Here is a 70,913-nt window from a genome sequence, read left to right on the forward strand (position 1 = left end):
CTACACTCTTCTTGATGCACCCCAGGATGCCATTGGCCTTCTTGGCCACGAGGGCACATTGCTGGCTCATGGTTAGCTTATTATCAATCAGGACTCCCAGGTCTCTCTCTGCAGCACAAGGACTTGTATAGTAGCCCCTTGTATGTCAAAAATCTGTTACTGGCTTCTTGCAAGGCACTGTTTTTTGGGCAGAGTATCCCAGAGACCCTGGGGCCTTTTCAGAGCTTGGCCATGCCGGGTCCCCACCACTCTAGAAGGGGTGGCTCACCTGTGGTGAAGTGTTTCCACAAAGCTCACACCCCGGACATCCCACTCCTCTTGACTCAGGGACCTAGTGTGCAAGGGAATCATGAGGGGCTTTGGCATGAGATCTCCATTTCAGTCAGGGCTGACACATCTCAGCGTGCACTTCAGCTGAGGGCAGTGCCGGCGACACCACGGTGGACACCACAGCGGTGTTACCGTCTCACCACCGTTTCTCCTCCCGGCGCCTTGGGAAGTGACGAGCGAGTATTTGCCAAGGAAGTGTCTTTCTCGTCAGGCGAAAGCCGAGGTTTGCCGGTCACAGCGCAGCAGGGCCCGGCGGCACCCGCTCGCCGCCGCCGGCAGCCGCTCGCCTCTCCCGCCGGCAGGGGGCGTGCTCTGAGGTGGAGGGTGGCGCGCCTGCGCTGCTTTTCCCGTGACGTCATCTGCCCGCGCCTGCGCTCTTCCGTTACGGCGGGAGTCGTCGCGTCTCCTCGGCGCCGCCATGTCCTTGAGGTTGGCCAAGCTGGGCCCGGCCGCCGCCGCCGCCGCCGCTGCCCGGGGCCGGCTGGGGAGCGCCGTCCTGCCGGCGGTGAGCGAGGACGGGGAGGGGAAACCTCTGCTCCTGGCCGCGGGCTTCGCGAGCTGCCACGGCCCGCCCTTGGCGCGGCTGGTCGGGCTCACCTTGGGTTGTCCCTGCCGCCGCGGCTTCTCCGCGGGGCTGGCGGCGGAGTTGTGCTGGTAGAGCCCCCAGCCTGCCCGTCAGCAGCAGGGTCGGGCCGCCGAGCTGCTGCCTCCCAGCCGCATTTCTGTACTGTGGAGGATGCCGTGTCTCCGGGGAGCGCTGGGGATGGCCCTTCGGCCGGAGGGAGGCCGGGCCGGGTGCTCCCTCAGAAGAGGGTGACCCCGGTGGGCGAATGCAGGGGCTTAGGAGGGGAGGTGAGGTTTAAGGTAGAGACACAAATAAATACCTGAAGGCAGAGTGTGCTGATGCAGTGACCTTTGGCTTGTGAGTGTGATCTTTGGCAGTACGAGGAGAACATTAAATAAAAATGAAACCACAGATGCGTTTTTGAGGTCACTGTGTTACTCGGAATAAAGCTTCTCCAGATTTGACCACGGTGTCTGGGTAGCTTTGCTAAGCAGGACTCAGGAAGTTACTGCCTTCAGCTTCACGGACCATGGGGGTGTTTCCACCTTTGTCCAGGAGCTATGTTGTCAGAAGCAAAGCTGAAACTCTCAGAGACTGGGATCGAGTCCTGAGAGACTGGGAGAGATTTTCATGTTAATATCTACACAACAAACACTCATAAGCTTACTGTAGGGTTTCCCTTGGAAGCGCAGGGCATGTCATCGTGTGTCCATAAGTCTGGGAAGTTTCTGTCATTGTGTAGATTCAGAGCGGGGTTTCTGGCAGAGCAGCCATACTTCAAGCTTTAAAGGGGCTGAGAATTGTTTCATCGTTTCTGTCCATCAGTCTTGCATTTCATAATCAGCTTCAGAGCCTACACACTGCTTCAGTTGTGAAGCTGAAATGACAGTGCCAGCTTTACTGTATGAAGATTCCTTGTATTAGATATGCCAGGGGGCCTCCTCCTGCGTGTGTAGAAGGTCTGACACAGCCACGCTTTCAGCATGCCTTGTTTGGACAAGAAAGCTGAAGTATCGTATTTTTGTCTTGTTTTCTTTCAGGCAAGAATTCATGTGAGCCCTGAGCAGAATTTGCAGTATGGTTGGTTGGCATATATGTTGGGAGACAGAGCTATGAAAAAGTTCACTGAATACAGCAAAATCTTTACAGTGGAAGGAAACTTATCTTCTGGGAAGGGCAAGCTTGCACAAAAAATAGCAGAAAAACTAGGTACCTTTTATTTTACTTATTTCTCTGAAAGTTACTAGAATTTTAACAGTGTAATTGTGATTCTTGTATAAAGAAAGTTTGCCAAACCAGCAGTCCTTGAGTAACAAATGAGTGACTAGGCAATGCCACAGTGGAGGGCTTGTAAATGGGGAGAATAAAATGTTGGCTTGAGGTGAGGACAAGTTGTTTGTGGGGTACTTGCGCAGGCCTGGTTTGTTGTGAATGAAAGCTCAGTTCTACTGAAGTTGGTTTGCTGGCTGAGCTCTAGTAGAATGGGATTTCTGCATGGGTGTATGCAGAGCACCACGGTGACTAGAGGATTGGTGGCAAAAGGTTCTGCTCAGCTGTCACCGAAGAGGTGAAAAGAGCAATACTTTATATGAGGGTTTGTTTGCCCTCTGTGATATGATTGAGCAGTTAGATGCTGTTCAGAAGAGTTGTTTGAAGTACAGTTGTATATTTAAATAAGATTAATGGGTATCTACTGTAAATGAACAAGATTTATTATTTTGATTGATGCTCTGTTGTGGGTTTCTTTTTTGTCAGGAATGAAATATTTCCCAGAAGCAGACATCCATTACCTTGACAGAATCACAGGGGACGGAACGCTGCTGCCTGAGAAGTTTAATGGTTTCTGTAACCTAGAGAGGTTTTACAACGATCCCAAATGCTCTGATGGGCACTCTTACCGACTGCAAGCTTGGTTGTTTGGTAATCGTGTCTTACAGTATGCAGATGCACTGGAGCATCTGCTGAGCACAGGTTGGCTTTCACAGTAAATGCATTTAATTTCTGAATTAACTTCTGAGTAGAAGTTTTAAGCTATTTTGAAGTGCTTTGTTTGTATCTGCATTTTAGAGTGAAAGGCTCTTCTATTGTTAAGCTTTTTATATTTCCTTTGTACAGGTTAACAGCCCATTTAGAAAACTACCTTGCACATTTTCTGTTAGGACAGCATCTTATACCACTGTAGCAGAGGAAGTGCATACCAGTTTCATTATTTTTAATTTGACAACATTTGGTGATTATTTTTTAAAAAGCCAGATCAAGATGGCTGTGAGTTGTACAGCCTTTTTAAAACCTTCCCTAGACTTAGTTCCTCATAATGTCATTTGTCCAGTCTTTCTCATTTCATGAAGTACTGTTTTGTGGTGGCATTGTTGCTATTTGATAACAAGGTATCTCACCACGTCTTCTGGTGAGAAAAGATTTTGTATACCCACACTGCTATACCTCTTGCTTGCAGTTCTAAGTGTTTCATGAAGAAAATGAAAAGATCTGAATGCCATAAAGTTTCAGGCACGTGTGCAAATGTACTTCTTAAATACAGTAGTACTGAGCTGCTGTAGTGCTATGCACAGCAGGGGAATCTGTGGGTAAGAATATATGTGTGAGCCAAAACCTTGCTTTTTTTGTTGTATCTAAAATTTCTGGAAAGCAATCAGATAATTGTCCAAAAGAGCAGTGTTGTGTCTCATTTTAAACGTTGCTTCCAGCAGTATCTCAGCCTTGCTGACTGGAGCCTGCTTTCAATTGCAGGACAAGGTGTGGTGATGGAGCGCTCTCCCTACAGTGACTTTGTGTTCCTGGATGCAATGTTTAAACAAGGCTATATCCACAAGCGATGTAAGTTATGTTTCTTCAAGGCTTTGGTTCTGCTTATACGTTAAATAACATGTATTCTGTCTGTTAATTACTTGTGTTCTGTCAATCTGAGACTCCCGTGAGTGTGCTGATGAAGACTAGAGGTCCTTCAGGTAGACTGTGATCTTTCAGCACTAGGTAAGAGGTAAATTATAGAGTTTTACCTCCTTGCCTTTAATGTTACTCTGTCTTCAAGAAGGGCAAGGAGGAGAATCCAGGGGCCTCACCTTGTTCTGCAGAAAGATGATGGAGAGAAAATACTTCTGGAAGCTGTTTCCAAACATAGGGAGGTTATGAAGGTGATGGAGAATAGTCACTGTAGTTTTCTGAAAGAGAAATCATGCTTAAATACCTGATAGTATGCACCTTAAGGAAGGCTAGCTCAGTGGATGAGGGGAGAGCAAGAGCTATTTTTTAGCTAGCCTTTCAGTACTATCCCTCAACCTTGTTGTCAATCTAATGAAATATGGGCTAGATAATGTGGGTAATGATGTAGGCTGAAAACTGCTCAGAGGGTTGTGCGAAGTCCAGCTGGAAGCTGGTTGCTAATGATGTATCACAGTGGAAGTTATTAAGGCCAAACCAGGTCTAAAGTGGATTTAAAACACAGGTGACAGGACGGAGTACAGCCTCAGCAGATTTGCAGGCAACACAAAATCCGCATCCCCAGTTCCTCCTGCTTATTCCCCGGCTGTGTTCATTGGTGTAGAGGCAGCACAGGGGCTTACTCAAACACACAGGATTCCCTGGATGGATGCAGGAGGATCCTCCCTGGTTTGGGTTGCAGGAGGATCCTGCTCTCCCTCAGGGTGGTCAGCCTTCTGCATCTCAGCAGTGTGCGGATGAAGGGCACTCATCATTGCGTTCCCTGTCCTGCCCTGTTTTCTCTGCTAGCTTGGTCTATGATTATGCACTGGTGAGGCTGCACCACCAGTGCTGTGTTCAGTGTTGGGCCCCTGACTCCAGGTGGGACACTGAGGGTCTGGAGCATGTCCAGAGCTGGGCACCAGAGCTCGGGAAGGGTCTGGAGCACAAGTCTGCTGGGGAAGGGCTGAGGAACTTCGGGGTGTTCAGCCTGGAAAAGAGGAGGCTGAGGGGAGATGTGATCACTCTCTACAGCTACCTGACAGGAGATTGTAGCTCGGAGGGGGTGAGAGTGGTTGGTCTCTGCTTGCAAGCTAAAAATGACAGGACAAGAGGAAATGGCCTCAAGTTGTGCAGGGCGTGGGTTAGATTGTGTATTGGGAGAAATTTCTTTCCCAAAAGGGCTGTCCTTTGGAACATGCTGCCCAAGGAAGTGGTGAAGTCCCCATCCCTGTTGGGATTTCAAAGCTGTTTAGCTATGGCACTGAGGGACATGGTTTAGTGGTGGCTGTGGCCATGCTGGGAAAATGAGTGGATGTGGTGATCTTCAAGGTCTTTTTCAACCTCAACAATTCTGTGATTCTACGATTTTAAGTTGAATAGGAGCTAGCCATATGCCCTTGCAGTAAAGGATGCCGCTGGGATGCTGCATGAAGAATGTTTTCAGTATGTCAATGGAGAACTGGAGTGTTGTGCACACTCCTCAGCTACCAGTTGAGAAAAAATTGTGAACTGTTTTGGAGTGAGTCTAGCAGAGGTCCACAAAGGTCACTAAGAAACTAGAGCATCCAGTTTATGAGAAAAGGCTGACAGTGGTGTGATATTTTTGGACTGGAGAATACTCAGGGGAATGTGTGTAAAGACTTGATGGGGAGAAGTACTAGATGGAGGGATTTGTTTCTAGTGGCGCTTAGTGAGAAGACAAAAAGGGCCCAAATTGAAATACAAGAAGTTCCACTTAGGAAGAAAAATATATTCTACTGTGGAAGTTGCCAAACGCTGGGGCAGCTCATGGAATCTTAAGGGTTGGAAGGGACCTCAAAAGATGATCTAGTCCAGTCCCCCTCCCAGAGCAGTCCTTCCTAGAGTATATTGCCTAGGGAGGCTGCAGGGTCTCTGTCTTGGAGGTATTTAGAACCTCGTGGGACAGTCTTGCAGTGAACAGACTGGTTGAACCAGCTGATCTCTAGATGTTCTTCCAACCTGAGTGATTATGTGGTTCAAGGTTATGAGTACTGAGGTCCTGAGTGGTGCAGGGTGCTGGTGGCTTGTGGGAGGTCTTGTGTAGTCTCCATCCCTTGATGAGGAAAAGAGCAGTTAAGTGACCAGCCACAGCCAAAACAGGCAAATATAAACTGCATGCAACTGGAAGTTCAGAGAAGACAGCTCTAAATTGCTGTCATCAGCTGACCCCTGAATAAATTGCTATTGAAGTGCTTGTTTCTGCCTGTTCTTAGCAAACCTGGCATTTTTGCTACCTGAGGTGAAGGTAATTGTTTCTCTGAGTGCCTTGTGTTTCTCCTGTCTTGTTTCATTTGGCTTAGGTTTAGAGGGGAGTGTATTTGCTTTTTAACTCCCACTGTAAGTTGCAGGGTCTTGCTGAATGAGTTTGAGAGCTGATTATAATGAACTGTCTTACTACTCCGTGTTGGAGAAGCAAGCAAAGCCCAGCAACCTACAATTTATAATGAATATAAAATTCCAACAACAAAGAATGGATTATAATCCTCAAACAGCAAACATGTTGATTAGAGGTGCTGCTCACTGTACTGCCAAGCACAGTAGGCTTTAAATTTTCCACAAACTGAATTTGAAAGCCTGGCACTGCATTTTTGGCTAAGCTGGTGAGTCATACTGAGGAAAGCTTGCACTTGAGTTATGTTTAATGGAGCCTATGCTGTTTGTGCTACGTAAATGTTGAATACATGCTTCCTAATTACCAACTATTACTCCAGAAATGTTTCAGGTTATTGATTGATGTGGTAGAACCCAGTTGCACAGATTTGACCAGCTCCTCTGAGATACATTTTTCTGTATGAGAAGGTGAATTACTCCAGTCCTGTCCTCCGAAGAGTCTGGTGGTTGTGTTTTTGGAGAAGTCTGCCATTGGTCTTGTAGAGCCCAGAGCTCTGGAGTAACAGTAGCGCAGAGTATGCCTCCAGTGTGGGTGAAGAGGAACAGTGCTGAGTTGGTGACCTCTTAAAATTATTGAAGTATTTGCTTTATCCTAGTGTGATTTTATGTATGCATCAGAGGGCAAGGCAAATGTCTGTCTGATCCTTGGGTTTCCTCCTGTGGTGAGAAAGGACTTCTTGCAAAGGCTACTTGAAGCACATGACATTTTCCATTATTGCCTTTGCCATACTGTCATCTTTGTGGTAGGGGAGGGCTGTCTATGTTGAATATGATGCTGTGGCAGGAGGCAGCCCCAGCCAGTGGTCTCCTCAGATGGAAGAAAAAACTAGGTTTCTCTAAACTCAAGTCAGAAATACATCCCCCCTTTTTCATAACTCATGCTAAATTGTTACATCTCAGTGCTTGTAGCTTCTAAGTTTAATTTTGTTTTACTTAATGTTTCTGGAAGATTGTTTATTCTAAAAACTTCCCTGAATCCTCCTTGAGGAGAAGCTTACCCTAAACTTGCTGTACCAGCCAAGAAGAGGAGACTACAAATACAGAGGTTGAGGATGTGATTTATTTGCAAATAGAATGTGTTTAGCAAGTGCAGGAAAACCCACTCAAGGAGTGACTGCAGATTCATTGCCCAACAGGCTATAATTTTAGTGCTTTTTCCTGTTGCACTTGTCCTCATTTGGAATGTGTGTGTGTGCTCATCTTGGCTGCCTTTAGCTCACTGCTGTGCTTGCGCTTGTTTTTATACAGGTCTTGATCACTACAAGGAGATCAAAGAGATCAGTATTGATGAATTCTTGCCCCCTCACTTGGTCATCTATATAGATGTACCTGTCCCAGAGGTGCAGAAGAGGATTCAAGAGAAAGGAGAGGTAATATTCTCTCTTGCCACTGTTAGTACTTGTTCATGTCTGTTGTAATCATGTCCTTAATGTGTGATTCTCCTGGGGTTTGATGCAGAATTCTACTTCAGAAAAGCTTCTTGTCCTCATAGGTTGTAAAGGCTGAGTTGGTGATGATTGTGTGGGTATTCTTGTATGCTTGGTCTAAAGAAACCAGATCAATGTTTTTTGACTGCAATGATATGCTGTCACATCTGAAAAGATCTGAAAAGAGGAGTTCTATAAAATTCACCTGCTCTTAAAACCCAGCCTTTGTTGCCTCTATTTCAGGAGTTGTGTCCAGGTAATACGCATCTTGCAATATACTCTATGATTACCTGTACTTCCTGGGTGCCAGAAGCCCCTGCTATGGTCCTTGTCTCCTGGACTGCTTTTTCAGACCCATGTTGATGTTAATGTGGGTCACTTGAGATCAACAAGTTCAGTTAACTTTCTGAAAATAAGAAAATTATTACTTGATGCTTTTGTGTTAACAGAGCAAACCCCCAACTTTTAAGTTTAAAACTGATTTTATGTAGGTATTCCATGAGAGAAACTCCAGGGAGCTTTCTTAGTAATCTCACGTAAAGTTGATCAGAAATCTAGATTAAATATTAGGAAAAATCTCTTCTCTGAAAGGTCTGTCAAGCTCTGGCTCAGGGTGCTCAGGGCAGTGGTGGAGTCCCTATCCCTGTAGGGATTCCAAAGCCATGTAGCTGTGGGGCTCAGGGACATGGTTTAGGGGTGACCATGGTTGTGCTGGGGTAACAGTTGGTCTAGATGATCTTAAAGGTGTTTTCCAACCTCAGTCTAGTCTGAAACCATGCTACGTGTATCTCTTATGATCTTGGATAGCTGTGGGACGATCCCACTTTAGCATTCAAACCTCTTTTGTTGAGGGTGGCATAGTTTCATCTTCAAGATGTCTTTTTTTAAGTTGTGATATTGCAGGCTACTGTTAAAAGAAAATTAACTTAGTTCTGTAGCATTGTCTTCTCTCCTTATATCAGCATATTGGATTATTGGGTTATTGAAGTAGTCTTGGATCAGAAACGCTGTAGAGTGTTTTTGTATAATGAATAATCTAAAGAAAGTTTTTGGTTTGGGTTTTTTCTTCCCCCTCCTGTGACATTTGGACACATGCTTGTGTTCTTAGATGTTTTACAAGGACCAACTGATGTTTACCTTGTTCCTTGTTCAAAGTGTGAGGGAAATTGTAGTCAGATGAAGTATTTAACTGTGGAAAACCTGATAAGTCAGTTTTCTTTGAACCTATTATTAAAAAATTCTCAAATCTGTTAAATGTTTGCTTGTTAAATTCTGCTTCTTGGACCATGTGTGTCAATTCAAGTACTTGGGTGAGCTGGCAGCATTTGATTCTGCAATTTCCTGCTCACTTAAGAGGGAGACTGGTGAAGGGAAGTGCCTTCAGAGCTGTGAATGGAAGGCTGATCTTGCTGCTTCATCATCTTTGTGAGTTGCTTACTCTGCTTCTCCAGTGACTCTCCTCTTCTGCCCTCCAGCAGTTTAGGCCTTGACTGAAGATGCTTCTGATCTTTAATGAACAAAATGCTTTTGTGTAGGAAAACCATAGCTTTTTTATTTCAGCAACATCAATGACAGAATTCGAAGCTTCTAAATGTATCATGGGAACTTGCGAATTTGCAGTTGTGAGCGTAAAGATCAGTGGCATTTCTGAGACCTTCTGGCAGAAATTGCTGCTGTAACCTGTGACTTCCTTAGGGCAGTGACACTGTTGACACTAGTGCTTGTTTGTGGATGGTATTTTGGGGATTTGTGCCTTCTTGATGGAATACTTGATTAGAATTGGCATGAAATTGTTGCAGGGCACTGGAAAAAGAAAAGCCCTCCACTGGGCCTGACTAGCAGAGACATATCCTTCCGAAATAATGCACCTCTTGGACAGTCATTTAAAGCAGGAAGGATTGAACTGAAGGAAAACTTGGTAGATGAGAGAAATTCCTGGCATTTTGCAATTAAGGCATTAAGTGCTGTATGTGGTATGTGCAGCTGGTGGTGAACTGTTTAACAGTAGGTATAACAGCTCAATAAAAGCTATATTTGAAATCTCAACAAAAGACTTTTTGGCCTGGGTGGTTGCCTGTGCATTTGTCTGAGAAATGGATGCACATTGGCTCTATCATTGAAAAGGCAGACTTAGACAGTCTCCTGTGAGTCTCCTTTTTTTTCTAGATGATTATATTTCAGTTGAATGTGCAGGTAACTAGCATTAGTCAGTCCTTGGAAAGTTAAGCTTTTTTAGACTGTTGATATATGGTAATTTCAGTTTATGTGAACTCAGGGAAAACAAGGTGACTATTCCAACAAAATGGTAAATAATTTGCAAGAAAACTTATTTTGCTTTTAGATTCTTCTGTTAAACCTGCTTTTCCCTTTCTAGATTCGCTAGTGTATCAGAACAATCTTATTCATTAAAACGGTGCACATAATAGTACATGGTAAAGCAGTGATTAATGCAGACTGACTTGTTCCTTGGGAATATTTAATGCCACATAAAAATTCTAAACATTCCAAATATTTTAATTCTTAAAATTTTCATTAATGTGTATGTGACTCACTTGGATGTTTGGCTGCTAACATATAAGTGAGCTCTTGCCAGATGGTGTAGTAGTGCCCTCTGCTTAGGCTGGAATCTTCGCTGGCAGGAAAAGGAAAAAGTCTTATTTTACAGTGTTGTTTTCTGTTTCTTTTTAGCCATATGAGAAAAAGGTGTCTCCTTCGTATCTCCAGAACATCGAGGATGCTTACAAGAAAACCTTCTTACCGGAGATGAGGTTAGCAAGCCAAACTATTTTGCCCAAATCTTTGAGTAAAAGTGTGTGCAAATCCTAAAATCTCTGCTAACAGAAGCAAATAAAACTGTTGTGCGAGAATTCCTCCCTGTGCTATGTGATACAGTATTACATCCTAATGAGGGAGTATTGTATCCCTGGCACGGCAGCTGCATGTTCTACTGTGGAGTGACCTCAGGTATCTGAGAAGCCTAATTATACCAGAGTTAGAATATTGGAAGATTAAAAATTAAGTATTTTTAGGTGTGAGCCCTATAAAGCAGTGGTTTTTGATGCTTGACAGTGTGAAGTATTGAACAACAGCAAATTCACTGGATTTCATTAATTGACCTACCTCATAAGTTGCAAAGCTAATAAGCCCAGATCTGCAGTATTTTTTTTTCATCTTTATACCTTGCGACATTGCAACTTTGCTGTCAAGGAGTCAGACACAGGGAAGCATAAATATTTTCATAGTTACAAGAGCACTTCAGAAGCAAAGTCAAGAATCTGGTCTGCTTGCTGTGCAAAACCAAGTTCTGTTGCCCTTTCTGACAGTATTCTGTATGTGGTTGTCATCAATGTCTTTGCTTCTCTTCCTGATAACTTTCAACATTGAAAAAATTATTCCACTGTGAGGGTGAGGAAGCAGTGGAACAGGCTGCCCAGAGGGGTTGTGGAGTCTCCTTCCTTGGAGGTCTTCAGAACTCGCGTGGACATGTTTCTGTGTGACCTGATCTAGGTGACCCTGCTTCTACAGGGGGGTTGGACTAGATGATCTCTAAAAGGTCCCTTCCAACCCTACCATTCTATGATTCTATGACTGGAGTGCTTTCTTGGAGTGATTTTTAGAAGGCTGTAGCTATAACTGTGAGTTTGTGTGACCTGGGAAGAGTGTGATGCAGTATGAGCTGTTCTCAAGTCTTTTTGGAAAGTTTGGAATTTTTCTTTCCTAAAACTCATTTCAGTTGTCATAGTTTTGTCTCGTTTCTTGGCTAGTGATATGGAGGCAGAGAAGAGGCTTTCAGCTAAGGGATTGTTCCCTTTTCTAGTTCACTTATGAGGCATATGCCTGATAGCCTTATATATTTGACGGGTTTGGTGCACCACTACCAGCTCTGAGACTAAACATACTCTTCTCTGGCTTCCTCTGACTTTCTCTAGCTGGGATGCAAGAATGTGTGCACTGTAAACTCGAGACTATAAAAGTTTGCCAGCTATCTACATTCTTATAAAAGAGCTCTATCAAAAGTCAAGTGGTCCTAAAAATCTAAAAGCATGTAAACACAAACAATTCTTGGTTCTTCATAAACAAAGAGCTTTCTGGAAGGGAAACTCTTAAAGGTCACAGAGCTGCCTCACTTTACATCAAAATGATCTGTAATTGTGCAAGGTTCGGTGTGTGCATGAAGCTGATTAATGAATTTCATTTAAGTCAAAGCAGGTCTGCAGGTGTATCATAGCCTGCTTGTTTCCCCTTGACTTTCTTGCTCTATCTGCTAGGGTAAATCAGTGTAATTGCGGTGTCAGCAACTGAACTGAATAACTTCATACCGAACTTGTCCTTTGTATGGAGCAGAAGTTGTCAGTCTAGTGTATAGTCAGCTGCCTCCAGGTGCATCCTTCACCCATTTGTGGCCAGCATGGCTCTCAGAGGGAAGCAAGGGCTAAGGATTGGAGAGGGAGGGTGGGAAGTTTTGGAACTACCACTGCCTTAAGGGCAGAGCTGTTTTCAGTTCACTGGTGAGTAGAAAAGTACTGCTTGTTCTTTGACTCACATCAGGCCCTAGAAACATACTGTGGTGTTTAGTGAAGCTAGGTCCTGGACCTGGTCCTGCTGTGATTTCAACTTTTTCCCCTTTGTCTGTACATGGTCAGTACACTTGTTAAGCGAACACCTTTGGGTTGGCGTCCTCCTCAGCGGATGGGCTTACAGTAGCTTGTCAGATCAATCTCCCTGCTCAGGTCTGAAGGATGTCCGTCCCTTTGATGCGAGGGGAGTGGATGTCTTGACCTCACTGGTGGCTTCTACATTGTATAAATATGCAGAAGCTTCTACTCTTTTACCAATTCTTTGCTGGCTTGCAGAGTGATGCAGTGAATTGTATTCATGCCTGACCATTACTGTCTAGGCAGACCAAGTAGTATTTGATTGCCTGACTCTTGAGGATACCCAAAATCTGATTCAAACAGACTAAAAAGGGTTGTTAGAGAAAACAGTGTAATTTGATACTTGGCAAAATTCCTGTTACCTTGTTCCATTAAATTGGAGCAACCACTGCTGAATTGGTGTGTTTTATAGGGGCTGTTTGTCTGTTTTAAAATTGATGCTTCCTTTCTAGTCTGATGTGTTTATGAATGTCTTTTAATGATTCTTTTGATGGTGATTTGTGAGCCCAGTGCTGTGGCAGGTACTACCTCGTGATTTTGAACAGACAGCTTTTGTTTTTCGTTTGATATTTCTTTTTTGGACCAAAGCCCAGAGATTGCTAATGTTCTCTTTCATATACAGTACTGCTTCCACTGGGCAGTACTTAATGAAAGCCTTAATCTGCAGAGTATCAAGTGATTTGGTCTGCATTGTTAACGCAATTGCCAGTATAAGACTCTGATGAAGTCTGACCCCTGCCTTTGATTACCAACAGTTGATACTGAAGATGTGAGTATGCATGCAGCACTGGTCCAGCAGTTCCCTTTGAAAGGAGGTCATTTATTTTTTTTTCTGTGACTGAAGAGTTGTGTGAGGCTTTCTGCTTTTTTTTCAAGTTCAGAACAAAACTGTTTAAGTAGTTCCTCTACTCAGAGCACTAGTTGGATGGCTGACTGTAAGAGCTGGGGTTTCATAAGAATAAAAGGCATTTTATAAATTAACCTTTTTTTTTACCAAAGCTGTTTTGACTGACCAGTGTTAATGCAGACTCGGAACTAGCTTGGGCTGCTGTAGTTACAAGTTAGTTTGATAATGGGATTACTTAGATTGTCAGCCTTATATCCTGATTAAACTTGGAAGTGGTTGTGCTAAGTGAAAAGTCTGCAAATTCTTCTCAAGGCTCTTCAGCTTTGTGTGTAGTTTGCTATACTGTGCACACTGGGCATCTGTTTTATTTTTTGTAAGTTGTTTTAGCTAAAGATAAGGTATTCCAGGGCAGCTGGAGCAGGTTTGGGATGAACTGTTACTGAGGGTGTCAGCACGTATGTAGTAGTGAAACATATTCATCTAGAAACTCCTGTTGTGGCCCTGCTATGCAAGTGACTTCTCTATGTAGGCTGTTGTGTGAATGAAAAAACAATCTTGTAATCAGGAACATATTACCTGTTTTAAATATGTTTATACTTGCACATCCTGCTGCCTGTATTGTATAGGTTCAGTTAGCTCAGTCTTAGTAAATGATTCAATTTTTAGTAAATAGTATTCTTTGATTACTAGAGAATGATTTAAGAGGGTCCTTATCTTAAAAATTTCCCACAGGTATTAATGTGCTTGTGAAAAGGAAAGTACTGAAGTTTTGGGCTAGACTGATTGAAAATGTCACTTGCCCTCAAATAGATTGGGCAATGGTAATTGGGGCTAGTATCAATAAATGAAATAGAAACAAGTTCATAGGTAGGATTTGATTTTTTTTAAAATGAAACTATGTAGATACCACAGGCTGTTTGCCTTTAAAAGAAAATTCCACCAACTTACAGGTCTAATGGGAATTCTACTGCAAGATTCTGTAAGCATTCTAAAAATGGTAATGATTTTTGTTCTGTATTTGTGCCTTTTAACTTTATTGCTGCTTGATTTTGGAGCTGGTGGGAGAGGGCGGGTGGAGCAGTTGTATCGGGGATATTCATCTTTTTTCCTCTTTTCAGTGAGTCCAGTGAAATTCTGCAGTACACAGGAACTGAGGCAGAGGATGTGGAGAAGGTAAGAGTTTGTATATGTTGAGGGGTTTTTTTAATCATCAAAACCTGAAAAGTAAAGAGAATACATTTTCCTAGATAAACTTAGTTAACTACTTAATGCATTTAATGTTTGTTGCTGTGGCAATTAACTGAGTCTATACTGTAATGTCTTGAGTGAATGTAGTTTTGTTAGGAGAGTAGAAATACTGCCCTCCATCCCTTTTACCAAGATGCCTGGCTGGCTCAGCAAGTAAAACCCTGTCATAGACCACTTATTTTTTCTTAGTTTCTTGTCTGATATAACTTCTGCTAGCTATTTCCAAATTTGGATTGTTTTTCTAAGCAAATCTTCCCTCTGTGAGGGAGATGGAAACAGCATTTCCCAAGTCACTGTTGCTCTGTGCAGTGTTTGGCTGGTCAGTCAGCATCCCAGTTTGAAGTGTCTGATGGGATAGGCAAGGCTCTGCATAGCTCAGTCTGAGAGCTAGTTACATTAACCAAGAGGTAAGTCACCTCCAGCGTTCAGATGACACTTCTGTCTACCAGTGTGTCTACAGGTGGCTGTGCAGCTTCCTATGATTCAGGGTGGTGCACAGGTTCCAGTGTGATAACATAGCTGTTGTTTTCTAAAAGCTAGTCATTACTTGGTTATAGTGAACTGTTGGATAACCAGAGCTGTTAGAAGCATTGTAACCCAGGGTTATTCAGCTAGCATATGGTAGGTTTTATTCTCTAAATGGTTTTGCCAGGCATGCTATACCTGAATCAGGCCAGATAAATTGCCTTCTCATTGCAAGAAATAAACCATCTCTTATTATGTGACAGGATTAACATGAGATCACAGCTTCCTTTTACTCCACTGCATTGTTTTTTTGGAGTAAGTGTGATAAATTTGCCTTACTTCAACAAACATTCTTGCTTGTGGAGGGTTGCTAGTGGGGTGACAGAAACCTTTTGCTTCCCCATTAACTGCTGAGCAGAGCAACAAGCTTGATATAATTCTGCACAGGTTTGTAGTGGGCCCATTTCAGTTCTAGGCATGAAAGTTAAATGGTGAATCCTTAAAATCTTGCTTCACTTATGTAGTAGCAAGAAGGATCTCAGCTGTGCTAAAAATAACTTTGGATATGTCTTTCTGATTTTAATATTTTCATCTTATGTTTCATGTTTGAAGGCTCTGATAATCCTTTTAGAGTCCACTTAATGCTCTCCTTTCCTTTGCTAGAGGGGAAAAGATATATGAGGCTTGGCTGTATTGCCTTTGGCTTTAGGAAATAGCAGTATGTGGTTAATTCCTAAATCAGTCAGGAAGAGAGAAGGGGCAGGCTGATTGTTTTGTTTGAGATGTAAAACTTAGTAGATTGACATGGGGAGGAGTCTGAGAAAGTCTTAACAAGCTTTACCGATTCAGATGCAAAAAGAAAGCCAAGCTCATCTCAGTACATGAGCACCTGTCCACCCACTTGCATTATGTGTGACACTTAGTGGGTAGCAGGCCAGCTTACTGCAGAGGTTTGCATGTTGTTCTGTGGAGGCACATCTGTCTTGCCACAGGACATGTCTCTGGGCCTTTCTTAGCTAAGCCTCCAAGCCAGTGCTCAACTAAAGATCCCTAAGCCCAACCGTGGCATTCACAGCCAGGGAGGTTTCTGACTGCTTACTGCCTGTGTGGAGTTCTTTTGGTTTTTGTATGAAAGAAGCATGTTTGAACGTTTCAAAATGTTGCAGGAGGCAGCATGTTAGTGCTCTGCTCACTTGCTGATGGCCTGATTTTGACTGGGAGCAAGTCAGTTTTCCTTGCTGGAGCCTGTATGGTGCTGGGGTTTAGATTTGACCAAAAGAGGGTTGATGATGCACCAGTATTTTAGCTATTGCTGGACAGTGCCTGTATAGTGTCAAGACCATCTTTTACACTGTCCCCTGTGATCAGGCTGGGGCTATGCAGGTGTTTAGGAGGAGACAGCCAGGACACCTGACCAGGACTGAGCAAAGGGATATTCCGGACCATGTACAGTCATGGTTAACAGTAAAACTGAGGGAAGGTTTTTTCCCAAACTAACAGTTGCTGAGAGCAATCCTGGGAGCACAGGGCTGGAAAATCTGGGTCTTTGAGCTTGGCTTCTGCTGCTGTAGTTGGTCATGCATCTCTCTGTTCGAGTCGCAATAAACTCATCTCAAGCCTCACTTTTTTCAGGCGTAGATTTTGGTTTTCTTTGTACATAATAATAGCCTTCACCTAATATACTCATGTTTTCATGTAAAAGCTTTGTGAAACAGAAAATAAAGACTTTCCTGGTCCTAAAAATTTAACCTGTTAGCTGCATTGCTCTGTGTTTCTAGGCTTTTTAGTTCTCTTTATGAGAGTAGAGTTGTACACTACATTCTGAGTCCTGCGCTGTCGTGGCTGTATTTCTATACACTTATGCACTTGATAATAGAGGTTTTCCTCATTAACCAGTATGCTTGTAAGGAACTGGAGTTTAAACCTACAAAATGGGCTGGTGGTATCAGTGTGACAGCAGATAAATAGAAGTTCACTGTGAAATCACACTTCAAGGCAACTGGTGGCATTTGGAGTAGTGCAAAATTTCTAGTCTCTGCAAATTGTGTGTTTGGAAGCTTCAAAAAAGCTGTGTTCTGATATCAGCTGTATAGCTACCTGCAACCTTTACCAGCTGACAATTCTGACATGATACCTTCTGTAGCATCTTCAGGAAGGGAAAAAAAAAAAGACTGCAGAAGGTAAACCTTACTTTACTTTAGCCCTGAAATGACTGTTTCCAAGTAGCTCTTGCATCTCTGAGGTTTCAATCTTGTGAGTACCCCTGTGAAAAAGTGAGAGTGCAACTTCAGTGTTATCATGTGCATAAAATAAATCAAGTATTTAGTGTGGCAGGATAGGGATGCCCTTGGTTCTGTGGTAGGTAAGGCATAGCAGCTGGTAGGTATTTCATGATGAAGTTCACACACGCACGGCCACAGGGAAGATTCAGCTTTGCACTGAGAACATCCTTCTCTGTGATAAGAAGGATCAGCATCCAAGGAATAATATATTCTTTGTCATGTTTTTAGATTGTTTTTATTGAGACACAAAAAAAGAGAAATGTTGAAGCTGAAATAAACAAACAAAAAAAAAATCCCAAGGTCAGGAAGGATGAAATGGAGCAATTATAGTTAGTTTCTCAGGGTATTGTAAAAGAAAGGATAAGATTTGAGAACCATGATGTTTATAGCCATGGATGTTTGGTGGAAGAAGTGAGAGAAAATTAGGACAGAGGAGATATTTGCTTGTGTTCTCCCCTCCTTCCTCTGTGAGCACGTCTTGAAGTGGTTGTTTCCTCCTGAGATTTTTTGTAGTAAAACCTGTTGCTAGAGAGATTTTTTTGTTCCTTTGAATCAGTGTTTGAAGTCAGTCTAAAGCTTTTATTGCTCAAGTAGAGAATCTGCCAAGCTCAGCAGTCTTGTGTCATGGCTACATAGTTGTCAGAATGCACAGATGCAGTTCTTTATTTTGGTTGGACAAAGCTGGACTAGAGACAGGATTACTATTTTGAAGTTGAAGTGCAAGATGGTATCAGAGTTTCGCTGTTGGAGTTTAGCTATAGAGATTGATACTTTTTCCACTTCAAAGAATAAAGTTGTTTTTTTCCCCTTCTGTTCAGATTCAGTGTGCTTTTGGAATTAAACAGCTGAAATTTGGAAATAAGAGTTGGAAGAAAGTACTTGGCTTTGGCTTTTAGGGTGTTTGTTTACACAGATGTATCCTGTTGATAGCAATGTTTAACTGTTAGCTAGCTTCAATCTACAGATTGTTGGCTGTGTTATTTGGAAGCTTAATTTTTATATGACCTTGTCTCATGGTTTAGCGAGGAGCCACTTTTGCTTGGTGACAGGGGAAGACCCAGCAAAAAATGCTAAGACTCTCCTCCTGGCTCTTGGGTTCAGACCCACCTCCGGCCTGACTGGGCCAATCTGGTGCCTCTGCCATCACTATTTAAGGAGTTTGAAGTGCTTGGCAGGAGGTGTAAGAGCGGTACAAGATGGAGGAGACCATGTGGACCCTGCAGTCAGAGAAGGAGTTAGGAAGGAGGAGCACCAGACCAGAGACCCCTCTGCAAGCCATGGTGAGAACGCAGCTGTGCCCCTGCACTCCATGGAGGGCCATGGCAGGACTGAGAGCCACCAGCAGCTCCAGGTCAGTGCGCCTGGATGGGCGAGAGACTGTGTGAGGAGGCGGCCATGGCGCAGGCCGTGCTGGAGCCTGCGGGCCGCAGAGCAGCCCCACACGAGAGGCAGAGAGGAGCTGCAGCCTTTGGGATGAACGCACGTTGGAGCAGCCCGTGCAGGGCTGCTGTGTGTGAGGTACCCCATGGAGGAGCAGGGAGGACTGGTGCGGAGCCCACCTGCCCTGAGGAGAGACAAATGGCAGAAGCCATCAGGAATAGACTGACTGAAACTCCCACTCCCTGCCTCCCTGGGCCGTTCAGTGGGGGAGGAGGTAAAAACAAGGGGATCAGGGCTCTGAGCGCAGGAAGAGGGGAGGAGTGAGAAGAAGGTGTTCTTAAAGGGCTGGTTGTACTCTTCATCATTCTACCACTCTGTGTTGTTTTATTTTGGTTATGTTTTGGGGTTTATGGTTATGCTTTAGTTGCTGTTGGATTAAATTATTTTCTGTTTCCTTCCCCTAGCCGAGTACCCTGGTCTGTTTTGTCCTGGACCATAAGCAGCAGTTAAGCTCTCCCTGCCCTTTGGCAATCCTCAGGTCTTTGATACTTGAGTCTAATCATGGTCTTTTGTTCCCCGATGGACTTAAACCATGACACCTTGTAGTTTAATGGCTTTTGATTTTGCTCATAGCAGACATAGACAACTTGGAAATCACTTTTGTTTCTGAAATATCTTTTAAAAAGATCAATCAGGGTTTCATATTGTAATTAACATTGGTTGTAGTGGCTAAAGGAGTAATAAGTGCAGAAATGAACTTTCTTAGGGTGTTTCAGACTGCTCCTAAATGAGGATGGAACTGGGAGTAAAAATTTAGGTAATATGTTTAAAATTCTTTTAAGCCCTGGATATTAAGTAAGGGATGGATGAAAATAACTGAAAAATGTAACCAAAATAATTACAGTTCCTCTGTTCTTGTGAATAGTGGTTTGTATCATGTACCAGTTTTGTTCTGCACCACCAGCTGGCGTAAACTGGAGGAGGTGAAGATGGGAGGCTGCTAAGGGACCAGCTTTGTGCCTCATCCGTTGACAGTGCAGCAGTGCAATGCCTCTGGGGCAGCCTACATGAACTTTTCAGTTGTAGGTGCTGTCATGTGGGCTGAGCTCCTTCCTGCAAGCTGTGGTCTGAACTCTGGAGGGCTGGAGCTTGCAGTGTTCTTTGGGTCCATCTCTTATTTAAAGAAACAACCTACAAGGAAGGAGTTTGGGCAGAAATTAGCTTGCAGACCAACCTTGTGTCTTTGTCCCCAGAAATTCTGTGAATAAGAATGGTGTCACCGTCTGCCATTTACTGTCCCCTTCCCTTCCAGCTGCAGCACTTGCCAGATGATTCTGAAACAAACCTAAGAATTGTAAGCTGTTTGTATATGCTTAGTTGCAAAAATTATGAAAGGGGCTTCATTATTCAAACTGTTTTTTTTCTAAATCCTGCCATGCTCTGCAGTAGATTAAGATGTGACCTCTCCTGGACACTATTGCAAGTTGTGCTGACATCAGATTTAATTCATCTGTTGCTAATTCCCAGGGGGTGCCAGGGCATTCCTTATAAATTAAGAAGCTGTTCTAGAATGATTGAGAGGCTGATACCATTATTAATGAGCTGCTGAGAGAGATATCTTCTGATATTATAGTAAGAGCGTGAAAAACAAATTTGGACACAGATTTTTTCTTTTCTTGCAACATATTCTGAGACCTATTGTTAGCAAGTCTAATATCAGTCCCATCATCAGCCGTAGTGGTGAGTTTCCAAGGCTTTGCTGTGGAGTAGAGAAGTAATTGCTTTTATATAGCTAATGGGAAATGTGGTGGAGGTTTGGCTTTTAAATTAAATAAAGTATGGATATTTGAACGAACTTAACATAGACTTGTGTCCTCTTTACATCACTGAATACTTGTCTTGGAGAGTTATGTTACAGCACCTTTTTTTTATAAAGATGCAGTCTAAAAACTCTAAAAATGACTTTGAAAACGTTTCTGAATGTCTGCAGTGCAGGTCTCTACTGCTTTTTTAAAGATGGAAATATTTTTCCATCAACAGGTGGATTTGTCATTGGCCTTTATGTGAAAAATAGATTTCCTCTCAGCTAGAGTACCTGGCTTGCCAACTTTGCCGCTTTAATGGTTAAAGAACATCTAAACTTGCTTGAAGTTTTAAATATGTTTTGATGATGTTGTAAACTGTATTTTTTAAGTCTTTATGAGCAAAATTAGTCTTTAAGAAATATAAATGCCTCGAGGAAAATGGTCATGCAGTCATATATCTAAGCCATTTTCCTTACTGTAAAAACATAATACTGGTAACAGCGTGGACACGTGCAGTTAAAACTAGTTTGTAAAAAAAGTTTGTTACTGCCTTTTAAGTGGTAATAGATGGGATTTAGTGTGTGCTGAGATTGCAGAAAGTAATAGCTGTGGATTAATGTACAGTAAGAAGTGTTTTTGATTCATATTTCTGTTGGTGGCATCTGCTTACTTGTTGTCCAAGGATTGACAGGGTGTTATCAGGATTCTGTCCTGACCTCATAGCTTTATCCTGTCCTTCTGGAAAAGGCCTCTGAAAAGTGATCTTTGAAGCTGTGACTATCCGTTCCTTTGGAGGTTGCTTCAAATCCCTATCTCTACCTTACCATGCACCTTAAGTGCATCCTCTCAATGCTGGTTTGGGTCTGCTTCAGATCTAGTTAGGCATGTGTGATAACCTTCAGCTTCTGTTAAGCAATTACTCAGTGGACCAGCAAAGATCTGTTTTCTGGTGGAGCCAGTCTGTAAATGAAGCTCAAATATGAGGTTGTGATAAGTTTGGGGATGCTGAAGGAATCATTTGCTGAGCTGTGACTTGTCTGAATGGTTCAGTGTGATGAGCTGTGAGTTTTACCTTTCCTTTCCTCTTGAGGTGCATGCGTGGGTAGGTCCTGATGACCGATTAAATTGTTAGCCTTTGGACTTTGGCCAGTATGACTGCTTCAAGGGTGTGGGAGTTATCCAGCCTGAAACACAGCTCAGTTCCTGGGACATGAACTGCACACACAGCAACATTAAGAGACATTTGCCATGATTGCCCCTCAGCCGCTCAGTTAGTATGCCACTAATCCTTTTGGGGAGAAAAAAACCCAGACTTTCTATGTACCAGGATGTTTTGGGTTTTGGGGGATTTTTGTTTGTTTGTTTTCAACAAAAAGGGGTTGAATTTAGACTTATTTCCATTTTCTCCTCATTCTACTGTAGAGAGAGGGTTTGGACCTTCTCTGCTTTGTTTCAACCCCCTCGGCAGGTTAAGAAAGAGTGTTTTGGATCAGGTAAGAATTTGAAAACAAACCACCTCTCAACTGATGTATTCCCTGCCATCTGCTGCTCTCCAAAGCAGGAGCTTGAGCTAGGCCTAATGTTTGCCCAGTGTTCGTGGCAGGGCCACAACCTCCAGAAGTATGACTGGGAGATATATTAACTCCCAGTCAATTTACATTGTTAATACAGTTTTAGGCGAAGCCTTTTTGCTGGGTAACCTGTTTAATAATATATTTTGGTTATTTCATTGATTTTTTTGGGAGGATGTGTTCATTGATTTTTGGCTGTTCTGGTAGACCACCTCTCAGTGTAATTTTTATCTTCTGATTCCAGGTAGTTGAAGACATTGAGTACCTGAAGTTTGACAAGGGGCCATGGCTGGAGCAAGATGATGTTTCCTTGCATCATTTAAGACTTTAGTAAGTATGATGTCTTCCAGTAACTGAATGTTACTTAGCATCATTCTCCGAGAAATTCTCTGAGAATTCTCAGAGAAAATAGTTAAGGCCTTGAGCTTTTCAAGGTAGGTTTATATTTGCATTCTGACTTCTTTTTTTCTTTTTAATTTTTTTAAAAGTCAGCAGTGATAGAAGGCTTCTGTAATATTGGTACTTGGCACTGTTATTATGGTGTGGCATTTTGCTGCTGCTGATAGTCGTTTAGACCAGATACTCCAAACAAATAGATCTTATTTCATTAATGGAGCACAAGAACCTCCCAGGCATTTCCAGAGTGCTGTGACCTGTGGCCCTTTGGAAGGTATTTTTTTGAACACTTCTGTTTCTGGGTGATAACAGAAAAACATTTCATTTTAAAACAGCATTTATGCAGTTGGTGTGGTGATTTCTCAGTTGCTGTGGCAGCATGATACCACTTCAACAAAGCTTGTTGACAGAGCAGCCTTCAAGCAAGTTTGATATGGGATGCTGTTTAGATTGTCTGCGTTCAGAGTATTTTTTTCTAAAATTAGGCTAATTTCTTAGCTGTCCACTTCTAAATATCTTTTCAGTGGTAAAGAAGATGGCTGAACAGAGTATAGAGGTAGGGAAAAAGGAATCAAGCAAACTCGTGTGATTGCTCAATAATTTTTTTTTCTCCTTTACCCTGACTCCCAGTAAATAATCCAAAACAGAAGCTTTAATCTTAATTCCTGGAATTAAGTATTGCAGCTCTGTTGTTCATTCCCCAGAATAACAAGGGGGACTGTAAAGTATGGCAGTTTAAGGGGCCAAGAAGTAGGGTGGTAGTGGTGTTTTTTGAAGATCCTTGTCTGTCTAGGTGGATGTGAAGATGTCAGACTCAGATAGTTGAAAGTGCCTTGCTGGAACAGAATCAGATTTGCTTGTAACATTTCTTTGCAAGTACTCCATGACGATCTGTTCTCCATGTCAGCTCTGGAGTGCTACTGGTGGGGCTGCCTATGCCCCTAGATCAGTGCTGAAAATGTAGGTAGCCCTCCAAACTCCAAAATATATTGAACCAAACCACTGATGTGTATGTAAAGAAGTAAGATCAGCCCTACGCTTTTGTCCACGTGGTACAGATTAAGCATGAGGAGTGCTACTCTGAAGGCATGCTGATGAACAAAATGTTCTCTGGATAACACCATGTAAAGAATATATCCACACTTGTGAAAGTGGTGACAGAGAGAGCCTTGCACTGAAGTGAGACAAGCTACCAAGATGATGATGAGAATAGAACATCTTTGTGGCGAGGAAGCACTGTGAGACCTGGGACTGTTTAACCTGGAGAAGAGAAGACGGAGGGGAAACCGTATCAACACAAATATTTAAATTATAGGTGTCAATAGGATGGGGCCCGTCCTTTTTCTGTGGTTGGCGGTGACAGGACAAGGGGTAATGGACACAAGCTGGAACACAGGAAGTTCCACTGGAAGACAAGGATAAACCTCTTTGTTGTGAGAATGAAGGAGCCCTGGCCCAGGCTGCCCACGGAAGATGTGGAGTCTCCTTCTCTGGAGCTTTCCAACCCACGTGGACGTGTTCCTGTGTCGCCTGATGGTGGGGAACCTCCTTCAGCAGGGGGTTGAACTAGATGATCTCTAAAGGTCCCTTTCAACCCCCACCATTCTGGGATTCTGTAATTACCATTCTGCTAGAACTTCATCTTTAGACTGAATGTGCAGGTAGCAAGTGCACTGTGGCTACTAGATTTGTAAAACAAAATTTAAGAATTATATTTTCATAGTAATTTCTGGTTATCTCATAGATTTTTGTCTTTTTTTGTGACAGATATTGGAGTACTAAGTTAAACCTTTTTGTAGGCTTCTGATATTCTTTGTCTTTTATGTTTCTGTGCTATTACTTAAAACACCTCCTAGAATTAGAGAGAATGTTCCTTTTCTGTGGGCACTCTATCCATGGATGAACACAGATTGCAGAAGAGCAGTGTTGTGTGGCATCAAAGAGAAACAAGTAATGATTCATGTGCCTTTGAGTACATAAGAATTTTCTTTGTGTAGAAATTGAAGGATAGCATCTGGTGACTTTGACCCTGCAAAACTATCAAAATCAGATTTCTTTTGAAAGAGAAAATACAGTTGTTAGTTTTCCTATAGCTTCACACTAGTACAGGTATTAAGAAAGGATTTTTAATTGGAGAGTGTAGGAGGTAATGAAAGGAAAGCATACAACCGAAGTGCAATGTGTTAAGCTATTGTATGAAAATTCTACTTTGCAGCTGTAGAAGGGAAAAAATTACATTAAGAACTCAATTTTTCATTGAACCTTGGGGAAAGGTGAGAAGGTCTCCTGTACGAGGCTCTTGTCATTGTAAATAATACAAAATTCTTTCTTCTGTTGGCAGCATGTGGCGGTTTTAAGGTCTTAAAATGCAACAAACTGCTAATTTATATGTTCTTACGGTTTGAGTTTTTTCATTTCTCCTTGCCTTCAGAATAGCATTGTCAAGATACTGTATTCAAACATCAGAGGAATGGTCTCAGTGTTTGCTTTGAATCTTCATTTGGTGCTGGGGTATTAATTAGGGCGTTGATCAAATGTGTAACAACTGATCCTGTGCTATTTTTGTGTTCTTGTTCAGCTGAATAAGGAAGTCATGGGGAATATATTGGGACACCTGGGAAGACGCACCTTTAAATGTGTAGGATTGGACAGAATCTTCACTCACATTAAATCCAGAAGTGCAGGGCAGACAAAAATCTCCCATTACAACTTGCACAAACTTTACTCATGAAAACACGTCAAGCCCAGTCTAAAGGCTGAAGCACCATTGCAGGGAGTCTGCTGTGTATTCAGTATTGGGATTATATCCCGGAGCATCAAATGCCAAGTTCAGGTGCTAGCTCATAAATATTAAAGCTGATACTTTCACTTTTTGCAGTGCCCAAGTACAAATGAGCTTGTGGTACCCAATCCTCTGTGGATTTGCTGATGTCCCATGCCTATATTAATTTTTTCTTTTTCTGAGAAAAAGAGGGTTTTTTAGCCTATTCCTGCTAGGCTGCCTGTTTCCATGCGCTGGCACTGGCTGCCCTCTGGTGGATATTTCTGGAAGGCTGCAGCGGCATTGAGCTGTTTTTTTTTCATCTGCATTACCTCCTTTGTTGACCTCCAGAGTTTTGCACAGCCCTCTCTTCCTGACTTGGGCTGTTACAGATCAGATGCTGCAGCGCGTCCTGGTTGGGCTCCATGGTCGGAGACAGAGGATTGCGATCCTAATCCCCTTCTGTTGCTGTCTCAGCTGCTTGCAGTTTTACCTCTTCCATCTTCAGATACTGTCATCGTGTCTGAGAGAGACGGATCAATGGGAATGATGAGGATAACTTCTTAATTGCATGTATATATGTGTCCAGTTCTGGGCTTCCCAGCTCAAGAGTGATAGAGAACTTCTGGAGAGGAGTCCAGTGGAGGGCTACCAAGATGATGAGGGGTCTGGAACATCTCTCTAATGAGGAAAGGCTGTGAGCCTTGGGACTATTCAGCCTGGAAAAGAGAAGGCTGAGAGGGGACCTTATCAATGCTGATCAATACCTAAAGGGTAGGTGTCGAGAGGATGGGGCCAGTCTGTTTTCTTTGGTGGCCAGCTACAGGGCAAGGAATGATGGGCACAAACTGGAACACAGGAAGTGCCACTGGAACGTGAGAAGAAACTTCTGTGCTGTTAGGTGAGGGAGCCCTGGCTCAGGCTGCCCGCGGAAGGTGTGGAGTCTCCTTCTCTGGAGGTTTGCAAGCCGTCCTGGGCACATTAGTGTGCCCCCTGATCAAGAAGAACCTGCTTTAGCAGGGAGTTGGAGCTAGATAATCTGTACTTCGGTTGCCCCCATTCTGCCATATAGGGTCTAATGCAGAGAAACCCTAGCATGGCCTTCTAGTACTTTGCTAATGCAAATAAGTAAACTAATAAAACCAGTGAGCCACACCCACTTAAAACAGCTTGTATAATGACACCTTTTATTTCTCTCCCATGCCCTTATAGAGGGTAGTGTGGTTGTGAGGCTCAGGCATGTCTTGAGAAAAGGTTACAAATGTATATGCTGGCTTTTTGAAATGTCTCAAGGGCTTCCTGTGTTGCCACTGTGCAGTTTGAAGCTTGGTTTGATCTGTGCCCTTCGCAGTGAAATTGTGTGATTGTCTACATACATTGCTAAAGAAATAACTTTTAGGCATGAAAAGCTGTAGTATGTGTAACATCGCCTGTGTTACTTTACCAGTTAGGAAGGAGATTGCTGCATTTGAGTTGTTTCATCAGACAAGTCTATGGTTAAATCTGTTACATCACTGCAACTCCTTCAGAGTAAGCTTTGTATAGACAAATTTTTGGCTTTTTTCAGCCACCTCCAATTTAATTTAAAAGAAAAGATAGATATTGATGTTTGTTTTATCATAATGAGAAGGAGATCTGTTTCCATTTGGAAACAATCTAGCCATGAAATAGTTTGCTGCTCTCATCTGTTCAGTTTTGTTAATAACACACTTAGTGTGCCACAAACCCAGTGTAGTAAATCCTCCAGTATTATATCTGCTGCGACATCAGACATATTTTAAGGTTGTTACTGAAGGACCTTGCATGTGCAGTAACTAGTAATTTATAAGTCTCTTAACATTTGTTAAGCTTCTTGGAGCTATTGCTGACCCCAGAGCTTGTCTCTTACTGTTCTTTACATTTTGCTCCGATTAAATGAAATGTGGTGACAAGGAAGCATGGGAGTGGATGAGGGAGAGCGACCCTTTGGCTCTGTTTCAGTGTGATTGAGCACACTTAACAAAGGGAAGAAATTTCCATGTTTGAATGTCTATCTGATTTCAGATAGCAGGAATAGCAGTGCTTGCAAGAGGTGTATTGGACTTGGTTTTGAAACTCTGTCATGGAGACTCAAAAAAATCTCATAAACCATTAATTGTAGAACTTCTGACACTGTTAAAAACAGCACCTTCTCTCTTGCTTCAGTTGAAACGGTTCTTTGTAATTTCATCTTTTCAGTGGCTTTTTATAGAATTGCTGTTGTTGCACCTTCTCTTGCAGACCTGCTTTTCTTGGAAAGCCCTGGTTTGTTTTTTTTTTTTCTTTCTTGGCATTTGTGGTGAGTGTTTGCTCTTCACCAAGGGAGTGGCTGTGGTTCACCTTGGGCATGGCATACTTGTTCTGCCTAACCAAACAGTGCAGTCAGGGTCCCTTTGGCAGAAGGAGGTCTATACATCAGTGCCCTGCCTTCACTCACTTCTGGAGAAAATAGGCAAGAAAGAAATGACACGAGGAAAGGCATGGGGAGGACACAGTCCATGGCTGTCCTGTGTGCCCACTGAGTGAGTGCAGGAGCAGAAGTCAGTATGGTAAAAGCTGGATGCAGAAACCATCTATCCCACCCAGCTCTATGTGCCTATGCCACGAGTCAGGGGCATTTCTCCTTTCCCCTGCTCTCACAAGCAAAATTGTAAGGGTATAACATGCTCATTAGCTTACTTTCATATGCTGTATCCTACCCATGGGAGGCAGGGAAGCCAACCTCAGCAGAGACTGAGGAGCCCTGGCTCTGGTAATAAGGATGTGAAGGACAGAGGAATGAATGCCACCCACTCATATTCAGGCCTGAAACACAACCAATCAGTGAGAAGCTGATTTCAAAATGTGTGAGAAAAATCTCTTTCCCAGTGGGATCCACCTGCTATTTCTCAAGTTACTTTCACATTTAAGTGCAGAATTTAACTTGGTATGGTATTGTGTTGCTGGCTCTAAGCCTCTTAGACCAGTGAATGCTTTTAGGTAGGAAGTGTGGATTTATAATACTGTGTATTGTCACTTCAGTTTTTGTGGCTGTGCTAGCATGAGTTGTTGAGAAATCATGGCTCAGGCTATGCAAACTGGGGTTTTTTTTTGTTTGGTTGACAGGTCTGTTTTTTTTTCCCCCAGTCTACTTTTTTACCTTGTACTTTTAGCATATATATTCATAAGACTTTCTAATGTTCATTGTGGTAGGCAATCCTGGGAGTTTGTTTTCTACTTAGGTGGGAAAAATCACGTGTGCCTTCAGGTTTCTGCAGTGTCTCTGAAAAATGGATGTATCCTCACTGACAGCTGCCAGTAAGGGAAAGATGGCTTTGTTTAAAAAGAGTCAGGAATGTGTCAGTTCCAATTCCTCTATACTTGCTCATGCTTGTGCTGGACAGTGTGTGAAGTAGGTGTGTAATAGGTGCCTTGGAGATCACTTACATGTTTGATTCCTGTGTAGCAATGGGAAGAACCCTAGCTTATGGGATGGTGGATGGGTGCAGTGATGCTGAGATAAAATTTAATGTTCCTTCAGTATTGGGACCATGCAGTCACTTAGATACTCTTAACTTCAGTTTTGAGTGTCATATAGTCTTATGGGTAGGTAAAACATGCTCTGGGAAGCTGTGGTGCTGCATGATAGGGGTTGCTTCAAGAAAATATGGTTGAGTGGCAGAAAATAATAAATAGTGATAATTTTGTGCTGGGGACAGATAAAACTAAAGAAACATAAAAGGTGCTTTTAAATGCTTCCTGCTGAGCAGTGAATTAGTTCTGGCAAGCAAATGTGGTTTTGTGGTTAAACACATTGTTGTGACAGGTGTGTCTGGGTGGTGCTTTTATTTAGTATTTAACTTATTTCTGAAGGTGGAGAGCGTTTTTTTTCATTTTTTGTCATGCAGTGGTTTCTTTGGAGGCAGTGATTGTGAGAGCCAGGAAGTTTTAGGAATGGCAGGTTTTCCATCTTGGCTGTTGACTTAAATAAATTGTACCTGGAAGTTCTCCTCTACAATTGCCATTCTTCTGAGATTCATAAAGAAATGGATTAACTGTAAACTGACTACTAGACTTGGTTTATGTGTGTCAAGTTATACTTCATGTATGCATGCACAAATTTTATCTGCTTTTTCCTTCAGGCTTGTAAGGTCCAGAACATCTGCTGCTACTTGGCAGAGAGCAGACTCTCCTGCTTCTGTGGGAAGAAGGGATGGAGATGTTTGTTCACTGATAAACAAGTGGATCTCTCACAGCCTGAGCTGTTCAGCCTGAGCTCGGCAAGGTTTTTAAGCACTGCATATGTGTGGTCCAGTTCAAATGGAAACTCTTTAATGGCTTTCTCTGCTCTCTGCACAATGAAAAGGCAGATTAAAGCTCATAGCATCAGTATGGATTACAAGTGTGGTTTCAGGATGGACTGCTCTTGAGGAGTAAGGAGCTGATACCTGCAGGGCTGCTTTCTGCAATGGTCTTTATTTTCGTTCCAATTAGAAGTGAGTACTCAAGCTGAGTCGTTCTCGGCAGAACCCCAAGAGAGGAGACTTAGCAGGTGCAAAAGTTCTGGGATTCAGAAATAATATGAATTGCATCATCACCTCACTGTTTAGGGCAAGCTCTTCCATCCTAGCTCAATTATTCCAAGCTGTCCTGGAGTGGGAAGACTGGGAGAAGCCCATGGGACAGCCGATGCTAGCATGTAATGAAAAGAGCTGTCACTGTGTTGGTGAGGAGGCTAAGGAGGGATTGTGTAAGAAATGCGCATTTAGTGTGTGTGAAGATAGATGATGCCATAGTTTATAGGAAGCATGTTTGGTGTTCATCATGGTCATGTACAACGGCATTTATCCTTACCTTCTCCCAGCTCAGCTTTTACTAGATTATTGTATTTTCTTACTTATTTGTCTGTAGTAGGATTATTTACAGAGTGCATGTTGGGATATGTTAGCAGACCAGTTTTGTTGAAACTGTTTAATGCCATGAGATAAGGTCCCAAAATTAGTGGTTTAGGGAAAAAAATATAATTGCTTAAAGGTGACTAACTTTGCTTTGCTTGGGACATACGCTTTATCTGTATAGTAACTATTTGTAAAGAAATGCCATTCATTGAAAACAACACAATTTGCAGAGTTAACAGGTGTTGAATTTAGATTGGTTAGTGTTAACTGCAAATGGATGTATTTTTCCCCAATTAGGGATAGGTGGCACTGTTGGTCCATGCAAACCACTAGGCAGACAGGAGCTTTCTAGCAGTTTCTCAGACATTTTAAAATTAAGTATTCGAAGGTGCTGCTGTTGTGGAGCACGGGTTGTTGGCTACTGCAGCAAGCTCTTCCCCTGGTTACTCCCAGGCAGGATGCTGAAGGCACTGCCTGCTCCCAAGCCTGGTGATTTCCTCGATGTTCGTCCCTTCAGGATGGGAATTTGGGGAAGAGCACCACCTTACTTAATCCCTGTGAGTGTTCATTTGTGAAAACTAATTGAATGGGAGACAATTAAATGAGATTGATGCGGTAAGATAGTGTGTGAGATTCAGTAAAACCACTGGTTTCACTTTGCTTATATAAGAAAACAAAAAAACTAGAGGTGCCTTATGGAGAACACTCCCAGGAATGCCAGAGCATTTCCAGGGAGGAAAAACCTGGGGAAGGAATTGCAAAAGAAGAGAGAAGTTTCAGCAGGAGTAAACTGGAGACAAGGTCGAGGGGAAGAACCACTGTGGCTGTGTGAGAAAAAGGTCTATGTATTTGCCAGAAAATGGCCAGTATTATTTAATAGATAAGTAGTTCTTGAACATTTGATCAAACTCACAATTGATGTTGCTGTCTTTGGGGCAGGATGTGGACTAACTGGTCCTTTTTCTTTTCCTACTTTCTTTCTCCTCAGTGTTCAGGACAAAAGTGGAGTGCTGGATCCTGTAGCCATCCCCCGCTACATTCCAGAAGTCACAATTGGAGGCAGTCAATATGATAAAATCTATTATGATTATCGATCGGTAAGTGGTGCTGGAAGAGGAGCAGTTATGTGATAGCCAGGCATCTGTCCCTGCCAAGGTGCAAGTGTGTTCATAACTGTCCTGTGCACAGGAATACACACTTCTAAGTTCTGGATTTTGCCCAGGTCTCCGCCTTTTTTGCAGTCAAGGTTCCCCACAAGAGGAGTAATGAAGCAAATGGCTTGTTTCGTAAGCTGATTTTCTTTTTTGATCTTCAGATGTGGACTAAAGGATAAGTGGTTTTCATTTGTTTTTGTTTCTCTTGCCCTGATTACTTTCTGACTTCTGAAATCTAAAATAATCCTTTGAGTCAAACAAGAAAATTAGAAACCCATGGTGACTTCTATAAAGAAGACTGCTTATAAAACACTGAGGGAGGGAGTGTTTTTTTTTTCTGGAGTAGGCTGAGGAGGTACGAATGTTACATTGCTTCTCAAAACTGTTGTTGCTTTAAATAGTGTGTTTCTGTACATGGGCAAACATCCAAAGCCTGTTGTGGCCCAGCGCTCTCTTATACCTCATGCAGGCTCCCACACAATGTTTTAATTAGCTGCTTGCCTTTCTGGTTCTGGAGACAACGGTTTCCAATTGACTTAGTGCTTTGCCCTATCACTTATTGTTATTTAGCTGGCATGGGGTCCTCTTGCACCATGCGGTGTTTTCCAAAGGCCTAGGTATTATAAATCCTCATTAGAGAACTTGTGGAACAGATGACAATACTCGCTGGACAAACTGAAGTTTCAGGTGATGGTGTATTTTCAAGTTGGATTGAAACCTTTGCTGCTGGTGTTTTCAGGCACTCACTGAAGATAAAGGAAGGTCTACATAAATTATTATAAACCATGTTTTTCATAGTCAAAACATTGTCATTTTTCCAGTCTTGTTAGTATACAGTCTTTTAATGAAATTAAAATGTCAGATACAGCTTTGTGAGCTTGCTTGGAAACCCTGAACTACCAATATTTTCTTCTGAAATAGTCAGTTCAGAAGTCCCTGTGAATATTCAACGTAATTTATTCCTCTTCAGCTAACTATGTAGTGGAGAAACTTTTGGGTTCACCTCGTTCTGCCTTATTTGTGAAAGGGACTGAATCTAAAGGTTAAAGCAGCAGAAGGCATCTCAGTACTTTTGAAGTTGGCTAATGGGTTTGAAAACTCCCTGATCCATCTGAAAAATTAGTATCAAAATTTTGTTGTTCTTGAGATCACATTTTTAAGTCCAAATCTTCAAACTCAGAACAAAAATGTTTGGAGTTCCTTCACTCCAAGAGACGCCTGTGTGTGTACAGCACGTATTTCAGAAGGATCTGCTGCATGACTTGTCACCAGCATGCAGCATCCATCTGTACTGCTGGTGCCTTTCTTCCCAAAGATAATAGGTTTTTTTGGCTGAAGTGTCACTTTGCGATGGAGCGGGGAATTACTGAGGCTGCCTGACACACAGCTAGATGTGACCTCAGTGCTGTGTGCTGAGAACCAGGGGTAATACTTCTGAAAGCCTTTTTGTTTTGGTTTTTTTTTTTTTCTTCTAGCTATACAACAGCACATTCCTCTTTGTGCTGGCAAGGAACTGAGAATGCCCTGGCTCATCAAATAGCTGGCTTCCAGGAAAAATTGTCACTTGCCTTGCAGATGTAGCAAAGGGATGCTTAGGAGTGGGAATATGACTACCTGTGAAGGAAAGCTGGGCTCTTGGATTGCTCTGCTCTGTGCCAGTTAGTTGACAGCAGAATCTGAGCACTGTTACTGCAAAAGAAAAAAAACATTGCCAAAATATAATCTCCCTTCTGCAGGCATGCTTTTAGGCCTTGATTCAGGAAAGTACTGTGGAAAGTGATAATGTCCTTTGGAAGACGGAGGAGATGTACATTTCATGAAGCATTCTGTTGAATTTAAGCAATACTAGCAACTCTTTCTCCCTTCTGAATGCTTAGACACTTGTCATCCTTTAGGGATGGGGAGAGTCTATAGGGATGGTGCACAATGCAGAAGATGCTGAATTTTCCAACTTCCCTCAAAGCTACTGGAAAGGGAAGCACAAAGCCAGCCCCACCTGCTGTTTTATGTTCTAAGAGTTCAATTCTTTGTGGTGAAACTTTGAAGACCTGTGTTTTTTCCCCCCCCCAGCTTTGTTTAGCAAATGAAGGTATGAATTTCTTTGAAAGACAAGGCTCCTTCTCAGAGGTAATACAGCACAAGACCAACCAGTGCAGGCAGAAAAAGCAGATGAACTTCTCCACATACAGGTCTTGGCTAAAAGGTTTCTGGGTCTAACAAGAGGGACTTGTTAAACCCTTGCCTTGCCCGTGTCTATGCAGGGATGGTTACAGCTATGCTACTGCTTTTGCATTTGAAGACAAAGGTTTTAGGCTCACATGACTTGTAAGTAAAGATTTAATTACGGTATAATTACCGAACTTGAACTTTTCCTCGTGGGGAACGTGTACTTTTAAAGTTAATGTAATGATGTTTACCACATAAATACAATGATTTGCGTAGGGGATTTTTTTTCCTCAGCAATCCTTTAACTAGTTCTAAGTCCTTGATCATACCAATAAGCAGCTCACTGCTGAGCTTTTCAGAGTTACACACACATAATTCATGCTGCCTAGTAATGGTAGTTTTCAGGGATTCAGAAATTCCAGGAAGAAGCTGTTCTTTATTCGAAGTACTCATTAGTAAGTAGCAACTGAGAAGGAGGAAACACTCCTCAGTGTCCAGGATTTTAATATGTGTGCCTTTCCATGAAATAATGAGGTAGCCACATACAGCTCTAAATACTAGAAACTTGCTTTTTTTATGTACATCCTCTAAATTCCTTCTGTAAGTGTTCTTTTCACATGTGAAGAGGTGGCTTTCTGCCGCCTTCTCTTACTATAAAGTCATCTGGCAGGGTTCAGCAGTTCTGTTCAAGCATTCATAAACTTCTAAAGATGCTTTTCTGGCAAGGGAAAAGTAACCTTTTAGTCAGGTTCTGGAGATCAGAGACAAGTGTGCTCATTCTTAAGTGAAGCAACATTATTTTAGGAACTGTCAGACTAGTAAAGACTTGACTACTCTTTCTTTTTTTTTTCCCCCCTTAACAACTGCTGTATCTTTCTTCCAACTGCACACAATCCCCATGGATAATACTCCAAACTCCATGTGTGCCCTGTGAAGCTGGAGCACTTAGGCAGATGTGTTTGCAGAGAAGATGAAAACAAATGGTTCTGTTTAATGGAATCAATGTACTTAAATAATGTACTTATGTACTTCACACTCCCGAATGCTGTTGGCAAGTCCTGCTGAATCTCCTAGGGGTGGTGAAAAAAGGCTTCTTTTATGTGCATACTCTTTTCTGTATACATAAAAGTGCAGCTGTCTAAGATTCACATTCAAGTCATCACCTACGTCTTTACCTCTGAAAACAACGCTAGAGAGCTTTAAAATAGTCTTTGCCACCTCTCCCTTTACTGCAAATCATAAGGAAATGATAAGCATTTGTTTTATACAAACTTAGTACTTAAACAGCTGATTGCCTGCTACAAGGTGTGTCAGAGCCCCAGGTCCAGGGTTTGCAAGTGTTCACTGGGGCAACTGAAGACAAGAATTTCTTTAGTAGAACAGGTGAAAGCGAAGACATTAAAACCTAGTTCCCTTTCTCATACCATCAATACTGGCAGAAAGCATTTGTGCTAGCCCACCTTGACCCTGGTTCATGTAACCCAGCACCTGTTTGTCTCAGTGGCTTGCCCCAACGTCTTCAAACACAAATCTAAGAAGTCATGTAGGAGAAAATGGGTTTTTCTGCTAGTGTGTGGCTAAAAACTGTAGCTTGGATCTTGTGCTCTAGTATTTGTTTGGGATTTTTTCCTCTGACATTTCTCCAGAAGCATCCTGTCCTCTTTATAGTTTGCTGCAATTCTTTCAGTATATGTGCTGGTGTGTGTATGAAGGAAAATGACCAAATTCCTAGGCACATAGATTATTCTTCAAAGAAGACAGACCCAAGCACCTAGAAGTTCCTTTTGTGCTAAAGCAAATATTGTGTCAAAATGTTGTATCTTTTGTTAACCTAACTTACACAATTAGAAAAAATGAAGTCAGGGATGTGTAGCAGTATCCCTGAAGCAGACAGTTGTGATATTCTTTGAAGAATTTATGCCATGTTCTTCAACTGCTTTCAAAGATGCTTCCTGTCCCAAATATGACTTCCAGCTCCAGTGAGAGCATGTTCTTTCTTAGATAAGTTTTAGGTGTCGTCTTTCAATCTCAAGTGACCTTTTGCATTGAAATGATGAGCCACATCCTTTCTTTACTCTCTTACTGCTCTTCCTTATGATGTGCTAGCTATTTGCTGATCTTGGCACACATCAACTTGCATTCATTGGCTTCTTTCCTTGTTGATTGTTCTTATCTTTCTTTGAACCACTTAATTGTGCGATGTCACTTTCTGGAGTGAGATAAACTTTGCACATGTGCCATGTTCACCATGTGAGGAAAACAGAGACTTATTTGTCAGTAGTAATGATTCTACTGTGTCCATCCTTGTCAATACAGCTCCGTATTAAGCAGAATGACTCAGATTTTTTTCTGCCTAACACTTAATCCATCAAGGAAGAGAAGTGAGCTTGTAAAAGGTTAGAAGGGACCTTTAGAGATCATCCAGTCAAACCCCCAGCTAAAGCAGATTCCCCTTGATCAGGGGGCACAGGAACTTGTCCAGGTGGATTTGGAAACCTCCAGAGAAGGAGACTGCACACCCTCCCTGGGAAGCCTGTGCCAGGGCTCTCTCACCTGATCAACAAAGAAGTTTCTCATGTTTCTCATGTTCCAGGGGAACTTCCAGTGTACCAGCTTATGCCCGTTACTGCTTGTCCTGTCACTGGACACCACAGAAAAAAAAGCTAACCACATCGTCTTGACACCTACCTTTTAGATATTTACAAAGATAAGATGAACCTTCAGCCTTCTCTTCTCCAGGCTAAACAGCCCTAGATCTCTCAGACTTTCCTCATGAGAGAGATGTCCCAGTCCCCTCATCATCTTGGCAGCCTTCTGCTGGACTCCTCTCCAGAAGTTCTCTATCACTCTTGAGCAGATAAAGCCCCAAAATGTACTCCAGAGGTCGCCTTACCAGGGCAAAGTAGAGGAGGGGGAGAACCTTCCATGACTGGCTGGCCACACTCTTAATACCCGCAAGGATGCCATTGGCCTTCTTGGCCGCAAGGACACATTGCTGGCTCATAGTTGATTTAGGTAATTTTTTGAGTTTAATTTTCCCCATCGTTTTTTCTTGATGGAAGACTGCTTTTGGAATCAGGAGATGCTGACCATGGGGGTAAAAAAGCTTGAGCTTGTAAAAGACGTAGCTACTGCTATGAGGTACAGTCCAGCTACCCTAACTGTGTCTCTGTCAAGTCCCTTCAACTTGCTTACCTGGCAGGAATCTATATATCCTGAACTAGTCTTGTGCTAGATTGTCAACCTGAACAAGTTGCTGAGGTTAGGGAACACTGAAGCTGTAGAAGGGAAGTAGCAGCAGTGTGTGGGGGAGTGGGATGGCTTACTTTGCTCAGGCACCAGCTCAGCTGCCTTACCAAGCCGCATCTTTGTATTCTGCTCCTCATCCTCCTTGTTTCTGCCCCAGGACCTGGGAGTGTGTGGCTGGCAGTCCTCTGCAATCTTGCAATAGATTGGAGGGGAGGTGACACTTCTTCCCCAGCCTTTTAATTATCCTCTTTTTCCCAAGAATGCAACTTTAGCGAGGGGAAATCCTCAACTATGCAGTGTCTGCCATGCATCCAGTTGTTCAGGGAGTTGCAGGGAAATGTTTGTAACATGCAAGCTTGTGAGTGTTGGAAGGTGAGCCTGCAACTGCAAGTCAATTTAGCCTCACAGCCGCAAAACAAGAGCGTTGTAAGAGCGTGTGTTTATAATGTGAAGATTATAACTAGCTCAAAAAGAAGAACATGAAGGGAAGACTATCCAGGTTTGATGTGGCCTAAGTGGCATGTCATGTGCAGCCCTACCACTTCCTGGTAGCTGGGATTGCAAGGGGCTGAAGATGACTGCTGGCTAGCAGGGGTTTAGAACATGCTTCAGCTTTGCTCTCCCTTCAGAAAATGTGGAGCACTCCTGGCTTACACACAAATCTACCTTTTAAAATACCCTGAACTACAAAAGAAATACCTGAGCTTTCAGGAAGCCAGAGTCTGAATCACAACACAACATTTGTGTCAGTGACGCATTGAGATTTAATGTGATGGTACTATGTGGTGGGGTCCTCAACAGCTCTGATTTTGGCTGCAGCTTTTGGGGTTCAAGAAGAGCCACAGGCTTCTAAAAACAACCCCTTTTACCAGTTCTACTTGCATGCACAGTGGACAATGCCCATGCACGCAAATGAAGTATGACTGCTGCCATAGCCTTGTTTAAGCCATGTGCTGTCTTCCGTGATACTCTTGCGGAGTGAGGATAAGCTATCTTTGTTCTCTGTTTGGGATTGTTACCATAGCGGCTGTCTTAAATACAATCTCCTGTTTTCTGTCTCCTGACATTTTTTTTTTTGGCTTGATGAAGTTTTCAGGTTTTTTTAGGATCAAAGCCTCCCTTCCTAATTCTTATTTTAATGGAAGTTTTTGACAGTTGTAATGCCCAGCCCTGTCTGCTCTTATATCCAGGAAGGGATGAAAACACACACACAATAAATTAGGAAAGGATTAATTTATGAGTGTGTTTTTTTCTGTTTTATCTCTGCAAAAATGTTTTTAGCTCTTTCAAAAGTGATGATATGTTGCATGGCTAAATATCAGTAAGACCAGAAGAGCCTAGGAATGATGAAGTTGTTCCCAAAGGGTACCTGGAAGGGTGTGGGAGTAAGCATGGAATCTCCTGTTCTTCCCACTCCTCCACTCTCACCAATCTTTAGAGTACAGAGAAAGCATGAGAGCAAGCCCCTCTTCTGCTTTAGAACATGTAGCTTCTCTACCCTTCTTCCCTTGAAAAATATCACAGGCAGTTAGCAGGGATATCTATCCCAGGGGGAAGAAGGAACTTGAGAGACCTTGGGTCTATCTCAAATCTTTGTCCTGGGAGTTGTGTCTGTTTTCTTTTAGATGAGAGCATGCTGTCCCAGGCACTGGGTACCTGTGTAAATCAAAAAGACAGTAAAATCCCACTGGTATTAGAATAATCCATTTGAAATTCAACCGTCTGCCACTGAGCCCTGTGAAAGTAAACATTTGTTTTGGTGTGTGTGAGCACATCCTCCCTCTCTCCAACCCATCTCAGTCCCATATCCATGTAGCAGTGGGATCCCCAGGGAAGACCTCTATTAAATAAAATCAAACCCCAAGGAAGATAGCTTGGAAGAAAGATCGTTTGTTAGGGATTAAGCAAAGTGGATAAAAGTTGCAAGTGAACTGTTCCCACTCTGTATCTCCTTGGAAACTTTAATTAAAAAAAACAATCCAACCCTCAGAGGCCAGTTGCATTGCGGTATCTTATGTTGAAAATCATGCTCTACATCAGGAAAAGGTTTTGGCAAATCTGTGAGAAGGATGCTTGGACTTACTTCCCACCCTCTCTACTTTGCTCTAGCTTCTCAGGAGTAATGTCTCCATGGGTCTTAAATCCTGAAAACCAGCGTCAGGCTGAGGTGTTGTGCGGTGCTGGTACGATTTTGGTTGGGATGGCACTAGTATGTCGTTTTTCTTGTTTCCTGATAGCTTTTTTTCTTTTCCTGCTGAGAAGTTCTTTTGGGCTTTTTAATGTAGAACTGACCTTGCTAAGAGCTGCTGCTACCTTGAGTAACATAAGGAAAGCCATTTTAAGAGATATTTTGCATTTCAACCATCCCATTAAAGAGCAAGCCTATAGGTTATCACTTTATCTGACTTGGATATAGGCACTTGGCTTTTTCCTGTGCCTGTGCCTTGGCTTTTTCCTGTTTTTCCTGTGATAGATTTGCATTCTGTAGTGGATAACTGGCATTTTGAGGTAGATATTATTCTGCCACTATGGAGAATAGTCAATAGGGCAAGTAGAAGCACTGTGGAGAAAAGCTACAGCAAAATATTTAGCCATGCTCTGTTGCTTACTTACTCTGGACTGTCCTGTACAAGCAATGATAGAGATTGTTCATGATATTTCTAGTTGTTCCAGTTGTGAGTCACAAATTATTTTCTTCAGATTGGCTTCCTACTTCAGCTCACTTACATTGTTTGAAATAAAAAATACTTACACTTCAAAAAAATACACTATCCTCCTTATGGACACTTCTCTTTCCAAAAGATTTCTGCTGTCTTGTCTGTTAGTGAATGAAGGGTAGGACAACATTAATTGAACAAATTCAGCAGATTGAAATTTTTAACCTCAATTCAGTAACACTTTTGAGTACTCTTGTTACTTGAGCTATAATGAATATTAACAGCATTAAGAATTTTGTTTAAGAATGTCAGGAATTGAACTGTAAACAAACAGCTATCTATCCCAGTCCCTTGGAAACTGAGCCATGAACACCTTGAATGTGTATTGGGGGGCATTATGCCCCCTGCCCCTTTTTTATCTGGAACATGGAACACGAGACAACAAACACTTCCAGAATACAACCAATATATGAAACTATATGTTCCTGGATTCTCCAAAATTTTAGCTGTATGTCAACATCCCACACTGACAAAAAAAAACTTCTGGAAGTCAGAATTTCTGCTGGAAAAAGCAGTAGTTTTCAAATAGCAGTGATGGAAGGTGCTATAGTAATGCTTGTTATAAACAGCCACTAAATGAAAAGGTTTGGGTATTGATGGAGGAGCCCATGCTTGCAGAGTAATGAGTCTGTTTTTAAGTTCTCTTTGATCAGCGCAGCTCAAAACATGCTATTTATAGATCTGTTTTAGCTGCCAAGCTCAGCTATTAGTAGAAAGCAGCTCAGGAATAGAAGGAAAAAACAAGAGTTCTTTTTGCTCCCAAAATGTTGGGAAACAAGACGGACTCAAAACTGATGGATGTAGACCTTTTCTGCTTGTTAAAACTCTCCAGAGCTCTACCTGTACATGTCTGGCTTGAAAAGATCTTCTAGTGGCTATGAAATGCAGCCACAGAATATAGCAAACAGCTGTCTGAAGCTGACTGGTGCCTTCTGCAGCCTCCATCATTTTATAGAGCTCTTCATCGTGTTTGTAGTTTTGACAGAAACTTCTGTGGCACAGTTCTTAATTTAACTGATGAGATGATCTTGTTTTTTTCTTTTTACTGATGGTCTTTTAAAGTTGAGCAGTTTCATTCCTTTGAACTGGCTCTACCTTTGGGTACAGCTCATTCCATTAGTTTCATGTTCTGTCTGGTGGATTTTATTGCATACTTCTTGAGATAATCCTTGCTGCCAACTTTTAAGTTCTGCACAGTGTAATGAGGCATACCGAGACTTGATTCTCCATTTCCATGGAGTGGCAAAGTCTGATATTGGCAGTGACCTTGGAGGAGCTCCTGCTTACCTCCTGCTGCAGGGATGTGTGCGAGCTGTTGGGCTTCTCCAGCAGGACCTCTTCTCCCGTTTGCTTATTTGGTCCTGCCTCAGTTGGAAGCTCTTGAGGGCAGAGACTTAGTTCTTGTTTTGCAAAGTGTGTGTATAGATGGCTGCTGTGGTGCCAACATGGCTTTTCTTACTTTTCCTGGGAGAAATGGTTCAGCATTGATGTGATGGTCAACTGCTTTATCTGCTGCTTTACGCTGAACAAACCTTTTGGACTCCCTATAGGTCTCTTTGGGCTGCAGTCAGTGAAGAACATAACAAGATGTGAAGGGATTATTTTACCTTGATTGCTACTCCTTTTACTTGCCTGTGGAAGTGTGTTGTTAATAATTAATCATGCATTATAGGATGCACTACTATGATTTTTAACGTGACTGTTAAATGACACCTTTGGTCTTACTCAGGAGTGATTTGAACGTAGCGTGTGGAGTGCTCCTGTGAATGCATGCACCACCTGCAAACGATGTGCCCGTGCTTATTTTCTTTGCAGTTCTGATGGGAAAACTTGGTTGCAATGCACAAGTCTCTTGCCTGGTTTCCCATCAAGACTCTCTAAATTCTGTCAGCACTATCCTTCTGCAAGGAGTCCTTCAAGCTGTTGGCTTCATTTGGTTGGCAGCTGTGTCTTGTACTGCAAAAGATGATGAATATTTAGTCCCTCTCTATTAACTACTTGCAAGTTCTGAAGAGCTTTGTCCTATCTCCCTTCTATCATCTCTTTTCAAGGCTGGACAGCCTACCTCTTCTGAGCCTCAGGGCTGGCTACTCATTCCCATCCCTGCCCTTGTGCTGGCAAAGCAGCTGTGGGCACAGCAGGCTGGGAGCTGCAGCGTGGTGCAGTTTCGAGCACCAACTTAACCATTTGTTGTCCCCAAAGAAGCACATCCTACCACTTACCCCACATCCCCAGACTTTTGCTGGTGCTCCCACCACTCTTCTTTGCAGTGGTCTAGGATGTGTTTGGCTGACTAAGTTTGTAGAGTCACTAAACAAAAAACTCAGATGGGAGGAGTGAATGGCTTCTCACTGGGTAAGGGGGTTGGTTGAGCTTGTGGAAGCCTCAGTGCTGGCTTGGAACATTCAGCAGAGAGATGAGAGGATGGGAACTGTAGGACATTGTCTTCTTGGCGTTGTGCTCTCCAGTCCATTTAGCCACATTGTGCAATGTTGCTGCAACACTTTTTATTTGGCTGTTTTAATGTGGGCTCCTCGTGGCAGAATCACAGAGTCGTTGAGTTTGGAAAAGACTTGTAAGATTGAGTCCAACCATTAATCCAGCACTGCCATGGGCACCACTAAACCATGTCCTTCAGCCACAGCTACACTGCTTTGGAATCTCTCCAGGGATGGGGACTCTTACCACTTCCCAGTCTTGAGCCAATGCTTGTTCTGGCAGGAGGTGGGCATGTGAGAGGAGCTTGTGGGGAGGCCAAAGGCTGCCAGAACTGGATGAATCCTGTTGCAGCATATTACCCAATGCACAGTAAGTGCCAAAAAATCACCAGCTTCCTCCCCTGTGGGACAGGCCTACCCTTGTTCCTGATCATCAGGTTTACTACTACGGTCACAGCTGTAAAAAGTGAGCTTAGAGAGCCCATTCTCGGGAAGTTGTCTGTGTTACTTGTCCCTGGTACAGATAACATGCAGAACATAAATTCACGTCATTCAGCTTCTTTGGTAATAGGGGATTTGTTTGCTATGCTTTTCTCTTCCCACTTTTTGGTGGGGGCTATTTTGAAAGCTTGGCTGTAACTTATCCCAAAGCTCAACTGCTCTTGCCAAGACCCACTGTGAACGATGGAGTGTGGATGAATACTCATTATAAACTTTGCTTTGATGTATTGCATGTCTTTAACCAAAGGCACATGGGGAATTTGTTTTGGACAATGAATTTGAATTCTGTTGGGATTGATATTGTATCTTTTTTAAAGAGGGCAGATTTACCCAGAAACGAAACTGTAAACTCCTGCATTTTCCCAGAGAGCTCCTGTTGCTTTAATAATCTAGTTATCTGGGAATCTCTTGAAGTATCAAAGGGCCAATTATACGCTGCCTGGAGAGGACCAGGGAGAGCTGTTTTTGTGCTGGAATTAATAGATACAGGCTGGTCACAGCAGGTCTGATGTCCTCCCCAGCTCACCACTGTAAATTTGCAGGGCAGAGGTAGTAATCATTTATTTTCATCTTGCGTCTCCTATTTGCTCAGCAGGAGTAACTCTTAACAGGACCACATGGTATCTTCTGATATTTAGACAAGACATTAAAGAGAACTTTAAATGAAAAACCTTGGAAAAAAACGATCACGAATGGCTTGTGACAAGGCAGGGTGTGGAATGTCTCACAAAGGAGGTAAAAGCCTTCTGTTAGCTTAATGTTTTAGGGGAAAAAAGTGACTTATTTTCTGACCTTCAAATAAAATTAAAAAAACCAAAAAAAACCCACACACACCCCCTTCCTCAAAGCAACAGGCTTCATCCTGCATTAAATAGCTGGTTTTGTGGCCTGAGTGTAGATTTCAAGAATCCTCAGTCTTGCTTCTCTCTGCGAGGGCACCTCTCAAGTGGGATACTGTTACAATTTTTTGAAAGGAAAAATTATTAAGAAAAGTCGGGGGTCCTGTGTTAAACCAGCCTTTGTGTGGAGATGAGCAGGTGATCTGTGCTTAATTCTTTTTGAAGGCTGCTAGTAGAGAGCTAATTTTTAAAGGAAGAGTTTTATTACAGCATCTTTGCTTGCTTCGCTTTCTCACAAAACTCATTTGCATTTTCATGGTGATTTGCTTCTTGGTTTCAGACTTGTATCTCAAAGATGAAACCTGTGCTCTGTCTCTTGTTCTTGGAGATAGATAGGAAGAAGGATTCTGGAGATAGAATCTCCATTTGGAGCTAGGACCTTAGCATCTCTGGCACTTTAAGTTGTGGTCAGTACTTTCCAAAGGAGACTGGTTTGGCACCTGAGACTCAGATTGAAATGTTTCTACATCTGTTTCCTCCACAGGATCCCTCAGTTCAGAGCAGTTGCCACAGTAGCTACTTTATGCATTGATCTTGTTGCTGACAGGATTTGGTCCCATTTATAACTAGTGTCTACGGACCCTGATTTTATGTTTAGTCAGACTGAAACTTGCATGAAAAATTTGTGTTGCTTTTGCAAAGCAAGTTCTTAGGAGCTGATTTTGAAGACAGCATTGCTGGCACACTTGTGGTGAGTCTTCTGTCACAGAAGCTGCTACCACTGACCCGCCACAGCCCATGCTGCCTCAAGGAGTGTTTTCCTCACCTGCAGAGAGAGTGTGTATGCTGTGTGATATACTCCAGCTGCCAGGCTTCCTCTTGTATCCTGTATGCTGCATCTGAAATCCCTTAAAATGGCTGCTACTTCAATAGCCTCTTTTCGAAATATTTAAATCACAGAAGCCTAGAATGATGGGAGTTGGAAGGGACTTCCAGAGGTCATCCAGTCCAACCTCCCACTAAAGCAAGCTCCCGTCAATCAGGGGACACAGGAACACATCAAGGCGAGTTTGGAAACCTCCAGAGAAGGAGACTCCACACCCTCTCTGTGCAGCCTGTGCCAGGGCTCCCTCACCTGAACAGCAAAGAAGTTTATCCTTGTGTTCCAGTGGAACTTCCTGTGTTTCAGCTTGTGCTTGTTACACTTTATCCTATCACTGGCCACCACAGAGAAAAGGCTGGCCTCATCATTTTAACCACCTGCATTTAAATATTTATAAGCATTGATAAGATGACCCCTCAGCCTTCTCTTCTCCAGGCTAAACAGAACCAGTTTTCATAACTTTTCCTCATCAAAGATGTTCCAGATCATGTTTGTGTCCCTGCACTGGACTCTCTCCAGCAGTTCCCTGTCCCTCTTAAGCTGGGGAGCACAGAACTGGACACAGTACTCCAAATGAGGCCTCACCAGGGCAGAGTAGAGAGGCAGGAGAACTTGCCTCAACCTGCTCACCACATTCTTCTTGATGCATCCCAGGATGCCACTGGCCTTCTTGGCCACGAGGGCACATTGCTGGCTCATGGTTAGTTTATTACCAATCAGGACTCCCAGGTCTCTCTCTGCAGAGCTGCTCTTCAAAAGTTCGACCCCCAGCCTGTACTGGTGCATGGGGTTGTTCCTTCCCAGATGCAGGACTCTGCACTTGTCCTTGTTGAACCTCATGAGGTTCCTCTCTGCACAACTCTCAAGCCAGTCGAGATCGCGCTGAATGGCAGCACAGCCTTCTGGGGAATCAGCCAGTCCTCCCAGTTTGGTGTCATCAGCCAACTTGCTGAGGGTACACTCCGTCCCTTTATCTAGGTTGCTGATGGTAAGACTGGCCCAGAACCCCACTGGCCACAGGCCTGCAACTTGACTTGGCAGTGTTGATCCCCATCCTACCTGAGTGCTTCTGTGAGGTGGCTGCACAGCGCAGCAGGCTGTGAGGGCCAGGCACGGCTTTCCATTCCAGTGCACGTGTCTTCCTCTTTCTGAACCCTTGTGGAAAGGTTTTGGGTGTGTCAGGCTAGGTGGACTACCAGGAAGGAGGCTGTGTGCTTCAGTGTCTCATGTCCTTTCACAGACTTGGAGTTAACAGGTTGTGGTCTCTGGTTCTAGACACAGCTGCTTGAACTCCCAAATGCCAAGACTGTTTAGGCCACTGCTTTTCACCTCCATTTGCTCTCACCTTAGTGATCATTTGTCTTCTCTTCCTGGTGAGGGTGTTGACCCTCTAGCTTTCCTGGTACAGCTGGTGTCCCTTTCCCTGTGCTGCTGTCCACTCGATGTCCTCTTCCCAGCTCTTGTGTGGAAGAATTGCAGTCTGAGAGATCAGCGATGTACAGAGGCTGTTGCTTGGGTCCCAGAGTACCAGTGAAATTTAAGTAGGGGGTTCCAGAAACCTTTTTTCCAGTGAGCTTTGCTTATTCAGACAGGCAAATACTGCTTTTGCTTTAATGAAGTTTAGCTCTTGAAGGCTAAATGTGCAATTTCATTTGAATGGTTTAATTTAATGTGGTAATTAACTCAGCATTTCATGCATGAACTATTTCATGTATTTAATAATCTGTGTCTATTTTGGCATGAGATTCTACTGACTCAATTCCTCTACTACATGCTACAGTTAGAGGGATCGTATCTTAATAAAACTGGGAACAAGGGTGTGTAGGGGAGTAGTTGAATGAACCCAGGTGGAATGTGCTGCTGAGATTGTTGGCCTATGTTCTCTATACATTATGGCTTAGTGATTTTTGTGGTTCTCTCCTCAGCTGCACAATTCATTTTTTTCAAAAGGACTGATTTTTCTACAAGTTTTAATCATCTTTTAAAAACATGTTTCATGTTGCACTTCTGCAGATAGCACGAGGCACTCCATAATCTTAAACATTACGTAAAGAGTGCAAGGAGAAATATTTCTGACTGAACTTTCTGCTTTCTCTAGCTTCCTGGTCGCAATTTTAGGCCAGGCTACAATGCCGATGTTGGTGACAAGTGGATCTGGCTGAAATGAAATCTGCTCCCGTCGGAGCACGTTGGACCACAAGACCTGAGTGAAGAAGCAGCTGAGTTTGGTGTGCCTGCTCCAGCAAATGCTGGTTAAATCATCTTCCAGCTACCCTAAGAGAATAGACTTCTAGAAGGAAAATGCCTGTACACTGGTTTGTTCTTCCCTGATGAATTTTGTCTTTGGATGTCAGATGGTCAATGTGTGGTAGTGATCTGGTATTACGGGGCAGACTTAAGATTGATGCTAAACTTTCTCTTCCTCAAGACTGTGGCATGTTATTATATGGGATTATTGTTGTTTTGCTGAATCGAGAAATTAAACCTGTATCTTCTTGGCTCTCGCAAATTTATTTTCTTCCTCTGTCATGCATGATATTTGAGTAGTTTTGTAAGAAGAGTGCCCATGCTGCTGAAAAAAAACCCCAAACTTGCATCGTCTTCTGAAAGCCTCTTGCTGGACATCAGCGTCACAGCAGGCAAGAAAAAAATCATTGAGAAGAGGAAATAAGCGTTGATCTCAATTTAAACAGCAAAATGTCTGTGCTTAAAAGTATATATAAAAAAAAGAGACAAATGTAGTTGTTATTTTTGCAAGGTCCTGAAAGTCCAAGTTGGAGTTCTTTTTAAAGAAAAGATTCATTTGGTATTAGTCACAGAAATGAGGCACCTTGGCCTTGGTTCAAACACCACTGTCCGGATTTAGTCTGCAGTAATTCTGCATTTCCAGCAAGGGGCCAACTGCTTCGGTCACTGAGGGCGATTGCTGCCAGGCATTCCAGTGGTGGGGCCAATGCCCTTGAGTTAAGCAGCCAGGCCTTGCCTGTGCCCCTTCCTGTATCAAAATGTAGCACAAAAGGACTCCTTTAACAAGACCCTTGGGGGCTTGCTTAGATACTGAAATAAATGAGCAGTGGGACAGAAACATGACTCTTCTCATTGATCTCTTAGCTCTTTGTTTCTATGTTTTATGACTTTATATGGTTTCAGTTCTGGTGGCAGAAGGACCAACTCTGCTTTGGTACCACTGTGCCACACTGTGCTGATGTGGTAGTTGGCACCACCATGACTAGCAAGTGCTGGAGTGCAAGGCCAACACTGTGCCTTGGACTGGTGTGAAATGCAGCAGAAGTGGTGTCTTGCCAGCAGCCTTAACAGACTCTTGCTTTTATTTGTTTAGTTTGCAGAGTCTTTGTGCGTTTTCACTTCACAGAGGCTGGTTCTTGGGGCACCAGCTCTGCAGTATGCTCCCTTATCCCATGGCTGCCCAGGAAGGTGGATCTCAGAGCCCTCATGGCCGAGGGACCTGCCAGCCAGAGCCTCTGCTGTCTTCTGTGCAACTTGATCCTCAGCAATTAATGCTCATTTTCCTCTACCTGTCCGGAGTACAATCTCACAACAGTAATGTCTATGGAGATGAAAAGAACATCTGCTGTGGCTTTAGGTTCCCTTTGAAGTACTGTAGATGTGATTTTACAAGTGTCCTCTATCTCAGCATTGCTGTGCTCTCCAGGTGCTGTAGCCTCCTTAGCAACGTGCAGGCAGCCTGATGCTGGATCTCCTAGAAAGGCATTTTGGTCTGTGTGGTGCTGGTGGAGCTGCTGTGTTGGACTTGTGCCCTGCTGTGCCCCGTTACAGCAGAGCATTTCCAGGAGCAGTCCCTGCCCACTCCGGCAGCACACAGCATGGCAAGCAGTGTGGGATGACAAAATGCTGGTTGAGCAGACTTTTTATCCTGGTTTTAACTCTGCTTTCAGAATAAAACTGTTCATAAACTAAATCTGTGAAGGAAATAACTTTCTCTCCCATTGCTGTAGGAAGGAGTGTTAGCTGTGTTTTTTCTCTTCCCTCCTTCCCACTCCAACACTTCAAAAAAACATGTCTTAGCAAAGCAGCTGTGAAGTTTTTGGCTCTTGAAAGCCATGCTGTGCCAGTTGGATGAGTTCATCTCCAGTTCTTTGTGAGATTAGAAAAGATACCAAAGTGTCTCAAGTCCTCTCTATGCTTCTGCGTAGGTGTGCATGTGAGTCTGTCCTCTTACCCCAAGTTCTCATTGCCTCTGTTAACGCCCAGGGAAGTTTGCCTCTGGCCTGTTGTGTCTCATGCTTGATTCTTCTTTACAAAGGCAGATTCCTGCGAAATGGTGGCGATTCACTTACAGCCATGACCATGTTTTATGGACAGAACCATTGTCTTTTCCAGTGGCTGCAGTAGCTCAGTGACTAACTCCCCCTTGGGTTCACTTTTCAGTTGCACAGGAGGGGTCAAAGGAAAGTGAAGGGAGATGGGAATGAGTCCTGTCAACAAAACAAAGGCTTCACATGCTGCAGCCTCAGATGAGGTTGGGAGGATTGGCTCAGCCTCAGTAACCAGAGGTTTCATGCCAACACCTGTCCTACACTACAAACTTAGCTTTACTGTGTTTTGGATTTGGTCTCTTACCCACCTCCTCTGGCCTCTGCTGTGGCTGAGTGGTGCATGTTTGTCTTTCCTAGAATGTCCATTCATAGCTTCCTCGTCAGTTGGGGGACAGCTGAAACCAGAGTGTGACAAGGGCCGCCGCTCTACTGAAGATACCTGTGTGTCTGAGCCTCTTCTTGCTTTGTGCTTCAACTTGAGGTATTGACCCCTCACCTGCCCCAGCCCACCTTCAGCTCCTCAGGAGCGACATTGGGCCCAGGAGCTGCAAGTGAGAGCTGGGTTTCTTCTTCCCTTTCCTCCTTCAAGGTGTTTTAGCAGCAGTGAGAGTTAGATATGCTGCTCAGTTCTGTGACAGCAAGGAGCCTCTGCTGCTGCTGTGAAAGAGGACACGTGTTGCTGTGCTCCCACCACAGGCGAAGATGGAGATGAGTTCCTTCTGTGCCAGAGCTTGCAGAGCAAGTGTAATTTAGGGGTACAACACATTCCAGCTGCCTTCAAACGCTGTTTACAAAAGACTGGGCAAAATGAATCATTTGTGCAAAAGTTACTGGAAGCAACCCTAGCAGAGCAGAGGTGGGATGGCACACGGAACCTGATGGGCTGCTCTCCAGAGAAGTGCCTCCTCAGGCTTAGTGTGAGCTGAGCATTCATGGAGAACCTCCAAAGCCATCTGCCTTCAAGGAGGTCTTGGAGGACAAGGAGGTCCAAAAGCTGATGAAAAGGATTTATTCTCCTCTGCATGCTCATGGCATTCTGTTGACTCTCTTGTGATCTTGAGCAAGCTTCTCAGAGGTGCCCCAGGAGCTCCCATCCATGTCAGTCAAAACTCAGCCCCTCTGACAGTGTTGGTTCCCCTAATCCTCCTTAGCTTGTAACTGGAATGAGTGTTTTATGAAACACCGACTGAAAGATGGGATGGGCATTCACAACTGTCTTCTCTGCTTTCCTCAGGGCTGAAGAAAAGCAGGGTCTAGGTTTACATGTCAGAAAGGCATAGCTTTGCAGTCCCAGCTTGTCTTTCTGATGCGCTGGTGAGGAGATGCCATGTCTCAGTCTTATTGCAGTGGTGAGCAAAACATTGGCTGCTCAGGAGACTGCTTTGCTCTGGTTTTGGTGGTGTGGGTTGGAGATCTCTGTTGTGCTAGAGAGCTTTCCTAAGAAAGGGACATTTTTCCTCTTGGAGTCACACAGAAGCACATCATTTCTACTGACCCTGTTAACCCTGGTAAGAGGGCAACATTCTTCACATAGCTGCTGCTCAGACAGCTGATACTCATTTTGTGAGCATCCTGGGTGGCAGGATGCCATCAAACTTGCAGGTTCTGCACCCTTCCCAGCTTCAAGTCTTTATTTGCCAAATATATCTGCACAGCAAGATCAAAACAAGTGTTGCTTGCTGGGGCTGTGCAATTCCGCTGCAGGTGCTGGAGCTGAGCCTAGCTGCTTCTATCTGATGGGACCACTCCTGAAGATTTGATTCCCGCTGGTGTTCTCCACCCTCCCAGGTGAAAACTATAAATGATACCTAAGTTCTATGTGCCCAAGAACTTTGTCTCAATTAGCTTAGTGGGTACTGAGCATCTTCAAAGATTGCCAGGCACTGGAATCTGCAGCGGCGGTCCCCTGTGGGAGAGGCAGGTGCCACACCTCATTCCTACACCTGCTCATGGATCAGCAGTTCATGGGGCATGGCCTGGAGACATAATCCCAGACAGGGCTGCCACGTTTGCTGGTTGGCATGGGGGCAGCTGCACTTACCAAGAGCATTCCCAGCCGTTGGCTGGGTCCTTGCATGGATGTAAGGTGGAGAAACACGAGCATGTGGCCATGGAAAGATGGCTGCTGGAGCTGGCTGGGTAGGGGTGGCAGGTATGCTGAATGTGAGCATGCTTCTCCCAGCTGTGGGCTGAAAGTTGCAGCAGAGAAAAGAGTCTGGTTTCTCTGGGTTCCTTATCTCACTGATACAAGCACATCCTCCTTTCAGCACTCGTGGACCAGTGGCAGAAGGTGGGGAACCAGTCCTTTGGGGAGACAGAGTTGTGCTACATTACTGTGCCAGAAGAGCACAGCAATGCCACTCTGCCTGTCAGTGAATGACTTATTGATTTGCCCAGTGTACAGGCTCGCTCTTTTCTGGTTCCTCTTCATGCTTACAGGGAGGCTGATCCAGACGTATGGCTGCTTTGTATGGAAGCTTATTTTCTTTCTGGGAAACAAATTCTTACCTATAAAGCTCATGGTCTAGTTTGTGTAAAGCGAGCCAATATGTACAAAAAAATGACCACCACAGTGCTGAGGTGGGCACCTCTGGTGCAGGCCTGTCATGGCCTGTGCTGGCCCCCAGGCCATCCCATTTGTGGGAGCCTGCCATCATCTCCAGGTGTTTAAGGAGATGACTTTTATCATCCCTTGAGAGGTGAGGGTGTTCACCAATTGATGGGACGCGCTGCTGAGCAGGAGGGATTTGCTGTTGTGGCAGACTCCATTTGCTGCTTTAGGGTTCAGGTTTCTGCTTACAGGCGAGACCCGAGTGTCTTGAGGAAGACAGGAGGAACTTGACAAAATCCTTTCCTGCTTTTATCTTTATGATTAAAACCCAGGCTCCTGTTATCCTCGGGCTGAGAGAGGAGTGTGGAGTCTGGCTGTCCTGACTTTGCCTTCCTAAAAGCCCTGCCTGCTGAAGAAGCTGTTTTATACGCCCAGAATCAAGTCTTGGTTGCAACACTTAAAGCTGCAGCTCTTCAACTGGTCTCATTTCCTTTGAGGATTGATATTGATACCCTGACATGGGACTTGGTTTTCTGTTCTGAAGGAGCTGCTCATTGCTGGAAACTGGTTGGGAAGAGCGATCTTGACAGTTTGTCAGAATGGGGTGGAAGTGAGGGGCAGATTAGTGTAACAGTAGCTGGATTTTGGACTTCTGGCCCATGTTGTGCGAGGTGAGACCATGGCCTGAGCTGTGGCACAGCTTTAGTCTTTGCTCCAGCCCTGATCTGCTCTGCCTGCTGCCTCTGAGCAGTGTTCTCTGGGAGGTGAGGAGAGGGAGCCAGGCTCCTCCTGAAACTGCCTCCTGAAACTGCCCAGGAAGTCTGATGTGGGCAGGGGCTGTAATTGCATTGCAGATGTGAAGCCAAAGACACTGCAGTCTGAAAGGTCTTGTAGATCCCTGCTGGCTGCTTCTGGGGGCGCTTGCTCTATGCACAAGTGAGAAGGAGGTACTGCAGTTCAACAGAACAGGGGGCGAGGAACTAAACTGGAACAAGGCATCACCGTTGCTGCTCTAAGTGCTCCTTCCTGGGCACAGACTGGGCCATGCTGGGTTGGCAGCTGGTGATGGAACCCAACTACTGCCACTCCCCAGGCAGGGGCAGGAGAGTCAGCAGACCCGTCTGGTGGGGCATTCAACTCAGGTGACTTTGTCCAGTATGTGAATTCAAGAGATGGGATCCTTGCTGCTGGTGAGTTCCCCATGAAAGGTCGTTGCTGTATTGGGACAAATTGGTGACATGTTGATTTCCAGGTGGACATGGAGAGCAGCAGATGGGATGACTGTTCCGTGTTGTGGATATGACTTCTGTACGTGCTCTGCTGTGGCTGACAGTTCTCTGACCTGTACATACCATTAAGAAAAGTGGCCCCCAAATCCTGCCAGCGGCTTCAGCCCCTGCTGTCAGTCCTGTGGGGAGCCTCAGAGTCTCCCTGTGCACAGTGAGGTCAAGCTTGCAGTCCTGAGGCTGCCCCCATGGAATCTTCTGCTTCCCTTTAGGAGGTGAGGCTGGGTGAAGCATGGCCCCCTGGCCGCAGTGGTTTGCAGGAGAGGAAGGGAGGGAGGGACTGTACCCCAGGCCTCCTCTCATGAAGCACTGCTGCAGTAGGACTTGAAAGTGGGTAGCGTGGACCCTTCCCAGGAAACATTTTGATGGCTCTTGGAGACAGGACTGGCTCACCACATTGCCCAGTGAGGAGCCCAGCAGGAGGTTCTTCTTCCCAGCCTCCAGCAGGACTGGTTTTCTTGGGCATGGGAAGATGGAGGTGGGTGCAGTGAGTTGTCTGGAGCTCCGCAGCAAGTTTGGGATGGCAGCATAGTGCATCAGTCTCTGCCTAATTGGTCCTGTGCTTCTGTGGCACAACCTTCCTACCTGTCCTAGTGGTGCTTGTTGCCACCCCACAGACTAGATATCTGTTGCTGGAGTCCCTGGGAGTCTGGTTTTCCCCTTTCTCTCTGCATGCAGCATTTTGGCAAGAGGTGTGTTTAACCAGACAATGTATCCAGTTCCTCGAAGAGCTTAACATTAGCCATGCTCTGTTGGCAGGAGCTTTTATGAGCCGTGGGGGCAGTGAAGGGAAAATGACTTTGATACCCAATAAACCTTTTGCCCGCGTGTTTGGATCTGGGTTGCGATGCTGCTGGCTCACAAACGGTTGCCTCACGTAGGTGTTTCCTGGCACGGCTCTGAGTACACAAACCCCCTCCCATCCTCCTCCATCCTCTTTGATTTGTGCCCCTGCCCTGGTTTATATTACAGGGCCAGGGACATCCTGACCAGATCTGTGCTGGTGCAGGGAAGCTGGGTAAGCATCTCCGCCTCTCGCAGAGCTTCCTGAATACTGGTCTTGCTGGTTTCCAGTAGAGTGCAAAGGGCTTTCCTGGCACATCCAATTGGCTGGCAATGCAGCCTGTTCCTCTGTGCAGCACAGAAAGATGGTGGCAGTGAACAAGGGCCTTCAGCCCTCCTGGAGGGAGCTGAGCTTCAGCATTGGGCTGCAGGGTAGGCTGGGCAGACAGGGAGGACGCTGAACTTGGAGTTCTGCTTTGGCTGCTGACGCCAATAACAGCCTTGGGGTTTCCTATCCTCCTGGCTTTGAGTTGCCCTGTGTCATGCAGAGGTTGCCTTGAGGGCCAGCTCTGTCCCTCACATGGGCTACACAGGTTCTCTTTGCAATTGCTCTGCTCCACAAGCCTCCTGTTGTCCTATTCCGTGTCATATCCAAGTAGGGCAACATGAGAAAGTGCCCAAGCACCATCAGGGCAAGAAAGGAGTACAGAGCATCTTCCCTTGGGTGACAAGTGAGCAGGGCAACCCTTGTTCTTGTACATACCAGCCTTACAGATCCTGCTGCAGTGCAGGCTTCAGAGAGGACAAGGCTTCTGCTCTCCCTCCTCCTCAGCAGGTGTTCCAGGGCTGTGGAGGATGGAGGCACCTGCCATACCCTTGGCCTTGAGCTCTTGTTCAAACAATAAGTGAGTCAGGAGCTGCTGTGAGCAAGTGCTGCCAGGTGTGCTGGCCAGTGGCCAGGGGACTTCCCAGGATGACCACTGGGTCAGAGAGCAGCGTTACCCATGGACCATGCAGAACATCACCCATGTCTGTGCTCTGTGCATGGGTGGCAAGAAGATTCCTGGATTTCAACTGGGGCTTGAGACCAAAGCATGGGGCTGGAGGTGTGCCGGGGTGTCTCCAGGGAAAGCACGAGGCACTGTAAGACCTGACGCATGTTGGATGCGCTGGACTCCTCAAGCCCCCACACACCTCATAGGCTGTGGGTGACGGGTGTCCCATACACAGTCCCGGGCTCTGTTCCCCCTTCTGCCCGGGCTTGGGTGGGTTGTGCATCCCCTTACTCGCCTCTCCCTTGCCTAAGCCTTATCTGGAGCTTAGAAAGCGCTCACAGATGGATCTCAAACAGAGCAGTGTTTCACGGCAGCCTGGCCAAGGGGAGTTAAGTAATATTAAAGTGTGATATTTCGTGGCTGTGTAATTAACTTCAGCTGCTTTTGAGCTGAAACAAATTACCCTCAAAGCTGGTTTTTTGTGTTGTGGAGAACTTTGAACTGTGTTACCAGCCCTTTGTTGTCTGGGAGGGGAGCAGGGAGGCTGCTCCTTCTGTCTGGGGCTGGAGCTCTGTGTGTGGTTTTAGATTCAATAGTGTGGCCCAAAGCAGCCCCATTCCCCCTGACTGGGGTGTGCCAGCCTCCCGAGTAAACAGAGACAGAGGTTGTTAGCTGTGGCTATAATTAACCCGTGAAAGGGAGAGCCCAAGGCATGGGAAACTACCAGAGCATCCCAGGAGAGCCTTCAGCTCTGCCCTGGGTGTCTTCTCCACTCCGATATATCCTGATGTGCCCCTGAGATGTTGGGGTTGTGGGTGCAGGACTTGCATTTCACTGGGCTGCAGCCAGAAGGGAGTGTGCCATGGGCCTGGGCCCCGTGTGGACCCCTGTCCCTGCCTCACAGGCTGCAGATGTGTGTTGCCCAGCCTGGCTCTCCCCAGCTTCCTGTGCACCACTTAATCCAGGGCCTTGAAACTTTGCCCAGCTGGCTGAGAGAGAAGATTCAGCAAAGCAGCTTTATCTTGCAGTCATGCGTGCTAGAAGGTGACTAACTGGTTCAGCAAAGACCTGGTGATATGATCATGTGTGGGAGTCACTGGTGCCCTTTTGAGATGGGGGTAATGAACGGCCAAAAAAACCAGTTCTGCATTTCCCAGAGGGACTAAATACCTTACTGAACATACTTAGTGTTTGTTGGCATTTAGTTTGCATTTGCATCTTTTCTCTTCTGGCCAGCAGGTACCTGGTGATGCTACAGGCTGGCCTTCGCACAGCCCGGACTGGGGAACGTGTGCAATGCACCCAATGGCTCGCAGCTGAGCCTCTGCCAAATTTCTAGGCAAAGGGTCTGTTGGGGCTGAGGGGCCAAGCACTGTGCCGAGAAGCCCTCCCCATCCTGGAGAAGCTGCTCTGTAAAGCGCAGGAAGACTCCAGCAGCTTGTCTGGAATGTCTCAGCCCGGGGCGGCTTAATCATCGCAGCGTTATCTGGGGCTGTGTTGTGCCCTTTGAGCCTTTCTAGGGAGCCAAGGGCTGGGGACCTGTGGCGCAAGTCCCAGATGGTTGCCACGTGGTGTTGTGGGCCCTTCTGGTGGCCTGGTCCCTTGCCTGTCACCCTCATCATCTCACAGGAGGCTTGCAGCGTGCTCCTGTTTCTTTCAGGGCAGGGCTGGTTGTCCTCAGATGTGCCCTTGTGAGAGGAGGAGGGAATTGTGGCTCATCTGGCCCCATCTGCCCACCGAGGAGGTGGTCAGGGAAGTTTAAAAGAGCTGCTCCGTTGCTCTAGTTGAAGATGAGGGATCCAGGAATGTGGGGCGATGCTCCCCGCAGGAGGAGGCAGCAGGACGGGCAGTGCCTCGTGGGCCAGCGAGGCCGTGCCAGTGCTGTGAGCCGGCAGCTGCTGGGCAGAGGCTGCTGGGTCCCTGGCACTGGCACAGTGATGCTGCCTGGGCTGGGGAAGGCGCTGGGTTTGCAGCCCGCCGGGTGCTGCGAGCTCGTAACCTTCACGTCGACCAAGTGGAGTGAATTAATGATTACATTTATCATAAACCAATCCAATGAGAAGCAATACAGCAAAGTGCTTTCCATGCAGTGACGCACATCCAAATTGTAATAGAGGCTGATGGCCTGACCCTGTTAGTGGGCTCTGGCCAAGTAAAACCATCCTGAGAGTTCCCTGGAGAAAGCAGCCACGGCTTTACTGTGTCTTCTCAAAACATTTATCTGACCAGTTTTTTAAAAAGCCCAACAAACCAACCTGCAGTGAATTGGGGCTGGTTTCTGTGATCTCCCCTCACACTCGTTTCCCCGCTCTCTGCAGTGCAGTGAGACGAGGCAACGTGGCTCAAATGGCCTCCACTTGCCCCTTGGCCCAGGGCCACACAGCCTGGCTCCCTGTGGGACAGCTCAACCAGCGAGGAAGGCTCCCGCAGCCGCCCTGAGCCTCTCCAGGCTTGCTCCGGGTCCCCAGTCTGCCGCAGTGACACCCAAGGAAAGTGTGACATCCTGTAGGTATCAATGGCGAGATGTGATGGTCAAATTATTTGGGTCCTTGTGCTGGAGCACAATTTCTTGCAGGTATTACTGCAGCAGATCTTCTAGAGACAAGCCTCTGCTCCAAACCATTCCGTTTTCTCCCTCTGCAGTTTAAAAGGGAAATGACGTGTTCTGTTACAAGTTCCCAGCACAAGCCTCTCGTCTTCACTGACTGTACTTTTATTAAAATATCTGGGCAGGTCTTACAACCTCTGAAATCATGGAGTCGTTTTGGTTGGAAAAGACCTTTAAGATCATCGAGTCCAACTACTGACTTCACACTGCCAAGCACACCACTAACCATGGCCCTCAGCACCTCAGCTACATGGCTTTTCAGTATCTCCAGGGAGAACAAGTCCACCACCTCACTGGGCAGCCTGTGCCAGTGTCTAACAACCCTCCCAGGGAAAAAGTTCTTCCCAATCTCCAATCTAACCCCCTTGGCTCAACTTTAGGCAGTTTCCTCTTATCCTATCACTTGTAGCTTGGGAGCAGAGACTGCTCTCCCTCAGGCCAACTACCACCTCATGTCAGGGAGTTGTAGAGAGCAATCATGTCATCCCTCAGCTTCCTCCAGACTAAACACACCCAGGTCCCTCAGCCACTCCCCATCAGACTTGTGCTCCAGACCCTTCTGCAACTTTGGTGCCCATCTCTGGACATATTCCGGCCCCTCAATGTCTCTCTTGGAGTGAGGGGCCCAACACTGAACACAGCACTCCAGCAAAGGATCCAGCCCTTGATGTAAAATGGGACTGGGAAGAAGGGTCAGTCTTCCCAAGTCCTACTTTTAACCTGACTCATACCGTTTTTTCACATCTTTGCACCTTTTCACTATTCCAGTGATAATCTTCCTGTTTTTGATAATCAACCAGCTTTCTTCTGTAGACATGTTCATTGCATTGACTGAAGCAGAGGGAAGGACTGAACCTGCTGGGAGCGGGGCTTGAACTGCAGTTGATATTGCATCTGACCCGAGCACCTGGGCTGAACATGGCTTCTTGTATGGCAAGCACAAAGGTGAGGAATCACAGAATACCCCAATGGTGGGGGTTGGAAGAGACCTCCAGAGTTCATCCAGTCCAACTCCCTGGTAAAGCAGGCTCCCCTTGATCAGGTCACACAGGAACATCTCCACGTGGGTTTGGAAACCTCCAGAGAAAGAGACTCCACACCCTCCCTGTGCAGCCCGTGCCAGGTCTCACTCACCTGAACAGCAAAGCAGTTTCTCCTCATGTTCCAGTGGCACTTCCTGTGTTCCAGCTTGTGCCTATTGCCCCTTGTCCTGTCACTGGCCGCCACAGAAAAAAGACTGGTCCCATCCTCTTGACACCCAGCCTTTAGGTATTTATCAGCACTGATAAGTCCTGCCCCACCGGCCCCCCAGCCTTTTACTTCAGGCTTAATAACCCCAGGTCCCGCAGCATTTTCTCATCAGAGAGATGTTCCAGTCCCCTCAGCTTCTTTGTAGCCCTGTGTTGGATTCTCTCCAGCAGTTCCCTGTCTCTCTTGAGCTGAGGACCTGCTGGCCCCACTCTTCTTGATGCATCCCAGGATGTCATTGGCCTTCTTGGCCACGAGGGCACATTGCTGACTCATGGTTAGTTTATTATCAACCAGCACTCCCAGGTCTCTCTCTGCAGAGCTGCTCTCCAGCAGGTCGATCCCCAGCCTGTACTGGTTTATGGGGTTGTTCCTCCCCAGGGGCAGGACTCTGCACTTGTCTGTGTTGAACCTCAAGATAAGAGGAGCCAACATCTTCTCAGTAGCTCTGGGGAGATTTGGGGGAGATCAGGCTGGGTACAAAGAAAACCTAACAGGAGAGGCTGGAAGGCACAAGTCCTGATACCCATCCTTAGAGGAGTGCCAGTTGCGAAGGATTCTTCTGACTCAGCCAGGGTGGCATCAGCTGGTAGGAGGGGAAGCTGCAAGAGTTCTGCAGATGCATCCAGGATATGCCTAAAAACTGTCCAGAAAAAGGTGATCTGTCCTTTGGAAATCTTCTCCAGCATGGTGCTTTGCAGGCAAAACAGCCTGAGTGATTTCTGGTGCTTGTGTGTCGTTCACTCGGTGGGTTTCCCTGTTTGTATGTTGTTTAATTTTTTGGGATGAATAATAGAAATCCCAAGGGTCAGCTCAGCAGTCATTTCATTCTACAAGTCCCTGCCCTTGGCCACATCATATGACATTGAGTTCCCCAAGGCGAATTGTGTGAAAAAGATGCTTTTTTTTGTCACTTCTGAATTTACTGTCTCTTCATTTCTACTGAATGCCCTGTTGTTTGCAGAGTGTGAATACAAGCTCTGTTCCCGGGACCAGGATGGCCCCAACTGCTGGGCACCAGAGGACCTCAAAGACTTGGTTTTTTGAATGTGCTGACTTTGAGAAGAGACCTCCAAGGCAGGGCAATTACCCTGGCATTGTGCAACAACCTTGATCCAGGAGAAGGCCCAAGAGGAAGATGGAGACATAGGCTTGAGAACTTACTGGGAAGGGGGAAGGGAAGCCAGCTAGCTCTAGTGGGAAGGGCTCTGAGCAACTCTTTGTGTTGCGTGCCCCAGGGAGCAGTGACCCCATCCTTCCTCTGCTCTCACGTGAGCACAAGTGCTGTGAAAGTGCCTGGGAACCAGTGGCAGAGAGGGGCTGGGGATGGTGGGGTTGGTATTGCTCTTGTTCCTCCTCAGCCCCTTCCTCCTCACCAGCCCAGGCTGTTTTCTCGCCTTTGCTGATCATCCTGCTCTCAATGTTAACCCAGTTGGAAACCCAAATGCTCTCTGTTTGGCCCTCAGCCCCAAGGTCCAGCCGTATTTGCCAGGCATACCAAGACACCAGCCCCTGAGCAGCATGGATGCTTTCAGGGCACACAGACTGACTATTTGAAAGGGTCCTAAGGATCGTTTTCAGCCAGAAAAGGCATTCCTTCCTAGCAACTTCTGTTTGGGAACAATCTCCAGATGTTTCCAGCTTAGATGGACTCAGCTGAGGCTGAAAATGGAAAGTGATATGTAGACGAAAGTGATATGGAGTGTGGTGGGCAGTTAAGGAGCCAGGAAAGTGCAGATCCCCAGATTTCCTGGCCATTTCAAAGGCTCCCAAGGAAAGATTACAGCAAGCAAAGGCACTACTTCTTGGCATGTCCTGGCCCTGTTCTTTGATCAGCTCATGCTTTGGTACATCCTTGGGAACCATAGTGCCCCCTCAATTGCTCACTGTCATGGAGTTGGCTGCTCTGGTTGAGATGCTCCATCTTGCCCAAGTGCAGCCCTTGCCTGTGCTTATTTCCTACAGTGTGAAGTGCACCATCTCCCTGCCACCGTGCCTGGGTGCTTAGCAAGGGCTGTGCCAGGTACCCAAGAGGCTGAGCCGCCCTAGGCTTTGTGTCCCCTTGTGCTCCTGGCTGGAAAATGCCTGCCCAGGTCAGGATATGCTGAGGTTGCAGTGGTGGCTTGAGGTTTTCCAGAAGGAAGTGCCTTCAGAGCCACTGCAGGCTCACTTGAGCAAAGTGGGACACCTTCCTCTGGAGAAACAGGAGCAAAGGGTGATAAATCAGAGGAGCAATGTATGGCTGACAATTTTTCCATCCTTTCAGCTTTAACAAAGACCTGGGCATCAGGAGGAGAAATGCCCTGGCTGTGAGGAACAGGTTGGTGGCAGGGAGGCAGGGGACAATCCTGGGCATGGTGATGGGGACCAGGGCCTGGCAGTGCCACCCAGGAGCAGCAATGGCCCCACCAACTCTGCCAGGACTTGCTGCACAAGAACAGTGTCCTCGTGGCAGTTGGTGGCCACAGCTGTAGGGACTGCAAAGCATCCTTGGTGTCAATAGAGGTCACTACTGATCTCCCCTTCTTACTGAAGGAGAGGGGGCAAAGAAACAGCCAAGTGATCTAAAAGTGAGGATGGGGAAAAAAGCAGCCTCTGGTTCATCTTCCTGGGGGTGGTGATGGACAGCTGATGAATGTGAGCTGGCAGCATTCCCAGGTGACCAAGAATGAGAAGGGCATCCTGGCTTGTATCAGCACTAGTGCAGCCAGCGGGACCAGGGCAGTGATTATGCCCCTGTACTGGGCACTGGTGAGGCTGCACCTTGAGTGCTGTGTTCAGTGTTGGGCCCCTCACTCCAAGAGGGACATAAAGGGGCTGGAGCATTTCCAGAGATGGGCACAAGTCTGGTGGGGAGTGGCTGAGGGAGCTGGGGGTGTTCTGCCTGGAGAAGAGGAGGCAGAGGGGAGACTAGATCACTCTCTACAACTACCAGAAAGGAGGTTGTGGCTGGGTGCAGGTCAGTCTCTGCTCCCAAGCTACAAGTAACAAGACAAGAGGAAATGGCCTCAAGTTGAGCCAGTGGAGTTAGATTGGAGATTAAGAACTTTTTCCCTGAGAGGGTTGTTAGACACTGGCACAGGCTGCCCAGGGAGGTGGTGGAGTCCCCATCCCTGGAGATATTGCAAAGCCGTGCAGCTGAGGTGCTGAGGGACATGGTTTAGTGGTGGGCTTGGCAGTGTTTGGACTCAATGATCTTGAAGTTCTTTTTGTAACCAAAACTATGCTATGATTGGGTGATTCCTGGATAAACCCTGGCAAATAGCGTTGTGCTCCAAGCATTGGGAGCCTGCATGGGCGTCAGTTTACTCTGGGAGGTGAGGGTTGTGTGTATGTAATTATCTGCTTGTGAGGGGCTTTTTGTTGGGTTGTTGTTATTGTCGTACGTTTGTTTTTCCCTTAGAAGCATTCAGGTAAAACTCTTCAATACTTTTAGTGTTTGGTATTTGATTGTTTTGCTCGGTTATTCTGTTGTATCTTTTGTAATCACAGTAGGAATCACTTCTTCCTTGTCGCAACTGTACAGGAAAGCTGAAAGCAACCTCTTCCTTCATACTCTTTGCCAAAAGGATCCTGCCAAAACAAGTCTGACCCATGTTCTTCAGACCATATCTCTGTTGTAGTTGAGTTCAGCACCTCCACAACCGTCCCTAAGCCAGCCCCCCATTCCCATGCTGGATAGAGGAGAGCAGGCACTCATCGGCACATAGCTTGGGAAGGACTAGTTGGCCCCAAACCAAAGAAATGTGTGGTGCAGGACCTCTCTGTGGTGTACAATCTGCCCCACGGCCCCGGAGAAGAGCAGATGGAGTGGCAGCTCCTCCCTCCTTGCATCCCATCCCCAGCTGGGCAAGGCTTGCTGTGAGCAAGTTGTCTGAAGGAACAGAAATCGCTGTCAGGTTGAGAGTTGTTTCTCACCTCTGTGAAAACAAACAAGGCTGATTTGTTTCTTAATTGCTTGTCCACTGGAGCTGTGAGGTGTTGGCTGTGTGGGGTAGGAGCCAGGAGTTCTGATCTGTTTGATCATGTTCTGTTTTGCCCCAGCTTCAAAGATCTCTTTGGTTTTCCTCTCGCTTTTATGTCCCATCTCCTGAATGAAGGCAGAAACCCGGGACAACTGAAGAGTTTTAAATGCAATTATTTAGCAGAGCATTTCAATAAATTAGCAGCTCATTTCTTTGCCAGACAGCACTTAGTTCTCAGTTGGCCCGTGTGTGTGCTGCTGGTGGTACACGTTGGACTCATAGCCTTTGGGATGCCAGTGCAGGGGAATGGAGCTGGGTGTGCTTAGCTGGGATTCAGGCCTGGATGGGAACCTACACAGAGTTTTTGCCAGTAAAATAAGGATCTGCAGTTTCATCTCAGTTAGAGATTTCTGCAGTTGGAGTTTCACAAGTGTGAAAACAAGGAATTGTCCTTGTGAAACGGGAATGTAAAGTACCAGCACCCAGAACTGCTGCAGTAGAAGAAAGGTTGGCACAAGCATCTGCAGATATTATTTTTTTAATAGGCTTTTATTTATTAAACTACTTCGGAGTCTGATTCATTTGCTTTGCTCGATATTTATTAGTACTTCACCTGCCTTGAACTGGGAGCTGCAAGCACTTTGATAAATGGACTGCCTTTCCTGGAACCATGTCCCAACATCAGCTAATCAGTATCCTCAGTGTGATTGCCAAAGTACCACTCTTGTAAATCAAGGATGGCAAAGGGGAAAACCCTGAGTGCCAGCAGTGTGGGACTCACTTGGAGGCAGCATGGTGGCCCAACCACTGGTCTCCTCATTTCTGTGACGCTCAGTGTTTGGATGGGGGATTGCTCTACTTCTCTGAGATCTCAGTCAATTCAAGGCCATCTCGGCTGTAATTGCAGATAATCCCATGGGGCTGTGAGAAACTGGAGCACGAGCTCTGCTCTGGGAAGTTCCCGTGCTCCTGAATGCCCAGTTCTGGGAGCTGGACCGGGCTCCCTCACAGAGCAGATTGCAGGAGGGGGATGTGTTCCTGCTGTGGAGGTTTTTCCACCTTGTGCTGCCAGTGAACGGCTCTTGGCTTTCTGAAGGAGGATTTTCTGTGGTTGAAGCATCACATCTGTGCTCAGGTGCTCACTGGGCCCATTTGTGTCTGTGGTACCTTCAGTCTATGCCAGCTTCCTCACTGTAGAGATGTCCCTCATCCCTGTCCTGTCACAGCACAGGCTTGCAGGGCTGAGGTGCACGAGGGCCTGGTAGCAATGTCTCTGTAGAAAAGACCCCAGAAACTCCAGCTGAAGGTGACTCCCTGTCATTGCATGGACTGCCTCCCTCTGCCAGGGTCAAGGGGGCCTGGGACATCTCGCCAGGTGCCTCACGGATATGATTGTAGCTTTCCCTGTAACATCTCATGTCTGCTAGCAGTATCCAATCAAGATTCATCTCTCTCCTCAGATGGGGAGTCGGCCATGTCTCTCCTCTCTCCCCCACTGCCTGCTTTTCACAACACTGACAGGAACCAGGAGCTGCAGAAGTTGCTGGAGCTGCATTGCTGGGGATGGTGTGAGTGACAAAGCAGGTGAGCAGAGTGTGGCTGTGCACCGAGCACTTGGGAACACCCAGGCTCCAGCATAAAAGGTGAGCCAAGAGCCCCAGAATTTTTCTGTGGATGCTGTGGCTACAGGGGAGAGAGGGCAGTACCTTCTGTTTCATGCAGTGCTATGCCATGCTCTGTTAGCATCCTGCCTCTGTGGTACTTAATTTTCTGGGTTGGTATTTCTTCTGTTGCCTGGCAATGGGAGCTGGGTTCTGGGCTCTCCTTGGCCCTCCTCCTGATGGTCCCAGCTGCACTCCTCTCCTTCCAGGATGTCTTTCCTCTTCCCCTCTCTGTGAGGTTTAGCTTATGAGCAATCCTCAGGAAGGTATTTGAATAGCAACCTGCATGCTGAGGTTTGCTGTGTCAGCTGTTCCTGTGTGCCTGGTCTATCCTCCAAGGGAAGTGAGGTTGGTGCCATGGGCTCATGGCCCATGCCAGCAGCCACTCTTGGGGGTCTCACTGCCTCCAGCCCTGCATCCCTCCCCAGGCAGCGGAGTCTCTGGCACTGCCTGTGTCTCCTGGGGAGCAGGCATTGTCCCTTTGCATCTGAAGCCATAGCTTCATCTCTTCCAGCAGGGAGGAAAAAATAATGTAGCAGCTCACCAGCTAGCTGACAGCTTGGGGTGCAGATGATGTGAGACCACTCCTAATTAGTTACTTTCCCGTCTTCATTTGGAGATGGGTAAGGGGGAAATGTAATATTCCCTGAAAATGTGATATTCCCTGTCTGTGAAAGGGAGAAGTGGCATTTTTGCAAAAGTGGTTTGGAGATATATCTATATTTAATGTCTGGAGGTTGCTATAGAGAAGCTGGATGGAGGCCACTGGGAAATAGCACCCGGGTGAAGAGAGATCGTGGCTCCAAGAGATGTTCCTGCAGGGCTGCCTTCTTGCTCAGGTGGTTTGTACTGGACACTGAGAAGGGCTGGAGCCCCCAGACAGGGCTGCCCACTCAGGTATGATGCATGGGGATGACATTCATCTGCCCGCCCCTCTGGAAGGGAGGAGGGGTGGTGCACTGAGCAGAAGATGGACTGGCAGATGAGCTGCAAGAGCAGGGCTGACAAGGAGCTGTACTTGTGGCTATCCCCTCCACATGGTCAGCTTTCCTCTCAAAAGAAAATTTTAAACATCAGAAAAAAACTGTCACTTCACAAAACTGTTTCAGGACTATTGGGTTTTTCCCTGTGGTTAAGTCCAAGTCTTCTCCCAGGTAATGAGGGATAGGACAAGAGTAAAATGCCTCAAGTTCCACCAGGAGAGGTTTAGATTGGAGATGAACAAGTACTTTTTCACAGTGAGAGTTGTTAGACGCTGGCACAGGCTGCCCAGGGAGCTGACAAAATCTCCATCCCTGGGGATATTGCAGCACCATGTAGCTGAGGTGCTGAGGGACATGGTTTAGTGGCTTGGCAATGTCAGGTCCGTGGTTGGATTCGATGATCTTAAAGGTCTTTTCCAACCAAAATGATGCTATGATTCTAATGAGAAGAGACAGCAGAGGATTCATTAGTATCTGCTTGCTGATTTCTGCTTCACCTCTGTTTGACAGAAGATCTAATGCTGTCATTCCTGAGAGAGTGCTTCACCCAGTGTGACTGGAGCCCTGACACAGTGCAGTGGCACAAGCCTTTCCCAGACACCTGGTGAGGTGGGTTGTGCCAGTGAGGCTAGTGAAAGGACTGAGCCAGGGGGAGAAATAAGGCAGCAGCAGCAATCGGGATGGAAGAAAATGTTCTCTGAACCTTGACAGCATTGTCATGGTAACAGGGGACCTGCCAGCAAATGCCGCAGGCTGGCACTGTGGGCACTGCGGGCAGCCTATTTCCTGGGATGCAGAGGGCTGTTGGGATGGAGAGGCAGAGGTTTTCCCTGGCAGGAGCCTTGGGAAGATATTCTGAGAGGCAATGGTGGTGGTGAGAGGCAGCTCTGGGAAATGACAGTCCCTTGGGCAGGGTCTGTCCTCCTCCGCTTTCCCTCCTGTGTCGCTTTGCATCCTTGCAAGGAGCCAAAGCCTCAGCTGCAGGCCCAGAACCGCTTCCAGCCTGGCCCCGTAGTGCAGCCACCTTCCTGCACAGCTGCTGCTCACTGCAAAGGCCACACTTGGTGGGGTTAGTCATTCCAGTGGGAAGTCGTGACTCCCATTAACAGCAAGGTTTGGGCTATGTTTTATTTCTCCCAAGGGGTGAAACCCAGACCTGTTGCTCATCCAAACCTAAAAACGTCCACTGTCCTGCAACCATCCACTGGACTGGCACCCACAGTGTCTGCCCTGGCCAGCAGCCTTTGCATCCCTGGCTGGAGCAGTTCCTCTGAATCACAGAATGCCACAACAGTGGGGTTTGGAAGAGACCTCCAGGTATCATCCAGTCTACCCCCCTGCTAAAGCAGGTTCAGCTTGATCAGAGGTCACAGGAATGAGTCCAGGTAGGTTTGAAAACCTCCAGAGAAGGAGACTCTACACCCTCCCTGGGCAGCCTGTGCCAGGGCCCCCTCACCTGAACAGCACAGAAGTTTTCCCTCATATTTAAGTGGATATTCTTGCATTCCAGCTTATGTCTGTGCTGTAAGAGAAATATAGGATGAACTGGATCCCTCAGGGCAGCACGAGCAGGACAGGAGCAGGGCTGGCATGGGACATTGAACAGGAACAACCTCACTGCCCTGGCACTGCACCCTGGGGGCTGGGAAGTAAGGCTGCACACAGTGACTGATGTGGCATTTTAAGTACCAACGACACGTTTGCCCCCAGCCCTGCTATACTGTAGAGGGAGAACAGGCCCTTCCAGCCACTGCTGCCAACCCCTCGTGTGCCCACAGGGTGGGGAAGCAGTCATGTGAGAAGAAATGTAGGAAAGACTAAGTAAAAATAAACTAGGGTAAAAATAGTCCCACGTGTGCCTGCTTTCTATGGAAAATGAGGGGAATTTGGATAATAAGCAAAAAATGAGAGTGAAATTTATCCTCCCAGCTCACCCTCTGGAAACTGTGTCCTGTCTGTGGGGGTGAAGCGCTTTGGTCTAAGTGCTGTCCCCGGAAACTGGACAGAGTTTTGGAACAGGTTGCCCAAGGAGGTGATAGAATCCCACCTAGGGATCACTAGGACAGTGAATATGCCCCTGTACTGGACACTGGTGAGGCCACACCTTGAGTGCTGTGTTCAGTGTTGGGCCCTCACTTCAAGAAGGGCACTGAGGGTCTGGAGAGTATCCAGAGATGGGCAATGGGATGGGGAAGAGTCTGGAACACAGGTCTGATGGGGAGTAACTGAGGGACTTGAGGGTGTTCAGCCTGGAGAAGAGGAGGCTGAGGAGAGACACGATCTTTCTCTATACTACCTGAAAGAAGGTTGTAGCAAGGTCAGGGCCAGTCTCCCAAGTAACAAGTTATAGGACTAGAGGAAGTGGCCTCAAGTTATGTCAGGAGAGGTTTAGATCCAAAATTGAGAAGAACTTCTTCCCTGGGAGAGTTGTTAGACACTAGCACAGGCTGCCCAGGGAGGAATCCCCATCCCTGAAGATGCTGCAAAGCCGTGTAGCTGAGGTGCTGAGGGACATCGTTTAGTGCTGACTTGGCAGTGTGAGGTCTGGACTGGATGAACTTAAAGGTCTTTTCCAACCAAAATGATTCTATGATCTATGAACAGCAGCTGAAGCGAGTGACTATGGTTACAGGAGGGGAACTGCACACATTTGGGCTGACATTGGCAGCACATTGCTGGCCACACAGCAGCTCCACCTCATGTGGAGAGGCCATTGGCCGTGCGAGGGAACTGAGACTGGCAGGTCTTGCATTGGCTGCAGCACTGGGTAACTGCTGTGGTTGAAGCGACAGGGAGAGAAGCTGCAGCAAAAGAGCTGTGTCAGGCACCCTCCCCAGCAATGCTCCCCATCCCTGAGGACATCCCCACTGCTGCGGCCACCATGAAAGGCAGCTCGTGGGCCAAGCCTTGGGCGCAGTTTGCTTGAAGTCTTGCTGTAGCTCCAGGGAGCTGCAGGCTGAGCTTTAAATCCAGTAAATGCTACTCTGTCCTGAATACAGAGAGAGTTACTGCTCTCCCTTATAGGGCTAGGTGTAAAAAAAGCTGCTATTAAGCTAAAAACCTCCGGTGGTTTCTTGGGAGTTTTGCATAGGGAGATGTCTGGTCTGGTCTAGAGATGTCACAGGGGAGGGGCTCCACATCAGCCCCTGCTAATTTGTTCAATATATAAGTGCACCTCTCTCCTCTGCATTGCCTCTTCCTTCTTCTGCAATATCTCTCAGCTGCCGGAACCTTCCCTTCTGCCCAGCTAAGCTGCCTCGTGCTGAAGCAATGCTTCTGGGCTGACCTCACTCTTTTGTAGGAAAAAGGAAATGTAAGGATTCATCCTTAATTGTACCATCAGGAAAAGAAAATGGTAACAGTAACATAATGGCAAAACAACCCAACCTAGATTCACATGAGCTTCATCCAGGGCTGGCGCCCTGCGCAAGGCCACAAGGCTCATTGCTGCCTACCAGCACCAGCGAGGCAGTAAGAAATACAGGCAGGATTCCAGCCCCAGATTCACACAGACTAGTGATACCAGGGCTGCATGTTTGCCTTTTGTTTTTCCATGTGTTGTTTCCTCAGTATTTTTATTACTCAGCAATCCTCACAGGCGTGCGTAGGCCAGGCAGTGAGCTGTGGGCATTCCCTCAGTGCCCCAAATGCAGGCTGTGCAGGGGCTCCTCCTGCCCTGGGTATGATGCCTCCAACTTCTTCATAGGTCCTTGGGCAAGCCCTTTCAGTGGAGATTAATCATTTGCACTGAAGCTGGGAGAGCAGCATTGGCCTCACTGTTCCATGCAGCATAACAGTACATTGTGTGTGGAAAGGCCACATATAGAAAGAAAAGCCTCAGTGGGGAAGCAGAGTGTCAACATGAGTACTGCAACCTTAGGTGGTTGGGTGCAGCTCTCAGACACTGGGACAGCAAAACGCCAAGGACAAAGGAGTTCAGTAGGAGGGGGTAGATTTGGCTGATTAAACACAGTGAGTGCAGACCCAAACTCAGAAGTGTGGCAGCTGTGCCTTGTCCCACACTGTGTGACTGTGAAAGGAGCCTCACACATGATGTTGGCTTTGGGTGACTCTAGAGAAAACAATCATTTTTATGTTAATTGACAGCCGACTGAACATGAACCAGCAGTGTGCCCAGGTGGTTAAGAAGGCCAACCCTGGCTTGTATGAGAAACAGCGTGACCAGCACGGACAAGGAAGTGATCGTTCTCCTGTACTGGGCACTTGTGAGGCCACACCTCAAATGCTACATCCAGTTCTGGGCCCCTCAGTACAAGGACATTGAGGTGCTGGAGTGTGTCCAGAGAAGGACAATGAAGCTGGTGAAGGGTGTATGGAAAAAGTCTTATGAGGAGCAACTGAGGGAGCTGGGGATGTTTAGCCTAGAGCAGAGATGGCTGAGAGGAGACATGATCACTCTCTACAACTGCCTGAAGGGGAGTTTTAGTGAGATGGGGGTCGATCTCTTCTCTTGAGTAAGGAATGATAGGACATGAAGAAATTGGTTCAAGTTGCACCAGGGGAGGTTTAGATTAGACATTAGGAAGAACTTTTTCACCAAGAGGGTTATTAAGCATTGGAATGAACTGCCCAGGGAGGTGGTGCAGTCACCATCCCTGGAGATATTGAAAAGATGCGTAGATTAGGCGCTGAGGAACATAGGCCTGGCAGTGTGAGGTCAGTGGTTGGACTCGATGATCTTAAGGTCTTTTCCAGCAGTAATGATTCTATGTTCTATGTTTACCCAGCAGCTCTGTAGCAAACCTCTGCCACATGTCAAGAGCAGCAGTTGCCCCCAAAGAAAACAAAAAAACATGAGTAAGACCCTGTGACAAGACACTTCCCACCCCCACAAGTGCCCAGGAGCCCCCTTCTCCTTCCTGCAGAACACTGCAGGAGTGTAGAGCAAAGGCCAGCTGAGGTTTTTAAGACTGCTGAATACCACAGGACCAGATGTCTCTTAATGCGCTGTGATGTGGGCTCAGGAGATCAATTCCAGCCATCAACAGAGAGTGCCTAACACCCATAGTGAGCCTTTCAAGGGGCAGAGGTCCTGTTATTCAGAGATGGGAAGGAAAAGATGCGTGCAGAGGATGGGCCTGGCCCCATGCATGGGCAAAGCTAACTCCTGGGAAGGGTGACAGTCTCTTTTTGTTGTGTGGTATCAAATGAAATGGACTTTTCTTTGGCATCTCCTTGCTCTGTGGTTATTGCTGCAGTAATGCCTGTGCTGTGACAGCCGGAGGCCAATGGCTGGGCCTCAGTGGTGTGGCTGGCCATGTCAAGCTGTACTGCCACAGGCAGGTCAGATCTGTGGGAGACACTGGGTCTCTCTGTACGCTGCCATCCACCACCACACCATCCAAAAGACAAGGCTCCCTGAGTAATCATGAAAAAACAAGGAACCTGCCTGGGATTTGCCACAGAAATTGGAGCTGATGAGTGGCAAAAATCAAGCTATTGAAACTCATCGGCACCCTGTTCCAGCAGAAACCAAGGCAGCCCTGGAAAGAACAAAGATGGGCCGATTTATAAGAAGTCAATTTATTACATGCCTTATCCTCCCAGATTATCTTTCTTTCCCATGTCCAGAGAGAAGGAAAAGCAAACCAAGGCAAACACGTTAGCGGCGCACAACAGCAGAGCCACCCTTTCTGGTGGCTTCCATGGGCTAAATCTGAGCAATCTGTTTTTATGGCTTCTGTCCAGATGGATCCCAGACAAGTTCATAAGTGTGAAAGCCCTAAAGGATCGTGATTTGCTCTGGTCACTTTTGGATGCCACAGACTGCAGTATCTCATCTCATTGTGGTTCATGTTGAGCTGGCCTGTGCTGACGCACTCGATAGTAGTGTTTCTTGCTTTTTCTTCTAACTAGTAACCAGCATGGCCTATAGAAAGCAGGGAAGAAACATTACTCGGTTAAACTAGCCAGGCTTCTCATGCATGACACACAGAGGTGAAGAAAGGCTGAAGTCCTGGTTGCCTTTCCTGTGTTCTACCTATCTGAGACCTAATAGAAGTCTATTGAACCCTACTAGAATCTGGATTCAAGTCTTTCTCTTAAAATCTGTTCTTCATGGGCTTAGTTGCATTTTAGGATCTCAGCAAAAACAATCCTTTAAACTGAAGCAGAAGAAAAATGGTCATTACAACACATTCCTTTCCAGGCTGGCACATGTTGGAAATGTTCTTAATTAACAGCATGATGGGAAGAAAAATGAAAGGGAAATGTTAAAACAAGATCATGGACAGATGTAGAGGAGGAGCCCGATGAAGGAAGATGTCCATGAAGTCTCTCCTAACCACACAGCCTCCAAATTGTTCCCAGGAAAGGACTATGGAGCCAAGTCATGGCTCAGTCCCCCCGCTGATCCAAGCTGTGACAGGGTGGGATGCTTGGGTGCTGCCAATATGTGACTGTAGGATGAGGAAAAGAGAAGAGCAGACAGTCTTGATTCACAGAATCACAGAATCCTAAGGGTTGGAAGGGACCTTGAAAGATCATCTAGTCCAACCCCCCTGCCATAGAAGAACCACCTAGAGTCCTTCCACAGGAACTTGTCCAGGTGGATTTTGAATGTCTCTGGGAAAGGAGACTCAGCAACCC

At 45.6% G+C, this 70,913-nt stretch overlaps 1 protein-coding gene across 1 annotated transcript; it reads left to right on the forward strand.

Annotated features, from left to right (window-relative positions):
* Positions 1-716: 716 nt before the first annotated feature.
* On the forward strand, positions 717-46,435 carry NDUFA10 (NADH:ubiquinone oxidoreductase subunit A10). Its single transcript, XM_062002402.1, has 10 exons — positions 717-835; positions 1,936-2,104; positions 2,651-2,866; positions 3,644-3,730; positions 7,496-7,617; positions 10,363-10,442; positions 14,295-14,349; positions 22,172-22,257; positions 30,968-31,076; positions 46,025-46,435. The coding sequence occupies exons 1-10, from the start codon at positions 749-751 to the stop codon at positions 46,091-46,093; spliced, it is 1,080 nt and encodes a 359-aa protein (XP_061858386.1). The 5' UTR covers positions 717-748; the 3' UTR covers positions 46,094-46,435.
* The last annotated feature ends 24,478 nt before the right edge of the window (positions 46,436-70,913 follow it).

The sequence above is a fragment of the Colius striatus genome, chromosome 9, assembly GCF_028858725.1.
Source record: "Colius striatus isolate bColStr4 chromosome 9, bColStr4.1.hap1, whole genome shotgun sequence".
NCBI lineage: Eukaryota > Metazoa > Chordata > Aves > Coliiformes > Coliidae > Colius > Colius striatus.

Coding starts and splice junctions, on each gene's coding strand:
- NDUFA10 (XM_062002402.1), top strand. CDS start 749: ATGTCCTTGAGGTTGGCCAAGCTGGGCCCGGCCGCCGCCGCCGCCGCC. Junction 836..1,935: donor GGAGCGCCGTCCTGCCGGCG/GTGAGCGAGGAC, acceptor GTTTTCTTTCAG/GCAAGAATTCATGTGAGCCC. Junction 22,258..30,967: donor TTGCATCATTTAAGACTTTA/GTAAGTATGATG, acceptor CTTTCTCCTCAG/TGTTCAGGACAAAAGTGGAG.